Below are 72089 nucleotides of genomic sequence, written 5' to 3'. Positions count from 1 at the left end.
AAGTCAAACCAACCCGGATATGTCTTCAACTTGCTGATGGCTCCATTAAATATCCATTAGGCATCATTGAGGACATGATTGTCAAGGTTGGGCCATTTGCCTTTCCCACTGACTTTGTAGTGCTGGAAATGGAGGAGCACAAGAGTGCAACTCTCATTCTAGGAAGACCTTTCCTAGCAACTGGATGAACTCTTATTGATGTACAAAAAGGGGAAGTGACCCTGAGAATCAATGAGGATGAGTTCAAGTTAAGTGCTGTCAAAGCTATGTAGCATCCAGACACATCAAATGACTGCATGAGCACTGATATTATTGACTCTTTGGTGGAAGAGATCAATATGACTGAGAGTCTTGAATCAGAGCTAGAGGACATCTTTAAAGATGTTCAGCCTGATTTAGAGGAACCAGAGGAAATAAAAGAACCTCTAAAAATCCCTCAGGAAGAGGAGAAACCTCCTAAACCAGAGCTCAAACCACTACCACCATCCCTGAAATATGCATTTCTGGGAGAGGGTGACACTTTTCCAGTGATCATAAGCTCTGCTTTAAATCCACAGGAAGAGAAAGCACTAATTCAAGTGCTAAGGACACACAAGACATCTCTTGGGTGGTCCATAAGTGATCTTAAGGGCATTAGCCCAGCAAGATGCATGCACAAGATCCTATTGGAGGATGATGCTAAGCCAGTGGTTCAACCACAGAGGCGGCTAAATCCAGCCATGAAGGAAGTGGTGCAAAAAGAGGTCACTAAGTTACTAGAGGCTGGGATTATTTATCCTATTTCTGATAGCCCCTGGGTGAGCCCTGTCCAAGTTGTCCCCAAGAAGGGAGGCATGACAGTGGTTCATAATGAAAAGATTGAACTGGTTCCCACAAGAACAGTTACAGGGTGGCGTATGTGTATTAACTACAGAAGGCTCAATACAGCCACCAGAAAGGATCATTTTCCTTTACAATTCATAGACCAGATGCTAGAGAGACTAGCAGGCCATGAATACTACTGCTTTTTGGATGGCTATTCAGGCTACAACCAAATTACAGTGGATCCTCAAAACCAAGAGAAAACAGCATTCACATGTCCATCTGAAGTATTTGCTTACAGAAGAATGCCTTTTGGTCTGTGCAATGCACCTGCAACCTTTCAGAGGTGCATGCTCTCTATCTTCTCTGATATGGTAGAGAAGTTCCTGGAAGTCTTCATGGATGACTTCTCAGTATTTGGAGACTCATTCAGCTCCTATCTTGATTATCTAGCACTTGTCCTGAAAAGGTGCCAAGAGACTAACCTGGTCTTAAACTGGGAAAAATGTCACTTTATGGTGACTGAAGGAATTGTCCTTGGGCACAAAATTTCAAGCAAGGGGATAGAGGTGGATCAAGCCAAGGTAGAGGTAATTGAGAAATTACCACCACCTGCCAATGTTAAGACAATCAGAAGCTTTCTGGGGCATGCAGGATTCTATAGGAGGTTCATAAATGAATTTTCAAAAATTGCAAAACCTCTAAGCAACCTGCTAGCTGCTGACACGCCAGTTGTATTTGACACAGAGTGTTTGTAGGTATTTGAGACCCTGAAAGCCAAGCTGGTCACAGCATCAGTCATCTCTGCACTTGACTAGACATTACCATTCGAATTAATGTGTGATGCCAGTGACCATGCCATTGGTGCAGTGTTGGGACAAAGGCATAACAAGCTTCTGCACGTCATTTACTATGCCAGTCGTGTTCTAAATGACGCATAGAAGAATTACACAACCAGAGAAAAGGAGTTACTTGCAGTGGTTTATGCCATTGACAAGTTTAGATCCTATTTAGTAGGTTCAAAAGTGATTGTGTATACTGACCATGCTACTCTTAAATATCTACTCACAAAGCAGGATTCAAAACCCAGGCTCATAAGATGGGTGTTGCTTCTGCAAGAGTTTGATATAGAAATAAGAGACAGAAAAGGGACAGAGAACCAGGTAGCGGATCACCTGTCCCGGATAGAACCAGTAGCAAGGGCGTCCCTCCCTCCTACTGAGATCTCTGAGACCTTTCTGGATGAGCAACTTTTTGCCATTCAAGAAGCACCATGGTTTGCAGACATTGCAAATTATAAAGCTGTGAGGTTCATACCCCAGGAGTACAGCAGGTTACAAAAGAAAAAACTAATTTCTGATGCAAAGTACTACTTATGGGATGAACCATATCTCTTTAAGAGATGCGTAGACGGAATGATCCGCAGATGCGTCCCTAGAGAGGAGGCACAGAAGATCATGTGGCATTGCCATGGATCACAGTATGGAGGACATTTCGGAAGTGAGCGAACAACCATTAAAGTCCTCCAATGTAGCTTCTGTTGGCCTACTCTCTATAAAGATGCCCGAGAGTTTGTGCGTAACTGTGACAGTTGCCAAAGAGCTGGTAACTTGCCTCATGGTTATGCCATGCCTCAATAAGGGATCTTAGAGATTGAGTTGTTTGATGTATGGGGTATTGACTTCATGGGTCCTTTCCCACCATCATACTCAAACACTTACATTCTGGTGGCAGTAGACTACGTATCTAAATGGGTGGAGGCAATTGCCACACCCATTAATGACACCAAGACTGTGCTGAAGTTCCTCCAGAAACATATTTTCAGCAGATTTGGTGTTCCCAGAGTACTAATCAGTGATGGGGGCACCCATTTCTGTAATAAACAGCTTTACTCTGCTATGGTTCGATATGGAATTAGCCACAAAGTAGCAACTCCGTATCATCCAGTGGGCAGGCTGAAGTCTCTAATAGAGAACTAAAGAGAATCCTGGAATGGACTGTAATTGCCCGTAGAAAGGATTGGGCAAAGAGCTTGGATGATGCTCTGTGGGCATACAGAACAGCATTCAAGACTCCTATAGGAACCTCTCCATACCAGCTTGTGTATGGCAAGGCCTGTCATCTACCCGTGGAACTGGAACATAAAGCCTACTGGGCAACCAGATTCCTAAACCTGGACACTAAGTTAGCTGGTGAGAAAAGATTGCTCCAGCTAAATGAGCTAGAGGAGTTCAGACTCAATGCTTTTGAAAATGCAAAAATTTATAAGGAAAAAGCAAAAAAGTGGCATGACAAGAAATTGTCATCCAGAGTCTTTGAGCAAGGACAAAAAGTTCTGCTGTTCAACTCTAGGCTCAGATTATTTTTCGGGAAATTAAAATCCCAGTGGAGGGGACCATATGTGATTACAGGAGTGTCACCATATGGATATGTTGAGCTTCAAGATATTGATTCCGACAAAAATTTCATTGTTAATGGACAGAGAATCAAACATTATCTTGAAAGCAATTTTGAGCAAGAATGCTCAAAACTGAGGCTTGAATGAAGCTCAGTAAAGGTCCAGCTAAAGACAATAAAGAAGCGCTTGCTGGGAGGCAACCCAGCCCTTAGCAAGTTATTTGTTTTAATTAATACTTGTAGAAGTTTGATATACATTTTTCTTCAAAGGTTAATCATCAAAATTGAAGGAATTCACAGAGTTACAGAAGGATTCAGTGCAAAAAGTAGAGAAAGGGAGCTTGCTGGCAAGAAAACGCCAGTAAAGGGCATTTTGGGCGTTAAACGCCAGAATGGGTACCATTTTGGGCGTTTAACGCCAGAATTACAGCATCCTGGGCGTTCAGAAAAATGCCCAGTGATAAAGGGGTTTCTGGCGTTTAACACCAGCCAGGGTACCTGGCTGGGCGTTAAACGGCCATAATGGCCAACAATTGGGCGTTAAATGCCAGAATGGATACCATTCTGGGCGTTTAACGCCAGAAAGGTAGGGGGAGGAGATTTTGTTTCCAACTTCAAATTTTTTCAAATTTTCATGTTTTGACTCATAATTTTCTGCATAAACATGTTTCAAACTTTCATCATTCACCCTTAATTTTCCAAAATTCAACAATTTTCTAAATCTCTTTTCAATTTTCTTTCAAATCCTTCCCAAATCTTTTCAAAAACTCAATTATCCTCTTAGTTTCTTTTCAAATCTTTTTCAATTCATCATATCATCTCTTATTTCTTAGATGCATAACCAAATTTTCAGATTCAACATCTTTATATCTTTTTCAATTACAAATCTCATCTTTTTCATATCATGATTTTATTTTCTTCCATCAATCATATCTCTATGTCATATTTCTTTCAAATTTTTCGAAATCCCTCCCCTCCTCCTATAAATATACATTCGGCCATCCCCTCCTCTCCACCATTCGAATTTGGCTCTTCTCCTCTCTCTCCCCTTTCCTTTCTTTTGCTTGAGGGCAAGCAAACCTCTAAGTTTGGTGTATTTTTTCGTGATCACTGAGCTAATACTCATCAAGATCATGGCACCTAAGGGAAAACAAACCAATTCAAGAGGCAAGAAAGAGAATACTCCAAAGAGTCTTTGGAATCAAGAGAGGTTCTTAACCAAAGAGCATGCAGACCATTACCACAAAATAATGGGTCTGAGGTCAGTGATCCCGGAAGTTAAATTCAATTTGAAAGAAGATAAATATCCGGAGATCTAAGAGCAAATTCGAAATAGAGGATGGGAAATTCTAGCCAATCCTGAGACAAAGGTTGGAAGAAATATGGTTCAGGAATTCTACTCAAATCTGTGGCTAACAGATAAGCAGAGAATAACTCGAACCGCCTTTCACACCTACCGAACTATGGTCAGAGGGAGGCTTATTTACTTTCATCTGGACAAAATAAGAGAGGTCTTCAAACTGCCTCAACTACAAGATGATCCAGAATCCTTTAATAGGAGAATGGTGAGAGTAGATAAGGGGTTGGATCAAGTTCTAGAGGACATATGCCTCCCTGGAACTAAGTGGATAACCAATTCAAAAGGTGTCCCAAACCAACTCAAGAGGGGAGATCTTAAACCAGTTGCAAGAGGTTGGTTGGACTTCATTGGGCGTTCTATATTGCCCACTAGCAACCGCTCTGAGGTCACTGTCAAAAGAGCAGTGATGATTCATTGTATTATGCTGGGGAAAAAAGTGGAGATTCATTATCTGATTTCCTGTGAGATTTACACAATTGCAAACAAGAACTCCACTGAAGCCAAATTGGCCTACCCAAGCTTAATTTCTCTGCTATGTAAAGATGCTGGGGTGAGGATGGGAGTAGATGAATTCATCCTAATTGAACACCCAATCACCAAGAAGTCAATGGAAGGACAAGTACAAGACAACTCCATCAAAAGAAGGGCGCAGGAGTTACTCCCAGAAATTCCTGAAATTGACTACTGGACCTGCCTAGAAGCATCTGTTACCAAGCTGCAAGAAGTTGTGGAACAACTTAAGGAAGAACAGCAGAATCAAAACTGCATGCTCTGCAAGCTGCTGAAGGAACAGGAGAAGCAGGGGGCGTGAGCTACAGGAGCTGAAGCGCCAGAAGCTCTCCCTTGAAGGACCAAGCACCCCACAGATTGAGGGAGCATCCACTTCTCAAAATCAAGGTTGTTGAGTCATAACTCTGTGATAACCTTTATTATTAAGAGTCTATTTTAAGAGTCATTCATTTTTCTGCTTTTAATTTTCTGTCTTCTATTATTATGGGTCTGCTCTTATATTTATTTTTGAGTCTTATTTTTAGTCCATAATCAATAAAATTTAAAGTTTATGTCTTAAAGCTATGAATGTCCCATGAATCCATCACCTTTCTTAAATGAAAAAAAATGTGTTATTAATTGAAAAAGAAAAAGAAGTACATGAATTTCGAATTTTAAAACAGTTTAATTATTTTCATGTGGTGACAATACTCTTGTTTTCTAAATGAATGCTTGAACAGTGCATATTTTTGAATTTGATTGTTTATGAATGTTAAAATTGTTGGCTCCTTAAAGAATGATAGAAAAAGGAGAAATGTTATTTGATAATCTGAAAAATCATAAAATTGATTCTTGAAGCAAGAAAAAGCAGTGAAAAGCTTGCAGAAAAAAAAAAGAAGAAGAAAAAAAGAAAAAAAAAAGAAGCAAAAAAAAAATATAATAATAAAAGAAAGAGAAAGAGAAAGAAAAGCAAGCAGAAAAAGCCAATACCCCTTTAAACCAAAAGGCAAGGGTGATAAAAAGGATCCAAGGCTTTGAGCATCAGTGGATAGGAGGACCCACAGGAATAAAATCCTGGCCTAAGCAGCTAAACCAAGCTGTCCCTAACCATGTGCTTGTGGCGTGAAGGTGTCAAGTGAAAACTTGAGACTGAGCGGTTAAAGTCATGGTCCAAAGCAAAAGGAGTGTGCATAAGAGATCTGGACACCTCTAATTGGGGACTCTAGCAAAGCTAAGTCACAATCTGAAAAGGTTCACCCAGTTATGTGTCTGTGGCATTTATGTATCCGGTGGTAATACTGGAAAACAAAATGCTTAGGGTCACGGCCAAGACTCATAAAGTAGCTGTGTTCAAGAATCAGCATACTTAAAAAGGAGAATCAATAACACTATCTGGATTCTGAGTTCCTATAGAAGCCAATCATTCTGAACTTCAAAGGATAAAGTGAGATGCCAAAACTATTCAGAGGCAAAAAGCTAAAAGCCCCGCTCATCTAATTAATACTGATCTTCATAGATGTTTTTGGAATTCATTGTATATTCTCCTCTTTTTATCCTATTTGATTTTTACTTGCTTGGGGACAAGCAACAATTTAAGTTTGGTGTTGTGATGAGCGGATAATTTATACGCTTTTTGGCATTGGTTTTAGTATATTTTTAGTATATTTTAGTTAGTTTTTATTATGTTTTTATTAGTTTTAAATAAAAATCACTTTTCTGGACTTTACTATGAGTTTATGTATTTTTCTGTGATTTCAGGTATTTTCTGGCTGAAATTGAGGGACCTGAGCAAAAATCTGATTCAGAGGCTGAAAAAGGACTGCAGATACTGTTGGATTCTAACCTCTCTGCACTCGAAGTGGATTTTCTAGAGCTAAAAAAATCCAATTGGCACGCTCTCAATTGCGTTGAAAAGTAGACATCCTGGACTTTCCAGCAATATATAATAGTTCATACTTTGCCTGAGATTTGATGGCCCAAACAGGCGTTCCAAGTTAGCTCAAGAATTCTGGCGTTTAACTCCAGAACTGGCACAAAAGCTAGAGTTAAACGCCCAAACTGGTACAAAAGCTAGAGTTAAACACCCAAACTAGCACAAAAGCTAGCATTTAACGCCAAGAAAAGTCTCTACACATGAAAGCTTCAATGCTCAGCCCAAGCACACACCAAGTGGGCCCCGGAAGTAGATTTTTACACTAAACACCCTAGCTTACTCATTTTCTGTAACCCTAGGTCACCAGTTTACTAAAAAAACTACTTTTAGTGATTCATCTTGTACCTCATGACACTTTACACGTTTCATATTGTATCTTCTACGGCATGAGTCTCTAAACCCCATTGTTGGGGGTGAGGAGCTCTGCTGTTCTTCATGAATTAATGCAATTACTACTATTTTCCATTCTATCACGCTTGCTCCTATTCTAAGATATTCATTCGCACTTCAACCTGATGAATGTGATGATCCGTGACACTCATCATCATTCTCACCTAAGAACGCGTGCCTGACAACCACCTCCGTTCTACCTTAGATTGAATGCATATCTCTTAGCCTCATGATCCAGATCAGAGTCTTCGTGGTATAAGCTAGAATTATTGGCGGCCATTCCTGAGATCCGGAACGTCTAAACCTTGTCTGTGGTATTCTGAGTAGGATCTGGGAAGGGATGACTGTGACGAGCTTCAAACTCACGAGTGTTGGGCGTAGTGACAGACGCAAAAGGATCAATGGATTCTATTCCGACATGATCGAGAACCGACAGATGAATAGCCGTGCGGTGACAGCGCATTTAGAACATTTTCACTGAGAGGACGGAAAGTAGCCATTGACAACAGTGATTGATAAACCACTATTTTATGGTTTATATTGTGTTTAATTGTGTGGTTTTATCATGATCCTTACCCACTTATTCATTAAATTAGCATGAAATTATAATTCCTTCCTGAATTTATAACATGTTTGAAAACTGCTTCCTAGAGACTTTAATTATGTAGTTTTAATTCTCCTTTATTCTATTCGATGCCGTGATCTGTGTGTTGAGTGTTTCAGACTTTATAGGGCATGAATGAGTTGGAGATTGGAAAGGAAGCTAGCAAAAATGGAAGGAACACAAGAATCTGAGGAGATAACCAGCGAGAAGTGACGCGGTTGCATGGCTCACGCGACCGCGCAAAGGAGAGCAAATCGCAGTGACACGGCCGCATGGCTCACGCGGCCGCGCGGATTGGAAAAGCTAAAGCGACGCGGTAGCGTGGACGACGCGAACGCGTGGCAAGGAAATGCGTGAATGACGCGTCCGCATGGATGACGCGATCGCGTGACATGTGCGATCTGCATAATCTGCAGAATTCACTGGGGGCGATTTTGGACCTTATTTCGACCCAGTTTTTGGCCCGGAACAGCAGACTAGAGCCAGAGAATATGCAGAAACAAAACACAACATTCATGCTAGACAGTTTTCAGTTTTAGATCTAGTTTTACTCCTTTAGGTTTTCTAGGTTTAGGAATTTTTAATTTTCAATTGGTCTTAGCATTGGAACATTGAGAAGAGTTATTTCCTCATCAAGACTTCGTCATTCTAGTTCGTTCTCTTAACTTGGTTGTATTCTTCCATGTCCTTTGCTTTGTTCAATTTTGTCATTTGAATACTTTCATGATTATTTAGTACAAGGATTATTTCTTCCAATTTAATTTATTTTCCATTCCAATAATCATGTCTTCTTTTAATTCCCTTTCATGTGTTATGGATTTATTATTTACAATGAGTGAGTAGTTTCCTCACTTGATAGAGAGTTGATTGAAAGGAACTCTTGAGTTGGAAGGATTGAAAGAAAATTTGTAATTGGGTTAACTGTTGGATTATTATCTAATCACTAACACCAACCCCTTTGAACTAAGTGGGTTGCAACTCATGAACAGATCTAGCATTCCAACTTGTTTGACTTTCCTTTACCTAGTAAAGGATAACTAAACAGAACAACCATTAATTATAAATTAATCTTGAGATCATTCCATCAATAATAGAGATTCCAACTAATCAACTCCCAGTCAAGGCTTTTATTCACATTATTTGAATTTTCTAAATTTAATTTTCCACCTACTTAACTCAACTTCTTGGAACATCTGATTAATAAAATAGCACATTTTTCTGCAACTCATTGGGAGACGACCTGGGACTTAAACCCCAGTAATTTTTAATTTACACTCTCTGTGACATATTTCTAAATTGATAGGCAGATTTTCGGTGAGTTAAGAGCTATACTTGCAACGTAACTATTTTAATAATTTTTAATTCACCAACTTCTGTGCATCATCAATTTTTGGCGCCGTTGCCGGGGAGTTGCAATAGAGTGCTAAAGTTATTAATTAGAATTTATTTATTTGCATTTTATTTTATTTTGCTACTATGAGCTGCATGTTTCTTTCGTCAAATGACGCGTTCACTTCCTGATCTGCGCTTGCTAATATTCGATCCTGAAATTGAAAGGACTATTTCACGAATAAGGCGAGAACAGCGTCGGTTAGTCCGCTCTGAGGGCGGATCTGAAAGTGAACTTGAAGAAGAAACCAGCCCCCGTTCTACTGATTCGGTTGTTTTACGTGCAGAAGACATGGCAGCTAGGAGAGTTACCATCCAGGAGGAAGGAGCCCCTGATTTTACAATGCAACTGTTTCAAGCGCATCATCCAGCGGTAGCTACAGATTTTGAAATAAAGACCACACTGCTAAATTTGATGCCCAAGTTTCATGGCCTACCTGCTCAAGAGCCTATCAAGCACTTGAGAGATTTCCAGGCAGCCTGTTCTACTGTCAGGCGTGATGGTACTGATGAAACTTCAATTTTGCTAAAAGCTTTCCCGTTTTCTCTTGAGGGAAAAGCAAGAGAGTGGTACTACACTCAACCTCTAGCAAATGTATCCAACTAGGATACACTCAGAAAGGAGTTTTTGGAGAAATTTTTTCCATCTGAAGTTACTGATAAACTGAGGAAGGATATTTCCACAATTGTTCAGGATGACAATGAGACTCTCTTTGAATACTGGGAGCGCTTCAATAATCTTCTGGAAGCATGCCCCCACCACATGATTGACAAAATAGTGTTACTTAGCTATATCACACAGGGCATGAGGCCCCAAGATAAGACCACATTGGAAAGTGCTAGCAATGGGTCTATGAAGAAGTACAAGACCACTGATGAGGCTTGGCAATTGATCAGTGATTTAGCTGAATCTACTAGGAATCACAGACAAAAGCAAGGTCGTTCAAAAGCCGTTGCAGAAGTATCCTCTAGTAGAGAGATGGCGGCCCTAACTTAGAGTATATGTGAGATGACCAACTTGTTGAAGCAGATGCAATTGAATCAACAACAAGCTCAGCAAGCTCAACCTCCTTCGCCACAGCAAAACCAACAATTAGTCCCACAAAGAATTTGCGGAATCTGTGCTGATTATAGCCATTACACTGATGAATGCCCGCAGCTCCAACAAGAAGACAACATGGTGGCATCCACTCATAACTTCTATGACCGCCCCAACCAAGGGTACAATCAAAGTGGAAATAATAACCATGGATGGTAGGACAATTCCAACCAGAATTGGAGGGACAACAATAACAGAGGAGGCAGAGATAATCAGGGAAATCAGAGATGGAATAATAACAACAACAGGCAGCAGAATCAACCTTACAGAGCACCTCACCTGAGGCAAAACCAAGGACCACAGAACAATCAACAGCAGACCTCTCAATTTACTCATTCTTCTTTATCTCCTAATGAAGAGCTACTACAATCTTTTGAGCAAAGACAACCCACCATGGTATGATCGTTCTTTTCTTTATTTTTAGTTTTTCCTATTCAATAACTCTTCTCTTTCTTAGTACTTTCGTGCATCTGCATTTACATGTTTTTATTTTCAAAAAAAAAAATTGCTATGCGACGCGATCGCATCGGCGACGCTTCCACGTCGCAGGGGGAGTAAAGAAAAATAAAAATGAACAGAAAGTCACGCTGGAGTGTGGCTGGAGGCGTGCCAATGGCACCAATCAACCCACATGACCGCGTCGCTGACGCATTCATGTCGCATGGGAATCATGGCCTCCCACGCGACCGCGTGCCCCACGCGGCCGCGTGCCCTGAGTTTTCGACGTAAAAGGGTGCACAATGAAATATTGTGCGAGAGTGATGCTGGATTGGTGCTGGAAGCACAATCCTTATCACGCGACCGCGTCGCCGACGCGGCCGCGTCAACCATTTTTTGGCGCACACTCACGCGATCGCGTGACCCACGCGATCGCGCCGTCCCAATTTTGGCAAACAAATTAATTTGAGCAGAGAGTTATGCTGGAGCGAGGCTGCACTCGCGCCAGACGCATAACATGGGTCATGCGACTGCATGACCAACGCGATCGCGTCACCATACTTGAAGCGCATCCACGCGAACGCGTGCCCCACGCGGCCGCGTCGCATGCGCCGCACAGCTCAACCAAAAATTGCCACATATCTTATCTTTCTCTCCACCAAATCCTAATTTTTCTTTTCCTTCCTTATTTCTTCCTTCTCCCTTCTTCCTTCTATTTCACCTTTCACTCTCTATCTCTCTCACCTCCATTAACAAGGTTTTACTTTCCTCCCCCTTCTTTCTTTTTCTATCATTCTTATTATTTTATATGTATTTCTTTTTCTTTTCATTATTCATATTTTCTTTCTTTTTCTTTTCTTTTTTTACATGGTGTTAGAAATTTACTTGTTTTTCTTCTTTTGAGTCATTATCCCTCATTATATGCTTGTGGATTGTTGCAAATTGTTTGACAATTATTTTTATTCCATTTAAGGATTGCTTGCATGTTCACCTTCATATTTTCTATACCTTATTCAACATGCATGCTATGTGTTTGTGAAAAAGCTCAAATGGCATTATGCACTTCTCTATGTTGTTATACTATTCAATGCTTGCTTTTCACAACTTCCCTTTACTATTGTAATAATTGAATTTAATTGTCAATACAAACGTGATGGTTTGTTACAAAGTATTGCTTGGTCTATGCTACTCATGCCCTTTGTCGGCATGCCAATAAACACCTTGCAGTCACTTGCCTTTATATGCACTAGCTATTTTCCATTGTTGGCTTTTCACATGTACTCGCGAGCATGTGATAATGTCAGTATATCTTATTGTGCACCCATCACCCTCTTTTCCGTTTCCTTCCTTGCTGTATATCTCATTGAATTTAATTTACTTTCTCTTCCCTTCTTTCAGGATGGCCACCAAGAAAGGAAAAGAGAAAGCTACTTCCAAACCACCAACAAGAAGAGGAACTAAAAGAGCATTAGTGGCAGAGCCTTCTTCAACCGCAGTCAAGCCCTCAACAAAAAGAGTTAAGAGGATAATAAAGGTTGATGAGAAGGAGAAAGCCTTCCCAGCAAAGGACACTGCGCGATTTCCCAATCACTACTATGAGCAGATGTTCCCTATCCTGGCAGAAAGAAACTATAACAATGAATACCTTCTTATCCTCCCGTCCAATATTGCTACCTTTGTTGAGCCGCAAATTGAACGAAGACAATGGGGTTTTCTACGGAGACAGCCAAGGCAGGTCAATCTTTCTTGGGTAGTTGAGTTCTACTCTAACTTCTACATGCCAACCCTGCAGTCTGTTTATGTCCGGCAGAAGCAAGTCCCCATCACAGAAGAGGTCATTCAGCAAGCTCTGAGTCTTCCCCCTATTCCAGAAGGAATGGACACCTTACAAGAAGCCGCACTTAAGCGCCAGAGGTACCAATTTGACTGGGACTCCGTTCTCGGAGTTATCGCATTACCTGGCAGCCGTTGGATCTACGGATACCACCGTACCCGCCCTAAGGGAATCTTGGCTTCAGCACTTATCTTGGAGGCTCGCGTCTGGGCACAGATTATGTCCCATTACGTCTTTTCGAGTACTCATGAGTCCTCCTTCACTGTGGACATGGCTGTTCTACTATGGTGCATCCTTACAGACCAACCTCTGCATCTCTCAAGACATATCCGGAATGCTGTGGGACACGTACAAATTGCGGGCAACTTACCTTTCCCTGCCTTGGTCTCAGATCTTGTCTCAGCAGCCGGAGTCTCCTACAGAGCTGGGGACACCAAAGCCGTGCTTCCACGGGATGATCAGTATGCCCCTAACGGGAAATACCTCAAACTCCGAGCAGCCACTACAAGCCTTCCTACTACTCCAGTTGAAGATAATCCTTCTTCAACACCACAAGCACCTACAACTGATGAATTGCTCCAGCAGATAATCAAAAGGTTGGATCGGCAAGAACAGAAAGCAAAGATGAGAGAGCGCCGTAACGAGCGCCGATTCAAACACCTCAAGGAGCTACTCAAGGGACACTTCAAGGACTCGGATACCTCGGACTCCACTTCTTTTACCAGCACAGGGAGCCATCATGGTCCCGACTGTGGAGATACTTCCACCAACCCACCCCTGTTCCTGACAGACGGCACCGAAGACGGTGCAAAGCCTTAAGTGTGGGGAGCTCGGTCAGTACCTGACTTCTGGAGGTAATTTCTTTTCCCTAGCACCAATAATTAGGATATTTTAGTTAGATTTTCTTTCTTTTATAGAATAGAATAAATTGCATAGGTTAGGATAGTTGCATGCATGTTCTACTTCTCTATGATTGTAATCTATATTTTGTTTTATCTTATATGTCCAATATTTATTATATTTGCATGCTTGCACATGATTGAGGCCATTATTTGTTTAAACTCACTTATCCAAATTAAGCCTACCCTTTTCAATTACCTTTGTTAACCACTTTGAGCCTTTAAATCCCATTTGTTCTATATTTTACCACATTACTAACCTTAAGCTGAAAAACAATTGTATATCCCAAGTTGAATCTTTGGTTAGCTTAAGATAGAATTGTGTGTGCTAGTTAAGTATGGAAAATTGTGGGAACAAAAGTTGTTAAGGAAATGTGTCATGAGAATTTAATGGAATTTGGATACCTACTCATGTGAAACTATAAGAATTAAAAATCTATGTGCATTGATAAGTTATATTTATTTTAATGTCAAAAAAAAATATTTTATATAAATAAGGGGACAAAAATTACCCCAATGTTAAATTCAGAATTCAAAGATCAATGCACATATGATAGAATCAAATGTAAAGTTGATACATGAGCATGGATAGAAAAAAGGGAATTCTGGGTAGCTAGGTATGAACTTTAAGATTACATTAAAAATATATAGGTTGGGTTGAAGCTTGGGTTAATTAAAGATTCAATTTATTAGCTCACTTGACCAAATGTATACCCCTACCCGTACCTTAGCCCCATTACAACCTTGAAAAGACCTCATGATGTTTGCATTGGTATATTAACTGTTGTTGATTAGTTAGGAGAAGAACAAAAGTTAGAAAGCATGATTAGAGAAGGATAGAGTGATTACCCTATACACTAGAGATTAGAGCGTACATACATTATCAGTGAGGGTTCAATGCTTGAATTGTCATGTTCCCTGCTTTCATGAGCTATCTTCTTGCACTTTTATCTGTTTTATTGTATAATGATAGAATTAGTGGAATTTGATTTGTAATTGTTTTGAAGACCTTATTTACTTTTGATCAAGTGGACAAGAATCATATAGTTGCGTTTATATATATATATATATATATATATATATATATATATATATATATATATATATATATATAGGCTTGCATTGCATTTCATGAATTTCTACATGTTCATACTTATTTCCTTATCTCCTTCAATTAAGCATGAGGACATGCTAATGTTTAAGTGTGGGGAGGTTGATAAACCACTATTTTATGATTTATATTATGTTTAATTGTGTGGTTTTATCATGATCCTTACCCACTTATTCATTAAATTAGCATGAAATTATAATTCCTTCCTGAATTTATAACATGTTTGAAAACTGCTTCCTAGAGACTTAATTATGTAATTTTAATTCTCCTTTATTCTATTCGATGCCGTGATCTGTGTGTTGAGTGTTTCAGACTTTATAGGGCATGAATGAGTTGAAGATTGGAAAGGAAGCTAGCAAAAATGGAAGGAACACAAGAATCTGAGGAGATAACCAGCGAGAAGTGACGCGGTCGCATGGCTCACGCGACCATGCGAAGGAGAGCAAATCGCAGTGACGCGGCCGCATGGCTCACGCGGCTGCGCGGATTGGAAAAGCTAAAGCGACGCAGTAGCGTGGACGACGCGAACGCGTGGCAAGGAAAAGCGCGAATGACGCGTCCGCATGGATGACGCGATCGCGTGACATGTGCGATCTGCATAATCTGCAGAATTCGATGGGGGCAATTTTGGACCTTATTTCGACCCAGTTTTCGGCCCGGAACAGCAGACTAGAGCCAGAGAATATGCAGAAACAAAACACAACATTCATGCTAGACAGTTTTCAGTTTTAGATCTAGTTTTACTCCTTTAGGTTTTCTAGGTTTAGGAATTTTTAATTTTCAATTGGTCTTAGCATTGGAACATTGAGAAGAGTTATTTCCTCATCAAGACTTCGTCATTCTAGTTCGTTCTCTTAACTTGGTTGTATTCTTCCATGTTCTTTGCTTTGTTCAATTTTGTCATTTGAATACTTTCATGATTATTTAGTACAAGGATTATTTCTTCCAATTTAATTTATTTTCCATTCCAATAATCATGTCTTCTTTTAATTCCATTTCATGTGTTACGGATTTATTATTTACAATGAGTGAGTAGTTTCCTCACTTGATAGGGAGTTGATTGAAAGGAACTCTTGAGTTGGAAGGATTGAAAGAAAATTTGTAATTGGGTTAATTGTTGGATTGTTATCTAATCACTAACACCAACCCCTTTGAACTAAGTGGGTTTCAACTCGTGAACAGATCTAGCATTCCAACTTGTTTGACTTTCCTTTACCTAGTAAAGGATAACTAAACAGAACAACCATTAATTATAAATTAATCTTGAGATCATTCCATCAATAATAGAGATTCCAACTAATCAACTCCCAGTCAAGGCTTTTATTCACATTATTTGAATTTTCTCAATTTAATTTTCCACCTACTTAACTCAACTTCTTGGAACATCTGATTAATAAAATAGCACATTTTTCTGCAACTCATTGGGAGAAGACCTGGGACTTAAACTCCCAGTAATTTTTAATTTACACTCTCTGTGACATATTTCTAAATTGATAGGCAGATTTTCGGTGAGTTAAGAGCTATACTTGTAACATAACTATTTTAATAATTTTTAATTCACCAACTTCTGTGCATCATCAGTGATGCCCAACATAAAGCTTGCCATGGAAGGAGCCTTGCGTGCATGAAGAAGAAGATAGTAGGAAAGCAGAGATTCAGAAGACAAAGCATCTCCAAAACCTCAACCTGTTCTTCATTACTACATAACAAGTATTTATTCATGTTCTTTTACTTTTTACAATTAAATTTGAGAATTATTAATATCCTGACTAAGAGTTACAAGATAACCATAGCTTGCTTCAAGCCGACAATCTCCGTGGGATCGACCCTTACTCACGTAAGGTATTACTTGGACGACCCAGTGCACTTGCTGGTTAGTTGTGCGGAGTTGCAAAAGTGTGATTGTAATTTCGTGCACTACCCTCCCAAACCCACCCATACATGGCCGAACCCTACCCCTCTCTCCACTCCTATATAAACCCATCTTCACTCCTTCATTTTCTCACATCATACACACTACTTCTCCCCCTTGACCGAACCACAAAATCCCCTCCATCTCCTCCATTTTCTTCTTCTACTCTTTTCTTTCTTCTTTTGCTCGAAGACGAGCAAACCTTCTAAGTTTGGTGTGGTAAAAGCGTTGCTTTTTGTTTTTCCATAACCATTTATGGCACCAAAGGCTGGAGAAACCTCTAGAAAGAGAAAAGGGAAAGCAAAAGCTTCCACCTCCGAGTCATGGGAGATGGAGAGATTCATCTCAAGGGTGCATCAAGACCACTTCTATGAAGTTGTGGCCAAGAAGAAGGTGATCCCCGAGGTCCCTTTCAAGCTCAAAAAGGGTGAATATCCAGAAATCCGACATGAGATTTGAAGAAGAGGTTGGAAAAATCTCACCAACCCCATTCAACAAGTCAGGATCTTAATGGTTCAAGAGTTCTATGCCAAAGCATGGATCACCAAGAACCATGATCAGAGTGTGAACCCGGACCCTAAGAATTGGCTTACAATGGTTCAGGGAAAATGCTTAGATTTCAGTCCAAAAAATGTAAGGTTGGCACTCAACTTGCCCATGATGCAAGGAGATGCACACCCCTATACTAGAAGGGTCAACTTTGATCAAAGTTTGGACCAAGTCCTCATAGACATTTGTGAAGAGGGCACTCAATGGAAGAGAGATTCAAGAGGGAAGCCGGTTCAACTAAGAAGGCTTGACCTCAAACCTGTGGCTAGGGGATGGCTGGAGTTCATCTAACGCTCAATCATTCCTACTAGCAACCGGTCTGAAGTTACTATAGATCGGGCCATCATAATCCATAGCATCATGATTGGAGAGGAAGTAGAAGTTCATGAGGTTATATCTCTAGAACTCTACAAGGTGGCGGACAAGTCCTCTACTTTGGCAAGGTTAGCCTTCCCTCATCTCATTTATCACCTCTGCAATTCGGCTGGAATTGACATAGAGGAAGACATCCTCATTGATGAGGACAAGCCCATCACTAAGAAAAGGATGGAGCAAATAAGAGATCCCACTCATGGGCAAGAGCATGAGGAAATTTCTCATCATGAAATCCCTTTGATGCCTCAAGGGATGCATTTTCCTCCACAAAACTATTAGGAGCAAATCAACACCTCCCTAGGAGAATTGAGTTCCAATATGGGACAACTAAGGGTGGAGCACCAAGAGCATTTTATCCTCCTCCATGAAATTAGAGAAGACCAAAGAGTCATGAGGGAGGAGCAACAAAGGCAAGGAAGAGACATTGAGGAGCTCAAACACTCCATAAGATCTTCAAGAGGAAGAACAAGCCGCCATCACTAAGGTGGACCCGTTCTTTAATTTCCTTGTTCTTTATTTTTCTGTTGTTCGAAAATTATGCTTTAAGTTTATCTATGTTTGTGTCTTTATTACATGATCATTAGTGTCTTAGTGTCTATGTCTTAAAGTTATGAATGTCCTATGAATCCATCACCTTTCTTAAAAGAAAAATGTTTTAATAAAAAAAAAAGAAGTGCATGAATTTCGAATTTTAAAATAGAATCATTATTTTGATGTGGTGGCAATACTTTTTGTTTTCTGAATGAATGCTTGAACAGTGTATATTTTTTTGAATTTGTTGTTTAAGAATGTTAAAATTGATTTGCTCTTGAAAGAATAATGGAAAAGGAGAAATGTTATTGATAATCTGAAAAATCATAAAAATGATTCTTGAAGCAAGAAAAAGCAGTGAAAGGCTTGCAGAAAAAAATATATATATGCGAAAAAAAATAAAGAAAAAAAAGAGAAAGAAAAAGAAAAAGCAAGCAGAAAAAGCCAATAGCCCTTTAAACTAAAAGGCAAAGGTAAAATAAAAAGGATCCAAGGCTTTGAGCATCAGTGGATAGGAGGGCCCACAGGAATAAAATCCTGGCCTAAGTGGTTAAACCAAGCTGTCCCTAACCATGTGCTTGTGGCGTGAAGGTGTCAAGTGAAAAGCTTGAGACTGAGCGGTTAAAGTCATGGTCCAAAGCAAAAAGAGTGTGCTTAAGAGCTCTGGACACCTCTAATTGGGGACTCTAGCAAAGCTAAGTCACAATCTAAAAAGGTTCACCCAGTTATGTGTCTGTGGCATTTATGTATCCGGTGGTAATACTGGAAAACAAAATGCTTAGGGTCACGGCCAAGACTCATAAAGTAACTGTGTTCAAGAATCAGCATACTGAACTAGGAGAATCAATAACACTATCTGAATTCTGAGTTCCTACAGATGCCAATTATTCTGAACTTCAAGGGATAAAGTGAGATGCCAAAACTGTTCAGAAGCAAAAAGCTAATAGCCCCGCTCATCTAATTAAGACTGATCTTCATAGATGTTTTTGGAATTTATTGTATATTCTCTTCTTTTTATCCTACTTTGATTTTAGTTGCTTGGGGACAAGCAACAATTTAAGTTTGGTGTTGTGATGAGCGGATAATTTATACACTTTTTGGCATTGTTTTTAGTATGTTTTTAGTATATTTTAGTTAGTTTTTATTATTTTTTATTAGTTTTTAAATAAAAATCACATTTCTGGACTTTACTATGAGTTTGTGTATTTTTCTATGATTTCAGGTATTTTCTGGCTGAAATTGAGGGACCTGAGCAAAAATCTGATTCACAGGCTGAAAAAGGACTACAGATGCTGTTGGATTCTGACCTCCCTGCAGTCGAAGTGGATTTTCTGGAGCTACAGAAGCTCAATTGGTGCGCTCTTAATTGCGTTGGAAATTAGACATCCTGGGCTTTCCAGCAATATATAATAGTTCATACTTTGCCCGAGATTTGATGGCCCAAACCGGCGTTCCAAGTCAGCATAAAAATTCTGGCGTCAAAACGCTAGAACTGGCATAAAAGCTGGAGTTAAACGCCCAAACTGGCACAAAAGCTGGCATTTAACTCCAAGAGAATTCTCTACACGTGAAAGCTTCAATGCTCAGCCCAAGAACACACCAAGTGGGCCCGGAAGAAGATTTCTGCATTGATTACTTATTTCTGTAACCCTAGGCTACTAGTTCTCTATAAATAGGACCTTTTACTATTGTATTTTAATCTGGTCTTGGTTTTTCTGGTTCCTCCTCTGGGGCCGAAGCCAATGAACACCATTATCACTTTTGTATTTTCAACGGTGGAGTTTCTACTTGATGGGATATTTTTGTGGAAAAATGAATTTTCCAAAACACCCAAATCTAACCGGCAAGTGCACCGGGTCGCATCAAGTAATAAAAACTCACGGGAGTGAGGTCGATCCCACAGGGATTGAAGGATTGAGCAATTTTAGCTTAGTGGTTGATTTAGTCAAGCGAATCAAGATTTGGTTGAGAGATTTGTGATTTGCAGAATTTAAATTGCAGAGAAAGTAAAGGGAGTGGGTGAATTGCATGAAAGTAAAGAGAACTGAAATTTAAAGTGCTGAATCTTAAAGAACAAGAAATTAAATGGCAGAAACTTAGAATGCAAGAAATGTAAATTGCAGAATCTTAAAGGGCAAGAAATGTAAATGGCTTGAATTGTAAAGGGAATTGGGAATTGGATTTGCAGAAATTAAACAAGGAAAAGTAAAATTGCAACAAGCAGAGAAGTAAAGGATGACTTGAATTGAACCGGATCTTAAAACAGAAATGTAAATGAGCTTGAAAGCAGTAAACAGAGAATTGAAAATGGGAAATCCGGATCTCAGGACCCAAGAGACTAGATAACCAAGTCTAGATCTCAATGCCTTCCTAGATCCAACAAGAGTAATTGCAAAGGAAATGTAAATTGCAGAGAAAGTAGATGAAGAAGCAATTAACAGAAACTGAAATTCAATTAAGCAGAGAATTAAACAAGATCCCAAGGTGAGATTGAAACAGAAGTTCTTCAATTCTCCACCCAAGATCCGAAGCAAGAAAATTAAAGAGTGCTGGGCAAGAACAAGGAAGAAGAGAGATCAATTCTCCTCCCTAATTCTCTTGAATTAAAACAACAATGCTAGAATGTAAAAGAAAGCTCTCTACTGCAAGTATTGAAAATTCTAAAAAGGAAGCTCTCTGAAAAACTTAAATCCTATGCTATTTATACACTTTCTTCAAATGGTCTTCAAGCCTTCAATTGGGCCTTTGCTCTTGATGGAATTAGGTTGATAGAGACCTTGGTTGATTGCTCTTGGAGTTTGGAGAAGAACCGAATTGAACCGGGTTTGGAATCATGAAAGCTTGAGTAAAAGTTTGAGTAAAAGTTTGAGGCAAACTTTTACTCCAACTTTTCACATCAGCCACCCTCTTTTGCTGATATCAACGTTAGGGCAAAAGTTTGGGGTCAAACTTTTGCTCCAACGTTGGCCTCTCCTTGCACACTCATGGCGCCAACGTTAGCCAAAAAGTTAGAGGCTAACGTTGGCGCAAACTTTTGCTCTCCAGGGTGTGTTGTTCATGTGCCAACGTTTGCCAAGAAGTTAGGGGCTAACGTTGGCGCAAACTTTTTCTCTCCAGGGTGTTGATTTGTGATGCCAAAAGTTTGCCAAAAAGTTTGAGGCTAACTTTTGCTCCAGCTTTTTGCCCAAAAGTTTGCACAAAAGTTTGAGGCAAACTTTTGGTCCAGCTTTTTTCTCCCTGGTTCATTTTCACTTATTCCAAAAGTTTGAGCTAAAGTTTGAGGCAAACTTTTGCTCAAACTTTTTGTCCTCTCTTCCTCCTAACCATTCCTCCTTGCTTCAACCTTTCCCCAAGCTTTCTTCACCTATCATTAATCAACCAAACACATCAAAGCTATGCTCAAAATCATGAGATATTTATTCTTTCATAATATGTGACAATTATAGCACAAAACCTCATGAAATAGCATGAATTCATACATGGTTGATTAAATCAAAGGAAACATGAAAATCTACCCAATTGGCTTGCTTATGGCTCAAGAAAGTGCATAATTCAATTGAAAACAAAAGAAAAAGGCTAGTGAAACTAGGCTAAGATGACTTGTCATCACTACACACCATAGACTAAGGTGTGGAGCTCTGCTGTTCTTCATGAATTAATGCAAAGTACTATTGTTTTTCTATTCAACTCAAGCCTATTTCTTCTCTAAGATATACACTCGTTCTTCAACCTGAAGAAGGTGATGATCCGTGACACTCATCATCATTCTCACCTATGAACGTATGCCTAACAACCACTTCCGTTCTACTTGCAATAGCTTGAGTGCGTATCTCTTAGCCTCCTGGTTCATGACGCATGGTTGCCTCGCCTGACAACCGAGCCTTCCATTCCATGAGATCAGAGTCTTCGTGGTATAGGCTAGAATCAATTGGTAGCATTCTTGAGATCCGAAAAGTCTAAACCTTGTCTGTGGTATTCCGAGTAGGATCTGAGAAAGGATGACTGTGACGAGTTTCAAACTCGCGAGTGTTGGGCATAGTGACAGACGCAAAAGGATCAATGGATCCTATTCCAACATGATCGAGAACCAATAGCTGATTAGCCGTGCGGTGACAGCGCATTTGGACCATTTTCACTGAGAGGACGGGAGGTAGCCATTGACAACGGTGAAACCCAACATAAGCTTGCCATGGAAAGGAGTATGAATGATTGGAAGAAGGCAATAGGAAACCAGAGGTTCAGAAGGAACAAAGCATCTTCATACGCTTATTTGAAATTCTCACCAATGAATTACATAAGTATCTCTATCTTATTTTATGTTTTATTTATATTTTAATTATCTTAAACTCCATAACCATTTGAATCCGCCTGACTAAGATTTACAAGATGACCATAGCTTGCTTCAAGCTGACAATCTCCATGGGATCGACCCTTACTCATGTAAGGTATTACTTGGACGACCCAGTGCACTTGCTGGTTAGTTGTGCGGAGTTGTGATAAAGAGTTGATATTACAATTGTGCGTACCAAGTTGTTGGCGCCATTGATGATCACAATTTCGTGCACAAAGTTTTTGGCGCCGTTGCCGGGGATTGTTTGAGTTTGGACAACTGATGGTTCATCTTGTTGCTCAGATTAGGTAATTTTATTTTTATATTTAAGCTTTTTACTTTTTATTTTTGAAAAATTTTTCAAAAAAAAAATTATATTATTTTGTTCTTCAGAACTTTTAAGAATGAATTCTAGAGTTTCATGATGATTTGTTGAAGTCTGACTGGCTGTGAAGCCATGTCTAATCTTTTGGACGGAGGTTTCAACTTATCATCACAAAGGCTTGTTGATTTCTATCAATCTTACTGTTGAACGTAATGATCTGCTAAAGCTTGGCTGGCCATTGGCCATGTCTAGTGTTTTGGACCGAAGCTTTCACTAAAAGCTTGGCTGGCTAGTAAGCCATGTCTAATTCCTGGACCGGAGTTTTAGACTAACATTGCATGATTCCTGGAATTCTTATTAAAAATTTTGAATCTCTTTATTTCCTTTTCCAAATAATTTTCAAAAAATCACAAAAAAATTTATAAAATCTTAAAATCAAAAACATTTTATGTTTCTTGTTTGAGTCTTGTGTCTAATTTTAAGTTTGGTGTCAATTGCATTCTTCTAATTTTCGAAAATTACATGCATTATGTTCTTCATTGATCTTCAAGTTATTCTTGATGATTTCCTTGCTCTGATCTTTAAATTCTCTTGTTTTGTGTCTTTTGTTGTTTTTCATATGCATTTTCAAATTGTTATAGTCGTTAGTATACAAACTTCTAAGTTTGGTGTCTTGCATGCATTGTTGATTTAATCTTAGTTTTCCATGATTAGTTGCATTTTAATTATTTTTCATCATTTAAAATTCAAAAAAAATTTAAATTATGTCTTTTCAAGTCAATAATATAGAGAATTGAAGATTCAAAACATGCAGCAGAGGAATTACAGAGAAAAAGCTGGGCGTTCAAAATGCCCCGTGAAGAAGGAAAACTGGCGTTTAAACGCCAGCCAGGGTACCTGGCTGGGCGTTAAACACCCAAAAGGGTAGTATTTTGGGCGTTAAACTCCAGTAACCCTTTAAACTAAAAGGCAAGGATAAAAAAGGATCCAAGGCTTTGAGCATCAGTGGATAGGAGGGCCCAAAGGAATAAAATCCTGGCCTAAGTGGCTAAATCAAGCTGTCCCAAACCATGTGCTTGTGGCGTGAAGGTGTCAAGTGAAAAGCTTGAGACTGAGCGGTTAAAATCATGTTCCAAAGCAAAAAGAGTGTGCTTAAGAGCTCTGGGCACCTCTAACTGGGGACTCTAGCAAAGCTGAGTCACAATCTAAAAAGGTTCACCCAGTTATGTGTCTGTGGCATTTATGTATCCGGTGTAATACTGGAAAACAAAATTCTTAGGGTCATAGCCAAGACTCATAAAGTAGCTGTGTTCAAGAATCAACATACTGAACTAGGAGAATCAATAACACTATCTGAATTCTGAGCTCCTATAGATGCCAATCATTCTGAACTTCAAAGGATAAAGTGAGATGCCAAAACTGTTCAGAAGCAAAAAGCTACTAGTCCCGCTCATCTAATTGGAACTAATCTTCATTGATATTTTTGAAATCTATTGCATATTCTCTTCTTTTTATCCTATTTTATTTTTAGTTGCTTGGGGACAAGCAACAATTTAAGTTTAGTGTTGTGATGAGCGGATAATTTATACCCTTTTTGGCATTGTTTTTATATAGTTTTTAGTATGTTTTAGTTACTTTTATTATATTTTTATTAGTTTTTATGTAAAAATCACATTTCTGGACTTTACTATGAGTTTGTGTGTTTTTCTGTGATTTCAGGTATTTTCTGGCTGAAATTGAGGGACCTGAGCAAAAATCTAATTCAGAGGTTGAGAAAGGATTGCAGATGCTGTTGGATTCTGACCCTCTTGCACTCGAAGTGGATTTTCTAGAGCTGCAGAAGCCCAAATGGCGCACTCTGAATTGCGTTGGAAAGTAGACATCTTGGGCTTTCTAGAAATATATATAATTTATACTTTTTACGAGATTTGATGGCCCAAACTAGCATTAAACGCCAGCCAAAAACTTTCTCGTATAAAACGCCAAAACTGGCACCAAAACTGGAGTTAAATGCCCAAACTGGCACCCAAGCTGGCGTTTAACTCCAAGAATGACCTATGTACATGAAAGCTTCAATGCTTAGCCCAAGCACACACCAAGTGGGTTCCAGAAGTGGATTTCTGCACTATTTGCACTTAGTTACTTATTTTCTGTAAACCCTAGTAACTAGTTTAGTATAAATGGCACTTTTTACTATTGTATTCGGACTTTTGATCATCTTTACAGACTTTGACACTTGGAAACCCTATTGTTCACGTTTAGAGACTGATGCACGGAAATCTTGTCTCATAAAAAATTTCCTTCGGCAAGTGTACCGAATTTGTCGTCAAGTAAAAACTCACAATAGAGTGAGGTCGAATCCCACAAGGATTGATTGATCAAGCAACTTTAATTAGGAGAATGTTCTAGTTGAGCGAATCAGAAATTGAGTTGAGAATTGCATAAAGTTAAATGCGGGAAAGTAAATGGCAGAAAGTAAATTGCAGAATCTTAAATGGGAATGGGGATTTACTTTCTGCAATTTACTTTCTGCCATTTACTTTCCCGCATTTAACTTTCTGCAATTCTCAACTCAATTTCTGATTCGCTCAACTAGAACATTCCTCTAATTAAAGTTGCTTGATCAATCAATCCTTGTGGGATTCGACCTCACTCTATTGTGAGTTTTTACTTGACGACAAATTCGGTACACTTGCCGAAGGAAATTTGTTATGAGACAAGATTTCCGTGCATCAAGTTTATGGCGTCGTTGCCAGGGATTGATTGTGCATCAACAATGATTAGATTAGAGGATAACTAGATTGAGCATTTTATTTTTGTTTGATTTAAATTTCTGTTTGAGTTATTTACTTCCTATTTTAGTTAATTTCTTCCCTTCCCCCTACTTTTTTTTTGTTATTTACATTTCATCTCACTAACTCACTAACTGTTTGATACATTGCATCACTCACACTAACAGTAATTCTGACAGATATACTTTCTGCACCTATTCTCTTTGCTTGTACTTGTTGGTTGTATGACAGGGAGAAGAAGCGGGGCTTCAACTTCCTTTGATTCTGAACCTGAGAGAACCTTCCTTAGACTAAGGAGGGAGGCAAGAGATAAACGTGTAGTTGGTGCTGAAGAAGAGGAGGAACACTTTGAGGAATACTTTGAACCAAACATGGAAGAAAACATGGAAAAACATCATGAATAAGAGGCTCACAACCATGGCGGAAAAGGTCGAGCAAATCATACTGGGGAGGATAGAAGAGTTTTAGGCTCTTATATCAATCCAAACCCAGGAAACTGTGGAAGTAGCATTCAAAAGCCAACCATCCATGCCAACAATTTTGAACTGAAGCCACAGCTCATCACCCTTGTGCAGAACAACTGTTCGTTCGGAGGAAGTGTCCAAGAGGACCCAAATCAACATTTAACCACCTTCCTGAGAATATGTTACACAGTGAAGTCTAATGGTGTTCATCCTGACACTTATAGACTGCTTTTATTTCCATTCTCACTCAGGGATAAGGCAGCCAAGTGGCTGGAATCTTTCCCAAGGGAAAGCTTGACAACTTGAGAAGACGTGGTGAATAAATTCTTAGCAAGATTTTACCCTCCTCAAAGAATCAATAGGCTGAGAGCTGAGGTCCAAACCTTCAGGCAACAAGATGGTGAGACTCTATATGAAGCATGGGAGAGGTTTAAAGACCTGACAAGGAGGTGTCCACCTGACATGTTCAATGAATGGGTGCAGCTGCACATTTTCTATGAAGGGCTCTCTTATGAGTCAAAGAAGGCCGTAGACCATTCATCCGGAGGATCTTTGAATAAGAAGAAAACCATTGAGGAGGCTATAGATGTCATTGAAACAGTAGCAGACAACGACTACTTCTATGCTTCCGAAAGAGGGAACACAAGAGGAGTAATAGAGCTAAACAATGTAGATGCTCTGTTGGCCCAAAACAAGCTCATTACCCAACAGCTGGCTGACCTCACCAAGAAGATGGAGAGGAACCAAGTGGCAGCAATCTCCACTTCATCAACAACCCAAGAAGGAGTGAATGAAGAAGCGGAGGGTAGTCAGGAGCAAGCCAACTACATTGGGAATTCACCTAGGCAGAACCATGATCCTTACTCTAAGAATTACAACCCTGGATGGAGGAATCACCCAAAATTTGGGTGGGAAAATCAACAAGACCAAAGCCTTGATCAAAGACGCCCAAATCCAAACAATTTCACATCTAGACCATATCAACATCCCAATAACAACACCTCTCCACATTCATATCAAGGCCAGAACAACCCTCCTCAACCCGACCTATCATCATTTGATGAAAGAATCTCAAGGATTGAAAATCTACTTGAAGGCATATGCAAGGATATCTAGGACAGTAAAGCATTCAGAGAGGAAGTGCAGTCAAATATGCAAAATCAGGATGCTACCATCAAGAAGCTTGAGACACAAATTGGCTATTTATTCAAGCAAATTCCCAGCCACAACCTTCGCAGTAAAACTAACTCAACCAAAAGCGAGGAGTTGGAAAATAGCATAGAACTACTTCCTGTATTTTACTTCTCTGCTCTTCTAGTTTTCATCATGTATTCTCCATCTTTGTTTTCACTTTTCAGAGCTATGAACAACTAAACCCCTTTCATTGGGTTAGGGAGCTCTGTTGTAATTTGATGGATCAATACTAGTTTTCATTATTCTTCTTCTATCTTTTCTCTTGATTTTACTTGAAAGCTTTCGATCTTCATCCAATTGGGTAGTTATCTTGGAAAAGAAACTATTCATACTTGGATCTCTTCTGAACCTTGGAAGAGGAATGAAGAGATCAAGCTAGAAATGCTTTCTCATGCTGGACCAAATTGGGTTTGGATGGATATGTGACTATAATCCTCTCAATGCTTGATTTGGGAAATGCATGTGGTATAATCAGTGACCATACTTCATCTCTTCTCATGAGCAATTGACCAAAGAATTGGCTATTGATCAAGATTTGAGAGATTGAATTACAAGAAATTGTAATTCAATCACTTAAGATTGCCAAGGAGATCAATGAGTGCATTGATTGAGGAAGAGATGTAAATGAGATTGATCCGGAGAATGCAACATCTCCTAAGCCCAATGAACTCCCCATTTCTGATCTTACCCATTCTCTTTAATTTCTGTCATTTACATTTATGAGCAATTCTCCCATTCCCATTTAAGATTCTGCAATTTACTTTCTGCCATTTACTTTCCCACATTTAACTTTCTGCAATTCTCAACTCAATTTCTGATTCGCTCAACTAGAACATTCCTCTAATTAAAGTTGCTTGATCAATCAATCCTTGTGGGATTCGACCTCACTCTATTGTGAGTTTTTACTTAACGACAAATTCGGTGCACTTGCCGAAGGAAATTTGTTATGAGACAAGATTTTCGTGCATCAAGTTTATGCATAAACTTGATGCACGGAAAACTTGTCTCTCAACAAATTCCCCTTCGGCAAGTGTACCGAATTGTCGTCAAGTAAAACTCACAATAGAGTGAGGTCGAATCCCACAGAGATTAACGGATTAAGCAATCAATAGTTAATTGATTATCCTAGTTAGACGATTCAGATTTGGATGATGAGTAAAAAGGGAATGTAAATGGCATAAAAGTAAAGAAAGCAATAAAGTGCAGAAAAGTAAAATGGCAAGAAAAGTAAATGTAAGAAATAAAAATAAAATGAACATTGGGATCAAGAGATATTGCAATCCTCCGGATCAAGTTCATTCTCATCTCTTCCTCAATCAATGCATTCATTGATCTCCTTGGCAATCTTAATTGATCGAATTCCAATTTCTTAGAATTCAATCTCTCAAATCTTGATCAATAGCCAATTCCTTGGTCAATTGCTCATGAGAAGAGATGAAGTATGGTCACTGATTATACCACATGCATTTCCCAAATCAAGTGTTGGAAGGATTATAGTCACATATCCATCCACACCCAATTTGGTCCAGCATGAGAAAGCATTTCTAGCATGATCTCTTCATTCCTCTTTCAAGGTTCAGAAGAGATCCAAGTATGAATAGTTTCTTTTCCAAGATTACTACCCAATTAGATGAAGATCGAAAGCTCTCTAGTAAAATCAAGAGGAACGAAAGAAGAAGAAGAATAAGAACTACACTTAATCCATTGAATCACAATAGAGCTCTCTAACCCAATGTAAAGAGTTAGTTGATGATTGCTCTACAAAAATAGAAAAGAAAAAAAATGCAGAAAAGTAAAGATGAAGATTGAAACTGAAATTGAAAATTCAACATTCATAAATGAAAATTACAACTAAAAGAAAGAGAAGGAAAAGTGTATGAGGGGAGGGAGTCTGAGGACCCCTCTTCAATCCCCATTCCAGAATTTCCCCCTTTTCCCAGCTTGTTTTCAATGTAAAGATTAAGGGCTTTATATAGGCTCTCCTAATTTACAAAAATGAAATTAAAAGCAAATTACAATAAAATGAATATTCCTATTCTAGATGCTTCTTGTGGCCTTGATTGGTTGATACTTGTGGGCTTGCTTGCTTGAGCTTTGAAGTGGACTTGAGAGAGAAGTGAGTCAAGTTGAGGTCCAGGTGCTAAAGTTGGTGCTAAAGTTAGCCACACTAACGCTACAAGTGTGGCGTTAGTGCTAAAGTTATTGTGTCTAACGTTGCACTTGCTGCCCAGTTGGTGTTTTTGGGGCTTAAAAGATACCTCTTGTTTGTACTCCAATTTCATGCCCACTATAGAGTATTATATATCGTTGGAAAGCTCTGAATATCAGCTTTCTAACGCAACTAGAATCACCTCAATTGGACCTCTGTAGCTCAAGTTATGCTCCTTTGAAGTGGACATGGTCGCTGGCATAGTTGCTAGCGTTAATGAAAAACTTGAGTGTCAATAACGCTAGCGATCATGGCTTTATTATTGCCAGTTTCTGAAGCTCAAACTTAGTGTCCACCCCATACTATTATATATTGTTGGAAGCGCATCATTTGGAGCTCTACAACTTGAGTTACACTTCTTGGAAGGTGAAGAGGTCAGCTGGCCTTACTACAGGTTGATACCATGTTCATCTTTTCACTTTCGGGGCAGGTTTTCTCCCTCAAATTTAGTATCAACCATATAGTGCCATATATGCTTGGAAAGCTCTGGAATCCTACTTTCGAATGCCACTAGAATCACCTCATTTAGAGCTTTGTGGCTCAAGTTATACGTGTTTGAAGAATGCATGGTCAGGCTGCCAGGTGGGACTTTTGCCCACGTTAACTAAGTTAACGTGGGAGTTAACGTGGCTCATAGTGACTTGTGTGGCTCATTCCAACGTTAGTGACAATGTTGGGTGTCACTAACGTTGGCGATCACCTCCCTTCTTCACGTTAGCTTCCACGTTAACTAGGTTAACGTGGGAGTTAACGTGGCTTATTGGGGCTTGTGTGGGTTCCTTCCAACGTTAGTGACAATGTTTGGTGTCACTAACGTTGTCGACCACCTTGTTTCTTCATGTTAGCTTCCACGTTAACTAGGTTAACGTGGGAGTTAACGTGGCTTATTGTGACTTGGCCAACGTTAGTGATAAAGTTGAATGTCACTAACGTTGGCTTCCCCTTTACTTCTTAACGTTAGAGGCCACGTTAACTAAGTTAACGTGGCAACTAACGTGGCCACTTATGAGCTTGGTCCAACGTTAGTGATAATGTTAAGTGTCACTAACGTTGGCTCCATTTCCTTTCTTCAAAGTTAATGCCACTAACTTTTCTCACTAACGTTGTGGCTTTCCTTCCTTCCACGTTAGTGCCCACGTTAGTGTAACTAACGTAGCTACTAACGTGGCTCTTCTCTTCTTCTTTTAGCCTGAAATTAATCAAACAAAGTGCGTCAAAGTCTTGCTCTTAATCATGGGATCATGCATCATCCAATTTATCATATAATTCATGCAAAATTCTTCTGAAATCATGTAAAGTGCACAATGTATGCTTGAATCAAGATGTAAGTGAATATCTACCCAAAACTAGCTTATTTCCTAAGAAACTGCATGAAACTACCTTAAAAACAGTAAAGAAAAGGTCAGTGAAACTGGCCAAAATGCCCTGTCATCACAACACCAAACTTAAAGCTTGCTTGTCCCTAAGCAAGTACTGGAACAAGAGAATGATGAATGGAATGCCAAGAGAAATGAGTCATTCTTGTGGAAGTCATGTCCCTGGTTTTATGGTGGTTTCATGCATAGCAACTTAGGTTCATTCCTGGCTTTCAGACCTTTATCATGTCCTAGAATACTCACTGTGATTGCATCCCATGAGACTTTTATTCATTGATCCTTTTGTTGTCATTTCAGGGCTTATTTTTGTTCTTAAGCTAAGTGCTCCGTAAGGGGGCAACTCTTTAAAATAAGCTTTCAGCCAACACTCCCGAACCAGTTGGTTCAAGGTGCTAGGTGTTGAAGCACCCCTAAGGACTTACTTGTTCAAGTCTCTCCCCCATACATACACACCACAGGCACATAGTTTATTTATTTTCTTTTCTTGAGACCTTGGTGTCCAGCACCTCTTTGGGTTACTAAATGCTCTGTATTGAGGGTTACTCTTGATAGTGGACTTTCAGCTGATAATCCCGAGTTAGTTAACCCAAGTTACCAAGTGATAAGGCACCCCTAAGAGCTTATTCATCCAAGTAGATCCCTCACACAGGAGCACCACAGACACATGCCTCGAGATTAAAACCATTGGTGCCCAGCCTTATTGCTTACTCTTTTTCTTTTCTTTTTTAACCTTTATTGTTCTTTCCCTTTTTCTTATTAGGATCTTCTTATTTAGCTAGTCTCATGGGGTGTGTTCAAAGCATATGATTCAGGACAGATAGTTGTCTTCCCACCTTGTGGTTGAACCAACTTAGCTAACTTATGACCACACCACAAACTCAGGAACTTACTCCATAGTATGAACTCTACTCTGGTCTTTTATAAAACACTCATTCTCTTTTCATTTGATTCAAAAGGGGCAAGCATACTAGTAAGCAAAGTAAGGATGCAGTAATGACATTCAGACTAGAAAACACAGCCTTAATCAATAAAAAGTTTAAAAGACAGAATTGACATACTTATTCACAAGGAGAAAGCACACATACATACAAAGAACATAGAAGACAATCATGCAAATTAAAGTGCTGGAAATAAGTAAGAGGAGAAAGGAACTTTACCACCTTGTATTTTATCTTCATTGTTGTTGCCCTTTTCTTCCTATTCTTCCCCTTCCCACACCAGACATAGAATGATTGCTTATACTCAAGCAACAATTAAAACAGTGGTGACGGGGTTTATGATGGATCATGAATGTCTTAAAATAAAGTGTGAGTATGCATGTGTTTCAGCAAGCAAGATTATGGATCACAACAAAAGCACAAGAAGTAAAACAGAGACAATTTTGATTGCATTAATAAGTGGCAACACCAAACTTAGTGTGCCACTATCAATCTAGAATGTTGCAAGTACCCGGTAAAGATTGAAATTCAAATTGTTGCATGGCAACACCAAACTTAGAGTGCAATCATATGCCAAATTATTGAAAGTAAACTAAGCAAAGCAAGGAAATGTTACCTACGGTTGGGTTGCCTCCCAACAAGCGCTCTTTTAATGTCATTAGCTTGACATGTTGTTCACGACTTTCTTCCTCTTCTTCCAGTTTGTTAAGAGGAATGACCTCAAGAGGAAAGAGGAGCCAGTTAATGCCCCTTGTTTTGAGTGCCTCTCCCCAACAAGCCTTCTTCTGTTGTTAGCTTGAGTAAACTTGCTTGTTGGGGTAGGGTGGGATGGCTTTTGGTTGACCTTTTCTTCTTCATGAATATTGTCCTTCTTTTCTTGGTCACCATCCTTTTTTTAGTGTTCATGTTGATTTCCTTTACCACCTTAATTTCAGGACTTGGGTATTGTATGATGGTTGGAACATCCTCTTCATCAAGAACTTCTTGAATTGGTGGTTCAATGAACTCACCCTCTATGCAACTCTCTGTTTCCTTGGAGTGTGGACTCCCTTGATTGACTTCCTCCCTTTCTTCTACATGATGTTGCATTGAGTCTTTTGGGAGTAAGTTTGCATGTTCCTTTGTCACCACTAGTAACCTCTGTGGGTATGGAGCCTCAGGCTTATATACTCTCATAACCTCCTCCTTCTTCATAGAAATCTCACTTGGTATGGGTGCCTCTTTTTTTTGTTCTTCTGATTCCTCCCTTGGGTTTGCCATGGTATCACTGAGAGAATTGTGGGTAGTGATTTGCTTTGATAGATATCCAACTTGTGCCTCAAGCTTCTTAATGGCAACCCACTACTTCTGCATAATGGGACTTTTGCCCACGTTAACTTCCACGTGGGAGTTAACGTGGCTCATAGTGGCTTGTGTGGCTCATTCCAACGTTAGTGACAATGTTGGGTGTCACTAACGTTGGCGATCACCTCCCTTCTTCACGTTAGCTTCCACGTTAACTAGGTTAACGTGGAAGTTAACGTGGCTTATTGGGGCTTGTGTGGGTTCCTTCCAACGTTAGTGACAATGTTTGGTGTCACTAACGTTGTCGACCACCTTGTTTCTTCACGTTAGCTTCCACGTTAACTAGGTTAACGTGGGAGTTAACGTGGCTTATTGTGACTTGGCCAACGTTAGTGATAAAGTTGAATGTCACTAACGTTGGCTTCCCCTTTACTTCTTAACGTTAGAGGCCACGTTAACTAAGTTAACGTGGCAACTAATGTGGCCACTTATGAGCTTGGTCCAACGTTAGTGATAATGTTAAGTGTCACTAACGTTGGCTCCATTTCCTTTCTTCAAAGTTAATGCCACTAACTTTTCTCACTAACGTTGTGGCTTTCCTTCCTTCCACGTTAGTGCCCACGTTAGTGTAACTAACGTAGCTACTAACGTGGCTCTTCTCTTCTTCTTTTGGCCTGAAATCAATCAAACAAAGTGCATCAAAGTCTTGCTCTTAATCATGGGATCATGCATCATCCAATTTATCATATAATTCATGCAAAATTCTCATGAAATCATGTAAAGTACACAATGTATGCTTGAATCAAGATGTAAGTGAATATCTACCCAAAACTAGCTTATTTCCTAAGAAAATGCATGAAACTACCTTAAAAACAGTAAAGAAAAGGTCAGTGAAACTGGCCAAAATGCCCTGTCATCAGAGGCTGGCCTCACGGCCATGTCTAGGCCTCTTTTCACTTATGTATTTTCTACGGTGGAGTTTCTACACCCTATAGATTATGGTGTGGAGCTCTGCTGTTCTTCATGAATTAATGCAAGTACTATTATTTTTCTTTCAATTCACACCCACTTCTTCTCCAAGATATACTCTTGTACTTAATTCAGTTAAGTTAGAATGAAGGGGTGACCCGTGACAATCACCCACTATCTTCGTTACTCGCTTCGCCAAGATCTGCGTGCCTGACAACCACAAGCGGTCTACATGATATTCAACGTAGTCATTGGACAACAGCCGAAGTATATTCTCTTGGGTATCTAATACACGGACCGAGTCCGTGATATTATTATCTTCATGGTATAGACTAGAACCATTGGCAACATTCCTAAGATCTGGAAAGTCTAAACCTTGTCTGTGGTATTCCGAGTAGGATCTGGGAAGGGATGACTGTGACGAGCTTCAAACTTGTGAATGTTGGGTGCAGTGATAGTGTGAAAAAGGATATAGAGATCCTATTCCGACGCTAGCGAGAACCGACAGATGATTAGCCGTACGGTAGCTGTACATGGTATTTTTCATCCGATACGAGAAATCCGACAGTTGATTAGCCGTGCAGAGATCGTACCTGGTATTTTTCATCCGAGAGGATCCTACAGCTTGCCATGGAAGGGAGCACGCATGATTGGAAGAAGACAATAGGAAAGCAGAGGTTCAGAAGCAACAAAGCATCTCCAAACGCTTATCTAAAATTCCCACTAATGAATTACATAAATACCTTTATCTTATTTTCTGTTTTATTTATCTTTTAATTATCAAAACTTCATAACCATTTGAATCCGCCTGACTAAGATTTACAAGATGACCATAACTTGCTTCAAGCCGACAATCTCTGTGGGATCGACCCTTACTCACGTAAGGTATTACTTGGACGACCCAGTGCACTTGCTGGTTAGTTGTGCGGAGTTGTGAAAAGTGTGAATCACGATTTTTCACATCATTCTCCTTCATGGTTTTTATTGTGTATTTCTTTTTCTCAGTTTATTATGTCTGAGTTTCAATGGTGAAAAGAAAATTGGTGAGGTTTGTATGTAAAAGTCGTTGAGTGGAAAAAGACAGAGAGCTACACTTGGAGAAAAAGCTATAGTTATCTCATAAATTCTTTGTATATATTTCTGTTTTGTTGTCATGATCCTGAGGGAATTTTCTTATATGTTGGGTTAGCATTTTGCAGTTGAAAGGTAGGGTGAGTCCTAGTCAAGTTCAGTTTGGGTTAGAAACTGGACTTGTCCCAAATAGGATTGGATAGAAAGAGTCCTAAGGAGAATTGGTGATTGTAATTTGGATTGAAAGATAGTGAAATTCCATCACTGTTGTGACAGAGAGTAGATACAAGCTACATTGCACTGGGTAGCCGAACCAGGATACATCTGTGTGTCATTTTCTATTCTCTTCTCTGTTTCTGGTTCTGCAGTATAGGAGACAAAATTTCACTATAACACTTCTTGCAAGCAACTCTGTTCTGGCTCCTACCATATCAGGAGAAAAAATCAATGACTCTCTTGTGTTCTACTCATAGTTCTCAACATAACGCTAGGTTACAAGCAAAATTAAAAGGAGACCAAGATTCAACCCCCTTCTCTTAGCCACTGATTACCATCACAAGCTAATTCCAATATTACTTTTTCCAAAACAATATTTAAAATTCAAAACGGAGTTAGAATGTTTTTCAACAATTCTAAATCTTTAGGGATGAAGAATGAAAACTCTATCATAAAATAGATCAAAGCATAAACCTCAAATAAATTAAAACACTTAGATTAATAATCCATAAAAAAATGAACATAGCTCCTAACCTTAACAAAGGAGATTAGTTGCTTATGATGCAAAGAAAAATAAAATTCTAAATTGAAAAATGGCTATGAGCCAGAGAATAGAGAAGCGAGAGACACGTGAGTATTTCTCCACCATAAATACTAACGCTAAACCTAATTATTTTAGAATTCAAACAAAACCAAATTAAAACCAAATCAAATCTAAACTAATAATTAATGTTCCTTCAATAGTTTTTCATCCAAGTAAAGCCGTCGATAATTCTTCATAATTGTCAATCAGTGCTTCAAATTATGGGCCTTGTGTTTAAGCTTTAATCATCAACTTAGGTACTTTAAAGGATTGGAGATTAGTGAGAGATTTAGAAAGGAACCACAATCCTAAGAGTGGCCCATGATGGTGCGTAAGGCGCATGGGGATCCACGTGAAGCGCAAGCCCAAAGTTGGGGGCCTCTGTTTGGTTGCTACATGAGGCGCATGAAGCCATGCGTGAAGCGTGTGTGCTGGGGCATGAGGCGCATGGAGGAAGGGCAGCCCCTGAAGGTGAGATCAATGGCTTGCGTGAGGTGCATGGTTAAGGCATGAGGCACAGTAGATGAACGTGGAGTCATGTTGGCTCTGTTGTGATGCGTAAAGCACAAGAAGAGAGGTGTGAGGCATACCAAAGGGGGACATGAGGCACAAGGCTGAAGGCGTGAGGTGCATGGAAAGGTGGTATCCCCTGGGAGCTATGTCTTTAGAAAAAAAAACTCCTCTTGTTTATCTCCTTCCATCCTTTTCTTGCTTGTTGCTAATGCTTGCTCTTCTTCCTTCTTGAATTTGCTTGATTTCTTTCAAGATTCTCCTGTAACAAAAGAAATTCACACACTCAAAGTAATATACACTAAACCATGAATTGATTACTTAAAATAACAAGAATCATTAGCTTATAGACTGAAATTAAGAATGAAAAACTACTAAAGATGCAAATGCATCACAACACCAAACTTAAGATCTTGTTTGTCCCGAAGCAAGAAAAAATTATGCATAAAGTCCACTAAATTGGAGTGGGTTGAAGAATTGCTTGATATTTTAATGAGTGAAGTGATCGGGTGAACTCCGAATTGTGTGATCATGTATGGATTCCAGTGCTTGTTGGGCTTACCATTGAAAGTCTAGAACTTAAGAATTCCATTCAGATGATATTATGGAGGTTTCTTTATATAATTTCACCTTGAAGACAGCTTCTCCTTTTCTTTTATTGGGTTCTTTACACCTTAAGCCTAGTCGTGACTCTAAATGTTTTGTCTCAAGCTTAGCTTGACACAAAAACACCATAAGTACTTGACTGCGGAACTCTTTGTGTAAGAACCATAACTTAAAATCAACTGTTTAGATAATATAAAATAATAAATTAATCGCCCAAAATAGGTTTAAAATTTAGAAGTCTTAATTTTAAAATTTAACGGTGAGATTTAAATTCAGTAAATTTTTCCGAGTGGGAAAATGTGATTTTCTGCGGAAAATTGTGCAAAAATGCATACCGGTAAATTAGCCAGTAGTACCAATTTAAGTCTGTCCGGTACTACGAGAGAGTAATAAAAAAGTAGAAAAAATTAGAAAAATATTTAGAATTAAAAACCGGGCACTAATTTTAAAGGTTTTGCCCAAAGTTGGGCCAAACGGGCAAAAAATGCTAACGGGTTGGACCGGATCCAAATTGCACCCAAGCCCAACATTATATAAGTTCATTATGAAGCCATTTCAGCTTCATAACACCCTAAACATAAGCCCTAGCAGCTGAGAATTGAGACAGAGGAAGAAGAAGAAGCACTATTCACATTCACCTTCATTTGCTTGTATATTGAGCTACGGTGCTCCGATTCGCGTTCTGTTTGTGGCCACACAAAACTCTCACTGAACCCATCAGTTCTAGCTAGGAATTGTAAGCAAGAACTTGAATTTTCCACTCCATTTTTTAGCCCTAATAATTTCAAAAATATAGGTTATGGTTTTGAGTAGATTTTTGTGATTTGGTTGTTTATGTGCCAACCAATAGTGGAAAATTATTGTGTTTCATCCCCATTTTCTGTGGGTAAGGTAAGCTTGCTCTTAACCCTTTATGGTTTGGTATTTTGTGAACCCCTAGATATTCATTTTGGTCTATTATATGTGTATAACTTGATAGTTTGTGAGTTTTGGAAGTGGTGTTGGTGCTTTAAACTTGTTGAACTTCTTGGAACTCAAGTTTTGGGTTGTGTGAAAATTGGCTAAGGTATGATTTCAGTTTTCTCTATATAATATGTAATATTTCGTGAACCTTAGGCTAGTATACCTTAGGATAAGTATGAATTGTTAATGACGTATGATGATTATTAATGATTGTGATGATTTTCATGAATTATGATGGTGATTGTTAATGTTTGATGATAAATGTTGATGATGGTATTGGATGTGGAACCTTGTGGTTGATGTTGATATTAAATGGTGGTGAATAGTGAGTTTTGATTATTGATTGAATTGATGAATAAGAATGATTATGGATTTGGATTGTAGTGATGATGATTTATGATGATGAGGTTGATAGGAATTTAAGTAGATTGGTAAAAATTAAGTGGTTTTGATAGTGAATAAATGAGAAATGGATTGAGAGTGTCTACTATGGATACTTGGGTTGTTTTGAATGGTTTTGGTTTGGTATTGGTTGGAAGTTTTGGAAAAACTAGAGAACTTGAGAACTTGTCACATTTTGTAAAACTTAATTTTGATGAACTTTGGTAAGGCATAACTTGGCTTCTAAACCTTTGTTTTTGATAAAATTTCATTTAAATAAAATTTGTGTCAGAGAGCTTTACAACATTCAAAGAACGGAAAGAAAATATTTCAAAACAAAAAAGTTATGCGCGTTTGAAGTTTGGTATGAAAATCTGAAATTTTGCAACTTTAAAAGTTTTCTAAGTCTGATAAGGCATGCGTACGCGGACTTGTGCATGCGACATGAGCATTGGCCACTACCAGGTGCTCTCGCGTACGCAGGCACTAGCATGCGTACGCGGGCATGTATTTTTTAGGTATGCGTACGCGAGTTTTTAACACGCGACGCGAGGATTCCATTCTGTTTTGGATACTCGCGTATGTGAGGGAGGTGTCGCGTACGCAACCACCCATTTTCAACCTTGTGCTTACATGGACAGAGGTTTGTGTACGCGAAAATCTTATTTTATTGAAAACTTATTTTTCTTCACTTTTAAGGGTTCTCTAGCTTTCCAAACTTCTCTAACTTCTCGTTAAGACTCTTAGCTAGTAATCAGACTCTAAGACTAGTAAAGATGAATTAGTGATTTAAATTAGTGATTTTCTGTTATGAGTTTAGAAGGCGGAGACTTAGGTTTCTGAAGTACTGAGAATGAACAAGTTGGGCATTGTGATGGAGTACTATATTGATGTTGAACTTGAGGACTTGAGGACTTAAGGACTGATGTTTAAGACGAGTTTGGGACTCGAAGTTGAATGAAAGAATTTGATGAGTACTGAAGTGATCACTGAGGACTATTGTTATATACTATTTCATACTGAGACTGTTGAGTCGCTATGCGCCTCGGGCAAAGATGGTAGTGAATCCCGCTTGTCGAGGTCGCAGCACCGGCGTAAGGACGGTAGTTAATCCTGCTTACGTTGAGATGTGAGGGCTGGGGTGGTATCCCGCTCGCATAACCTTCTCTACTACAAGAGTGTGTCAGACACTATATCCTTGGAATGAGCATGCAAGTTTGCCAGGAACTATATCCTCGGAACGATAGTGTGCTGGGCACTATATCCACAGAACAATAGTGTGCAGGGTACTATATCCTTGATGTGGCAGAAAGGCTACATCTTAAAGGATGTGTTGGATTGGTATTTATAGACCGACAAGTGATATCACGAGCCAATTAGGATAGACATTCATCATATGCATCTTTTATATGTTTGTTTGCTTTGCTTAACTTCTATTATGCTTAAATGAATCACATGCCTACTTGCTATTTGTTCTACTTGTTGTATATGTTCTTTACTTGTGCTTTACTTGTTTGCAATACCTGTATTTTCTGCTGGGATTGAAGAGGCTCAGTAGGTGGTGGCAATGGAATCGCATGGAGGTTAGGCTGGCGAAGGCTGTGAGACAGCAGTGTTATGTTGGTTAGAAATCCCCTAAGTTAGAATACCCTATTTATGGTTTATATTTTACATTTCGTTAAGTTTGAATATCTATATCGATGTGAAGTTCTAGGATTTTCTTTAGCATCTCAGAACTTTATATCTTATATATTGGGCACTTTTACCATACTGAGAACCTCCGGTTCTCATACCATATGTTGTTGATGTTTTTCATATGCAGGTCGTAACCCACCTCAGTGAGTTACGGAATAGTGACAGAGCAGAGGATCACTTGTTATATTTTGTATTTTGATTTTAATTATGTAGATCTCTCACATTTTGTATTTTGTATTTTGATGCCTTGGAGGCTTACTTATAGAGTTAGGATGTGACTGTTTTAAATTTCCAAAAACTTTGTTATGTCTGTATTAACTAGTCGGCCTAAACTTCGCGAGCTGAGGCTAGTATTCTTTTGGATATTATACATATATATCTATATATCTTATGATCTTGTATCTTTATCTTGTGTATCTTATCCTTTGCGCTTTTAGTTGATCGTGTGAACGCTTCGTGCTTTTGTATCTCTGTTTTGAGCTTTATTTCTTCATCGGACTTCTAGTATTATTATTTCCTTCTATATATATTATCGTATGATGCCTAGGCATCTTAGGCTAGTTTCACAAGCCTTTTTCATTTGTTTTTACTTGGTTTTCATGCATTTCTTTGGCAATAAGTAAGTATTTGGATGAGAATTTCATGCATATCTTGATTCAATCAAACATGGTTAATTATGTGCATTTTTATGAGATTTATGCAAGATTTACTTGATGCTATGAATGATGAAAAATCTTGTGATTATGGCAAGACTTTGATGTATTTGTTTGGTTGATGATAGGTGAAAGAAGCAAAGGAAGGGCAAGGAAGAAGCAAAGATGGCAACGTTAGTGGCCAAAGTTGGCCCACCAACATTGCCACAAACATTGGCTCAAGGGAGGCAAGCAACGTTGGTGGTTGTTGGCAACGTTCTAAGGCTTGATATTAAACGTTGGTGGCCAAAGTTGGCTCACCAACGTTGCTGGCAACGTTAATTGAAAGGGTGCCAACATTGTTGGGAACGTTGGTGAACAAACATTACCACCAACATCTTCGATAAAATGTCAATTTAGAATTGGAAAAATTTGCTGCGACGCGTACGCGTGGGCATGGAAATTGGCAATCCATGCGTACGCGTGGGTGACGCGCACGTGTGACTATGCCAATGTTGGTGTGCAAACGTTGCCTCAAACGTTGCTCACCAACATCTTCGATAAAATCCTTGGAAAATTTGTTGTGACGCGTACGCGTAGGCGACGCACACGCGTGAAATGGTAAAAAAACAGCTTTGACGCGTACGCATGACCAGGCAAACGTTGGTAGTAACGTTGGTGCACAAACGTTGCCACAAACATTCCTCAATGGTTTTAAAAGGAACGTTGGCCACTGTTAGTGCCCACCAACGTTAGCCATCAACGCCCAGGCCAATTTCATTCCAAATGGCACCATGCAAGATTATGAACGTCTAGTGAATTAATCCCAATGTCAACATCATCAAGAGTCATTCCTAACTGCTTCAATCAAGGCCAAGGACCACATCCAAGTACTTGAAGGCCCATTTTGAAGATGAGAAGAAAAGTATAAATAGAAGAGTTTTTGAAGATTGAAAAAGGCTCTGAAGGCTGGAGGATTAGAGACTCCAGGGAGCTTAGTATATGATTCTTAGTTTAGATACACTTCTCTTTTATGCAATTTTTACACTTCAGCTTGTATTGAGTTTAATTTCTCTTATGCAATTTAAATTTCATACAGTTCTTCTTCTTCGCATTTACATTTCCGTTCGTATTGCGTTCAATTTACTTTTATGCAATTTAAATTTCTTGCACTTGTTCTTAGAGCGATGATCAACTAAACCCCCATTTCATTAGGGAAGGAGCTCTATTGTAATCCTTATAAATGAATGAACATCTTCTTCTTCTCAATCCGCTTGTGTAGCTATAGGATATCTTCTGTTTTGATTGAGATTCACTCACTCCGGAAGGGGGTTTAAATATGTTGAATGCTTGTGTGAGCCTCGCAAGGAGAATCATGAGCATTAGAATTGGAGCTATATCCTTCACAATTCTCTTGACCAACACTATTCGGGAAGAATTGAGGTCTTGAGAATTTGTGTCGCTTATGGATAAGAGAATGTGCTTAACCTCTTCTCATGACAATTAGATCAAGGAATTGGCAAGATTGATTGTGATTAGAGAGATTGGGTTGTCAAGGAATTGGGATCCAATCAATTATAATCCGCCATAGATCTACTCATATGATCGAGAAGGAAGTTGAGATCCATTTAATTCATGATGGATTATGATATCTCCAATCCCTAATGAATCTTTCTCTCTGTTATTTCTCACTTTGATTGCCTTGAGTTTCATTTAATTGCTTTGAATTTACTGCTTCCTTTAATTTCCCAACACCCAATTCCCATTTACATTTGATGTAATTTACTTTTCATGCAATTTAAGTTTCTTGTCATTTACGTTTTCGCAATTTACATTCTGCCATTTACTTTCAGCACTTTAGAATTCTTGCAATTTACATTCTGTTAGTTAAATTTTACCAAACTCCTTTCAATATTAGCTTGACTAGACTCATCACCTTACTAAAGTTGCTTGATCCATCAATCCCTGTGGGATCGACCTCACTCTTGTGAGTTTTACTACTTGATGCGACCTGGTATACTTGCAGGTAGTTTGTGCGGATGCAATTTTTCCGTCATCAAGTTTTTGTCCTTATTTCATCAAGAACTTACTATAAAAAGCAATAACATCTTGATATCGTTCAGCTTTAAAACTATTGTGGTACTTTGTTATCTTTTGCTTTACGGCATGAGGTAAGACTTAGGATAATAGGGTGTTACACTTTGGATTCACGTTTTCTTTTTAACTTTCCTAGTCAGTGGTGCTTAGAGCCTTTGCCTTCTCTTTTATGTAGGTTATTTGCACTTGGCTTTGAATTTAAATGTTCTTTTCTTGACACAGAAACACTACATGTACTTAACTAGGAAAAAAACTCTTTGAGATTTGATTCCTTTTTACCTTCCTAACCAGTGGTGCTCAGAGCCTTGGGCCTTGTTTTTTGTTTTTTTTTCCTTTCTTTTCTTTTCTCGTTACTTCTTGATATTATTGATTTTTTGAAAACCTCCATAATACTTCTTTAAACTTCATTCCATGTCTTAGAGCTCCCCATGCACTTTTTCACAAATATGTAACCTCATGACATACTTACATTATCAGAATCTTCACTTTTCTTAATCTTACTTGCCCCATTTTAAAAAATTTCTTCAACTTTTTTCATTCAAAAATTCTTTGTTCCATGCTTAAGATGTTGGGTGAAAGAAATTTCAAAAATAAGGTGGCATGAAATATGAATGAATCATAATTATTAACTAAGAACAAAAATAGATGCAAGATATAAGAAATAAAAGCTCAAGGATAGAGTTACTTCCCTCTTCATCATCTTCTAGGCTATGTAGATCATAGCCTCCAACACCAAACTTAGAATGGTTGCTTGTCCTCAAGCAAAAAAGAAAAACAGTGGTGATGAAAATATGAATAATCATGGTTATCTAGTGAAAACAAATAAGTGATGCAAACGCTTATTCAAATAAAACAAAATTAAAGACAAACTAAAAGGTTATCAATGGTTGGGTTGCCTTCCAACAAGAACTCTTTTAACGTCATTAGCTTGATGGTTAATGCTTGCTAAGGTGGAGGATGATCATGGTACTTCAACTCCTCCCCTCTCACTGTGAATCTTCTTCCATTGTCTACATCTATGAGTTCAACATGTTCAAGGGATAGAATCATGTTTACTGTATATGGCTTCAAGGAATGGTGAACTAACATCACTTTCTCCCCTGGTGAGAAATTTTTTATAGGGATCTTCTTGTTTCTTCACTCTCTAGGTACATTCTTGAGAACTTTCTTTTCTTCATTTGGTGATACACTCCCAATACCAAACTTAGGTTTGATGTCAAGGGATTTTTGGAGGCTTGGATCACTTGATTTATCCTTCACGCAATTCTCCTTCTCACTTGAATGATGCATGGTTTTGAAAACATTAAAGACTAATGTTCATCATGCACTCTCAACATGAATTTACCCTTTTCAACATCAATAAAGGTTCTTCCAGTGGCTAGGAATGGTCTCTCTAGAATAATAGAGGCATTTACATCCTCCTCCATGTCAAGAATCACAAAATCTGTTGGGAGAAAAAATTTTTCCACTTTAACTAAGATGTTCTCAACTATTCCATGTGCATATTTGAGTGATTTGTCCGCCATTTGTAGAGCTATCCTTATTGGTTGCTCCTCTTTGATTTGTAACTTTTTCATCACAGACAAGGGTGTTAGATTGATACTTGCTCTGAAGTCACACAAGGCTTTTTTAAAGAGTATATTTCTAATGGTGCATGGAATTTAGAAACTCCTTTGATCTTGCATTTTTCTTGGCAAATTTCTTTGAATAATTGCACTATATTCCTTGGTCATCATTATGTTTCATCTCCCTTTAAAGTCCTCTTCTAGGATAGCAACTCCTTCATGAATTTAGCATAAAGAGGCATTTGTTCCAAAGCCTTGTGCTTGGTTTTATCCTTTTGGATAGAGAACCTGGTTAAGAACTTTCTGGCCAGGTCGTCGAAATTGGTTATCAATCTGGGTGGCAGGTTATCGAAACACTTCATGGCCACATTCGTTAAAGTAGTCGAGAAGGCCTTACATTGGGTGGCATCGGAAGCATCAGGCAGGTACATCCTACTTTTGAAGTTGATGAGGTGGTGTCTTGGGTCAGTTGTCCCGTCATAGAGATTCATATCGGGTGTTTTAAAATTCCTGGGAACCTTTGTCCTCATGATCTCTTCTGTGAATAGATCTTCTCTACCTAAGGGGCTTTCTTCCCGATCCGACTTGTTAGTCTGGTTTCGAAGGTCAGCTTCCAGCTTTCGGAGGTTTTCTTCTGGCTCCCTCTGTCGTCTTGCTTCTCTCTGTAGCTCTTGTTCTGCTTCCCATTGTCACTCATCCTCGTGTTCAAGCTGTTCTAGTCGATTTTCCTGACCATGAACTAGGTCCAGGATCTCGGTTGTATGAGGGGGTTTCTCATCTTCGGGATGGTGAATTTTGGAATGGACCCTCCTGGGACGTGAATTTTCTGATGGCCCTTCTTCACGGGGTTCACGCGTTTGGTGTGGTGGAGGCAATATAAGGGCATTGTCTTCCAGTTGGGGCTCAGCTTCAGATTCAGAAGCCATATGGACGTCTTCATGTTGATAGTCCGTCATTATTAGAAGGTGAATTACAAGTCCCCGGCAATGGTGTCAATGTTCTGAGGGTCACCTGAAACGTTGATTTGGGCCTAAACATGAGGTATAGGTCCCTTAGTATGGCACCATCCGATTTGTTGGTGCCGAGGTGCTGCCTGTCCGAGTCCCTCGTGAGGAGGTGGGGGTGGTACCTGCAAGAGACTCTGATGCTTAAATTAGCAAAGGCTTTAGGCAGCTTTTTAGTAGAGTAGAACGTGAATATACTTGAGGGGTATCAGTGTATTTATAGTAGGATAGATAGCCACTTTTGTTGGAGTAGTTCTATCTTTATTAATGGTTAATTGTTCCCTTTATCTTGAAATTCTGTTAAGATCTCCCTTCTAGATATAGCGGAGGGATATCTGGAGGCAGTTACTTGTTTGGATAAGTAGAGCTAAACCCCTTTGTCGGTGTCCGACCTCTTTAAAAATGTCGGACATGGGGTTGAGACCTCCTTTTAAGGTTTGGGCATTTCTTTTTTATTAGGTCTGACTTTATATTTTGGATCAGAGTATAAACAGATATCATTAACTATGATTTTAGTCTTCAATGTTTACCTTCTATATTTTATTCTTCGATAATCAATATGGTTAAATATGTGTCATAGGATTGAGTGGATCTAACTTAAAATAATAAAAAAAAAGTTTAAGAAATAAATGTTGACCTATCTTATAGTCTTGCCTTGACCTTACTAGAAATGAATATTTTCAAAAATTAATTTATCATTAAAAGCAATGAAAGAAAAGAAGGTTTGTTCAAAAAGAAATTCAGAGAATATATGGATAAGTAGGGGTGGCAAGCGGGAAAGTCCGCCCCGCCCCGCCCCGCCCCGCCCCACCCCATCAGAAGCCTGTTCTTTGGCAGACTAGTCCACCCCGCCCCGCCCCGCCTAGTGAGGCGGTCCTAGAATCTCACCCCGTCCCGCCTAACTGCGGGCTGGCGGGCTAAGTCTGCCAAAGCTTCTCTTTGTTTTTTTTGTTTTTTTTTTTACTATTAACTACTAAATAATATATATAATTTCACAACCATCTTAATAAATTTATAATTTTTAAAGATATAAAAAAATTATATTTTTTATATTCACAAATATTAAAGTTTTTGTAATTATAAATATCTAATAAATATAATTATAAACCAAGTTTTCATCCAAAACATAATTATAAATATTGTCTCCAAAGCAAAATAAACATAATTCAAAACATAATTATAAATATTGTCTCCAAAGCAACATAAACATAATCCAAAACACTCAATTTTCATCTTCATACTCTTGTAAGTTGAATTGGGGGAAGTTGAATTTTAGCCAAAAAATTACAAAAATATTGCCTTGCCAAAAAAAACTAAGTCCGATGGGGAATTTTGCCCCGCCCCACTAAATTCCGTAGTTTAAGCGGTGTGAGTTAGGCAGATTTTTGCTCATTAGTAATTTTAATTTTTTTAGTCCAATTCACCTTTTTTAGCGAGTTACGCAGATTGATCTGACAAATTTAGGCTCGTTTGCCACCTCGATGGACAAGATAATGTTAACCAAAGAGAAAAGAAGCACCAAAATCAAAGTAGTGGTGGTAAATTAAATAATAAAATATTACAAATAAGTTGTTAGATTAGTAATAACCAACTTAGTCTCCCGCAAGAATAAATCACGTTACAAAGCACATTTAGTGGAAGAAAAGAAATATCAAATATATTATTTGACCTATTTTTAAAATTATAAGAGTAATTTATTTCACAATTTCTTTTACAAAATTAAAAATCATTAAAAAATATTTTGGATAGATTGATTGCATTAAAAATTTTAGATGAAGTTTACGGTGTTTTTAGTTTTGGTGACACTATACAAATATTATTAAAATTATATTTTTATATTTTAATAATATTTTTATTTTTTAAATTAAAAAATATTATTAAATAATAAAAAATTTACTTTAATTTTAACAATATTATTTAAGGCATCATAATTACTTTACTCAACATAACATAGATACAAATTATACAATAGCATGCCCAAAAACTTTATAAAAAACTTTGTAAGTCATAACAGCATACAACTTCAAGATTCTAGTACCAAATACAAAAGTACATCCACGTCTATAACTTTACAAAACACAATATTAACATAAAGAACAACCGAATGACAAGCACAGTTTCTAGTAGAATGCATCTTCAAGGAACCAACCAAAGCATTTAAAGAGGAGCTCTTCCATAAAATAAAACCATACTCTGCGCCAATAAGGATTGATCCAAAGAATCGTCACAAATGTTAAGAGCACTGTGACAAAGGATGCAACAGAACTCCAACAGAAAGAAGTGAAATCAATTACAGAATCGTCATTGTCTCCTCCACTAGGCAGATTTGGAGGAGGTGGAAGAAGTGTTGCATTGCCTCTATTACTATTACCCCACTTGAGATATTGATTTCCTCTATAACTACTCTCATCAAAAGTACCAAATTGTCCTTGGTTAGGTGCTTTACCTGATAGATTGTTGTAGCACACATTGAAGACAGATAAATAGTGCAAGTCCTCTAACTGTAGAGGAATTTCACCACTCAAACTGTTATTTGAAAGATCCATACTCTCAATGCTTTGTAGATTGTGGAAGCTTGTTGGAATTGGACCTTCCAAATGGTTGTGGGATAAATTGAGTGCATGAAGGCCACTCAGGTCTCCTATTTGGTCCGGAATTTCTCCTGTCAATTGATTAGATGACAAGTCCAAAACTGTAATGATTTCAAGCAATTCTGTATTGTACGAAAGGGATAAACCTTTTATTATGAGTTGTAGCAACGGATTGAAAAAAAATCCAAACAACAGTGATTGTTTCCCTGAAGCAAACGTAGTACTATTGAAGCAAGAAGGTACTGAGCCAGTGAAATTATTTTGGGAAAGGTCTAATATCTGCAAATATTTTAACTGACATATTTGATTGGGAATCTGGCCTTGCAACTGATTACCTCCCAACAAAAGAAACATCAAACTTTGAAGGCCACCCACACTAATTTGTTGTTGCTGAGATCAATAGCCATCCTCATTGTTCCATTTAATAACGCTTCGGGTATTGTGCCCGTAAGACTATTTCCTTGCAAGCTAATGAGTCCTGCAGATGGCATGTTCAAGCAAGAAGGCAGTGCACCTGAGAAGTTATTGTAAGACAAGTCTAAAGCCAGAAGCCTAATCAGTTCACACATCTCTTCTGTTATTTGGCCTTCAAAATTATTCCTTGATGCTGTTATTCTTGTTAGGTTCGGACTTCTAACAAAGCTTGGGAATGCTCCGTTGAAATTGTTATTGTCCACTAGCAATGATTGTAGAGAGATGCATCCTTTAAAAAAGTGTTTGGGAACATTCCCAGAAAAATTATTGTATGACAAATCCAAGACAGTCAAGGTTGACATCTCTCCAATTGATGAAGGAATAGAGCCATCAAATCTGTTGCTTGAAACATCCAAGTAGTCTAAAAATGGGAAGAAGAACCCCATGTTGGTGGGAAGCTCACCTTCAATCAAGTTGTTTGATATGTCCAATGTGTATAATTGGTTCATCTGTTGACTTTGATTAACAGGTAGCTCAAAAGATCCAACAAATGAGTTCTTTGATAAAAACATATATTTCAATCTGGGTTTGTTCATGAAGAACGAATTGGGAAACGTACCAGCCAAATTGGCTTCTGATAGATCAACTCGTCTCAAGGCATTTTGAGACGAAAGGAAAGAAGGAAAGGTTCTTGTAGGTAGGTTTAATTTACAAGAGAAAATCTCTAAGTCTTCCAATTGAAATGATGCATTCCAAGGGATGTTTTCAGTTTGAACCTGAAATGTTTTAGAACTCATATGTCCTATTTGCAAAACCTTAAGCTTTGATTGATTAGCCAAAATGTTCAATGAAAATAAACCCTCAAAATTGTTGAAACAAAGAGACAGATGCTCCAATGATGAAAGTCTAGCAAGCAAAGGTTCTGGAATGTTCCCGCTCAAAGAGTTATGTGAGAGATCAAGAGTTTGAAGCGATGTCAAATTTCCCAGAGAAAAAGGTCCTGCACATAAATAGTGAATTAATTTGAATTAATTAATATCTATTAATCCAATAATTTAAGAAAATTATAATAAACTAATGAAGTGAGTTTACTCATATACAGTGGTGGAGCAGACAAGGGGCCATGGCCCAAACTTTTTATAAAAAAATTTAGTAATACTTTTACAAAAGATAAAAAATAGTTCAATTGACTTAAATACTTTACTATGATTTAAAGTATCTAATAAGTTTAATAAACAACACTCTCTCTATCTTTAAGTTCAAATATAAAAAATTAGATATTTTTTATTTATTTAATTTAATATTATTTTATATTTGACTATTTATTTAATTTAATTTTATATGATAAAAAATAATAAAACATTTAATAAGTATTAATATTATTGTATTTGTATAGATTGATAAAAAAAATTCAATAAATATTATAAATTTTAATATTTGTTCTTCTAACTTCTTCTTTACATATTTTACAGGATATATATTCAAATTTTTATATAAAATAATAATAAAAAATCAAAAAATTGATACATTTTTTAAGAAGGAGACTAATATTTAAGAAAGAGAACATATAACTTTTACAATATCAATATATGTAGATAGTTCTTCTACTTTAATGAATCACGAAGAAAGTGAGATATAACCTTCAAAAGTTCAAAAAGTTACATCTGATGACTTTAACCTTAACTTTTTGGAACGAGATCTTGAGAAACGGCTTTAAATTTGGCAACACCCAAACCAGAGAGATGAGATTAGACGAGCTTATCTTAAATGTGGTCCATATCAAAAATATTTTGACAATTATTTTCTATCTGAACCCCCAAAATTTTGTTTCAAGTTCCGCCACTGTTCATATAATAAACGAAAGAGAAAGTATACTAAAAACAAGAATAATGCTAGAAAATTAATATTGTAACAGATAATTTCAGTTAATATTATAGTAAATTATCAAATAAGTCTAATATAAAATTCGCTAAAAATAAAATTTTGTTAAGTTTAGATTTTATATATTTTTTTAATTTAAATTATAAATATTTTATTTTTAAGAGTTTTGAATATTTATTTTTTTATGTTGAATATTAATTATAATATTAACTGTGTATTAATGTTAGTTCCTAATACTTTTTCAAAGAAATATTGAATCATCATGCTTTTTCGATTTTTAATTAATTAATAAGCACAACAAAGCAATTCAGGTGGATACCTTGAGTTGTCAGGCTGCCGCTAAGATCATTGAAACTCAAGTCCAATGACTTCAAGTTGCATAAAACTGATAGTTCTGAACAAAAAATACACATTAGATTTATCTGCTAAAATATTTAAACAAAACGAACAGCCATCCTTTATGTTAAATTCATACCTTTGCTAGGAAAGAGTCCACCAATTTTGTTATGTGCAAGAATTAATTTCCTTAGGGATATTAGACTATACAAGAACTCCATTATATTCTCCTTGAAGTTATTGAAACTGAAATCTAATGTCTCCAACCTCTTTAATGTTGACTTGCTTCCATTATCTTCATTCTTCAATATAGTTCCCGGAATATATCAGATTCATGAACATATAACACAACAAAAGTACGAACTACGAAGTATATCGTATATTTCTTTTAATAATTAAAAAAACTCAATTTCATTAAACGTATTATCTACATAATTTTCTTTTCTAAACTAGGCATAAGTTATTTTAGGCTCAACAAATTTTCACTTGAAACTTTTCAAATATAACTTTTATGACAACCCTTAAACGGATGCACAGCAGATTTGGTATCATCATATTTTGGATAAAAAAAAATCAGTTTTTATATCCATTGCCATTCGTATAAAATATATATTCAAATGCAATATAAAAATAATTTTTTTTGTTATGTTTTTAAAAAACGTGTTATATTCATCACTCATTTTTTTTGTTTTGCTTCCAGAGAACGTATTTTGCATAAATATAGATGATTGATATATTTTTTAAATAATATAAAAATGACTTTTTTTTTAATTTAAAAATACAAATCAGAAACAACTCTTTTTTTGGGAGGTATAGAAAACTGAGGTTTAGAATGACAAACTCAAATTGGAAGCACTACTACATATTTGATTTTTACTAACATTTAAAAAATGTTACCAAATCATATTAAAATGTTATCAATATATATTAGTAACATTTTAACAAATGTTAAATATACCTTATGTTACTAAAGAGTTTTACTAACATTTTTCTAAAGATTTAATAACATTTAGTAAAAATGTTACAATAGATCTTCTATACTAATATTATGAGAAATGTTACAATAGATATTTCTTAGTAACACTTAAAGAAATGTTATCATAGATATATTTTGTAACACTTGAAAAAATGTTACTATAGATATTTTTTGTAACACTTAAAAAATGTTACAATAGATATTTTATCTAACACTTAGAAAAGTGTTACCATAAATATTTTTTTGTAATACTTCAAAAAATGTTACCATAGACATTTTTTTTAACACTTAAAAAATATTACAAAAGATCTTTAATAATATTTTTTAGTTATATTATAATATTTTTTATTTTATATTATACACAATATAAATATACTAAAATTAATTACTACAACATGAAATTTTTCATTAAATTCACAAAATGAAATTTTTATAACCTCTTTCATTAATCAATAATCATTGTATAAGTTTGCTTCGTAATGCAAATAAAATGAAAAAAGAAAAAAAATACTTATAGCACTTAAACTTTATGAATATTCCATATAAATAAAAAAGAAAAAGTGATACAAATATTTTACTAATCACACAAGAGAACAAATATTCAATGCTGACCAATGGTTCCAAACTTCTTTCTAAACTTGAAGGAGCTTCAGCCAAAACACATGGTCCTTAATTTCACCACATAAATGCTGGTCTTTTCACTCTGCGGTATCCATCATAGCTCTCTTCTCATACTGACTCCACCAAGTAGCATATTCTCACCTACTTAGGATCATAAACAACATACTCATTGTATTCCAAAGGACTATCTTTATGCTTTGATGCAACTATCCTTCCCCAAGGGACTTTGATGTCATCCTTCCAAACAAAGTGCTCTGACTCATATGTTTTCTTCTTCCCCAGTCCCTTCACTCCAACCTTCTTTTACTCTTAGGCTACTTCAATGAAATAAGAATGCTCCTACCCAAAAAAAAAAAAAAATGAAATAAGGATGCTTAAACGTTAGTCAAACTTCTATATGCATAATGCATAGTTGGATTTCCGGTTTGATGTACTCATAATCAATTGTAAATGGTGGATCAAAATCAATTAAATATTATTTCAAATTATATCATTAGTTTTTAATTAAAAAATTTCATAATTGATTAATGTAGGTCAAAAAGTACATACCTGGAGTCTCATTAAGAGGTCAGAACTTTGTTTAATGGAGAATAAATTGTTGTTGAATTTTTGGCGCAAACTTTCAACCTCAGCACATTCTTCTTCAATGCCTGCATTTGGATCAAACTCCCAATGTTCACGTCCAATGAAATTCTTCCCAGAAATTCAAATATTCTCCATTTACAAAAATTTAACTATGGCATAATCATAAGCTGTAATACTCACTGACAGGCTGGGGTGTTGTAGCAGGTGGAGCACTAGGTGCTGTTGCCACTTTCTCTCTAAGACCCTAAACATTTCAAACACATAAGTGTGACATTATTAGTACTTAATTAGAAACAAGGTAAACAAAATCTAAAACGAAGACCTATGGAGAACTCCTATTATTAGTACTTAATTTAGAATACCAAAAATCATCACGCATAAGTAACACTAATAAAAGCCTACCCATAAGAAATATTAGCATTTAGCAACCCCAATGTGACTCCAATCAAGGGGTCATAAGATAAGATTCAAGCCAACGGACGAAAAATAAATGGTCAGAGTTAAAGAAGTTTATATAACCCTTTAAAGAACTCATTATATTCTAAACTAAATCTTAATCAAGTTTTGGCATCAAGTAATCCTGAATATTCATAGGCCAGGAAGATTGATTACACAATAACGAGAGCCTTGCTATAAAATACCAAACCATCTTCATTCTGCAATACATTGGCAGGCACAAATTGCCATCAGAATTTAATATTGAAAATAAACTCAATACAAGGATTACTACTGCACCGAGAAGATTGTAGATCATTCTACCTACTTAAACCCATTAAGACATATCAGCCTAGCTGCACAGCACTTCCTACAGTCTAGGTAGAATTTTCTATTATGACAGGTATATATATATATTGAGATTAATTGAAAGATAAAGAAAAATGTATTTACTTGCAAGATTAACATTAGAATAAGTGGCATAATTTGGTTTTGCAGACAATAGCTTAGGTGCATTGGAAGCATAGTTGGTGGTATAATAGTTCAATCCAATGAAATTATATTAGAGTAATGGATTAGAAATACACTTGAAAATAACAAATAAACCTGCAAAGTTCTATATATGGTTTTAGAACCATTTACACAGTAACAACTGAGAAACTACATCAGCAAGAAACATATGGAAACCTGCAGCTTCCATTTCTTCCTTTTGTTAATTTCAGAGAATTATAATTTGTAAACCCTTTTTTTAATGTAAAGAGTGGTAAACCATGATTACACCTGGTAGAATAACTATATAAAATATATATTCACAAGAATTTCATCACTACACAAGCCCAGCAAATCATTTCCCAGGAAGAGAAAAAATAATAAAGAAAGAACTTGGTCTTCAAAATTAAGTCCGGAAAAGACATACCATATTCCACAACCTCCAATACTGACGAATGTGACAACAGAAGCAGCATCACGACAACATTAAACAAAAGGAAAATATGTGAAAAATTCACTTAACAAATAATTATAAATAAACAACCTAAGAGAGTGCCGAGACAAAGAAATTACCTCATCAACAGTTTTTGCATTCCACCAATCCTTGTAAAATTCACGATCACCAAATCGCAGAAGCTCTGCAAGTATATTTAACCTACATTGCAAAATTGCAAATATTGTTTGTGATAGATCACGGGTGTTTTATCATAATCAAATTGCACAGTACAGAAGTCCATGTTAAGCACAGGTAACTAGAGCTACAATCCTTCAGTTTACATGTAAACACACCAGCAAATATAAACAATGGATGAGCCCGAGATTAAATACAAACCAAAGGTGGAAAAAGCAGTAGAACATGCAGAGCCACACATATAAATTTGGAACAGAAAGCTTCAAGACTCTCTCAATCGCATATAAAAGGTTTCCCTTCAAAGGATGCTGTGAATTCTATACGATTGGATTAATATACTGCAAAGTTAAATCATAAAAACACGGTCAGAAAACCTGAAGAATTCGAGAAAATAAGAATTAAGAAAAAAATACAGGCATTTCTTACTTGTTCTATTATAAATCCCATTAATCCTGTAAATATTATCAGCGTGACAACTTGACGAAAGACCCAACCCTTTCGAATAGATGGCGTGCGGGGATAGCTTGGCTATAACATTTCATACCACAGGAATCAAAATGGTGTAGAACATTTTGTAGAAAAGACAATGCAAGAAATTTCTACTCAAAATAAGAGTCACCATAACAATAACATTTGCAATCCACCCAAAGATACATTTACCAAGACAACTGCAAAAACAAATGAGACTCAAAAAATTACTCATAGAAAGTAAGAGAAATTCTGCAACCTAGGATAATACTCAGAATATCCATAAGCTATAAAGGGGAAACCAGGGACAGGGAGATAACACTTAATTTATGCATATTTTAATGTTGATTATTTAAGCAATACAAACTTTAATCTTGTTGTGAGGTTTTAAATTAATACGAGATCACTTAGGCACTGTGTTGGGACCAGCAAAGACTGGTTGACTTGTAAGCAAGTTTATCTCAACTTGTATGGAATTTTGATGTCAACCAAAAGATTATTTTGGGGTAAGCATGAATAATAGAATTAGGAACAGAACAAGCTGATTGTAAGCGTCAAGAACTTAGGGAAAGTACAACAGAAGATAGATAAAGAAAGGATTTTTGCCATATATTTTGCTAAACAATGTTTGATGCTCCCAAATGTTCGTCAGGAAAGGTCATGAAAATCGAAAATAATATGCCAAAAATTCAAAGAAGAAAATGATAATGTACAAGAACAATGTGCTCTAACTGCCTGCAGACAAAAACAATGTTTAAGTTGACATGAAAAATGATCAACACTAGCAATTTAAGTGATAAGCCCCTTAATATCCCCTATGGCCTTTTCTAGTTAACCCGAGGATCAAAATGAGTCAGATGCAGCTGCAATTTAGAAATTTCATTAGGCAAAGAACCTGATAAGGCATTGCTGAAAAAATCCAATTGCCTAAGCCTGCTCAATGACCAAACAACAGCAAAATCAATATAACCGGCAAAATGGTTATTCGAAAGATTAGTGCTATTCAATGAAGAACATCTAGAGATTCTGCTAGGACTTTGTCCTTCAAACAGGTTATTGGACAAAGAAAAGTAGTGAAGGAAATTGTAACTGTCAAAGAAACTTTGAGGGATATGTCCTGAGAATGAGTTGTGAGAAAGATCAAGAGACCTAATTGAACTCATGTTGAAAAATGAAGTTGGCATTTGACCGGAGAAGCCATTGTGACTTTGATTAAGATTCTGAATGGTGCTGGAAAGTGTAAGTGAAGGAGTAATGCTACCATTGAAATCGTTATGAGAAAGAGACAATACCATTAGATGCTGCAACTTCTCAAGGCCTTTTCCAATTCTTCCAGATAATCCTAACCCAACAAGATTGATCTCAGTGACTCTTCCTGTTGCTGGATTGCATTGAACCCGGTTCTATGAACAAGCACTTGAATCATCTTTCCATGAAGCAAGAGATGAAGAAGGGTCATGGAGGTCTGATTTGAATACAATCAGGCCAAGAACATCATCATTTAGCTGAACATTATTCATGTCATTGCTGTCTCCATAGCAAAAACTCAAAGCTGGTTAGTTAACTAGTTAAGTTTACAAACAGAAACAGAACAGGCATGACAATATCATATCACAATAGTTGTAACATGTCACATCATATCCAAGTCTTGCTTCTCTCGTTCTAGTTACTAACTACTAACACTTTGCTTTCTAGTGAAAAATATTGCTAGGATAACTAAATGAATTTCGGAAATGAAGCGAGGAAAGAAAAAGGAGAGCCTTAGCAGCTGGAGATGCAATTCTGAAATCACCAGTGTCCTCTTCAGGATTCTCGGGGTTGAATTAAGCAGATCTTAACATTAGGAATTCAATCAATTCACGGCCAACAAATCTTAACAAATATATACAAAAACACTTAAGAAGATTGCAAAGAATAATAATGAAGCAGTGAAAATTAGAGAAGAAAGAACACGAAAGGAGGTTCTTCTCCTCCTCCATTAGACTCACCTCAAAACAGAGAATAACAATCCCAACCCTAGAATTTGTTGAAATGAGAGAGATATTCAAGGAGCGGAGGAGCACGATCGAGAGCGCCAGTGAGATTGAGAGCGAGAGTGCGAAGCAGAGAAGGAGCACGATCGAGAGCGCCAGTAAGATTGAGAGCGAGAGTGCGAAGCAGAGATTGAGAGCGAGAGTGTGAAGGAGAACGAGATTTGGGGTGAGATTGAGAGCGAGAGTGAAGGAGAACGAGATTTGGAGCAGGTTCCTGATCTTTCTTCCGTTCCAATAGCTAAGGTAACCTCCGATTTTGATTTCCAGATTGAAATAGGTAACACTTTTGAAGTTTTTTTAAAAAATTATATATATTTACTAACATTTCATTATAAATGTTACTTTATATATAATTTTATAATAATTACTAACACTTTAACAAATGTTAAGCAATAAATGTTACCAAATGCTCAAAATGTAGTAGTGCGAGGTTGTAAATTGGAGCCTCTGATTTGAGGTTTTTCTTATATTTTTTGAAGGCTGAAAAATTAGTGGATCAGTTTTGAGGTTTCAAAAAATAAAATAAAAAATTAAGAAGTTTAATATCGACCTTCCGATTTATGGTCTTCTTAAATCGGATGGTTCAATTGGTTTTTAGTTACTTTTCAAATTTTATACCCTAAATAACATACAATGAATCGATAACAACGTATAACATTAACATTTTTTCAATATGTAAATTAAAAAATATCGTCGTTCGTATAAAATATATATTCAAATACAATATATATATATATATATATATATATATATATATATATATATATATATATATAATAGTTGATTGAATAATAAGTTAATAATTGATTTGTATAAACGCAAATATGACATTTTTATATTAGTGTATATACCTCTCTCCCAAATGAAGCCATCAAAACAATTAGCAGACAGACTAAGATATCTCAGATACTTGAAAGATAAGAATAAAGACCCATTTAAGCTGCTTGAATTTGTATTATCAAGGCATCCACCCCAACCGGTTCGACCGGAGTTTCTATTTACAGATTCCAGAGAGAGATGGGTGACGTGGCCAGAGAAGGGATCACAAGTTACACGCTCCCATTCACAACAGTTGCTCTTTGGACTATCATTCACCCAAGAAGGCAACAAAGCATAATTGGAATAAGAAGCCTTGAAATCAAGCAAAGACCTCTTCTCTTCCGTAAAGCACCCATTATTCCTACCGAATAATTGAATCAATACTATTCCTTCCATCAAAATCACCCATGGCTTCTTCCAAGGACCCTCCATATCTGGATCTGTGGTAACTCTAACGGCCTCTTGGTATTAGTGTCTGTGTGTGTGCGTTTTTTTTTAATTTATTTTTTTGAAAGATGGTATGGAAGATTTAAACAAAAAACATGGAATTCGAACACGAGATCCCTGCAAGATGCTGCTTATTCAATAGCGCCCAGTTTTAGATAAAATGATGTTGCAAGATTTTGTGTTCTATCAAATGTAACAACTGCGCTATATTTTTTATTGATAGTCAAATTATAGTGACTGAGTCATTAGCCGGCTACACATGATTCTGGGTCAAGTCAATTCGTTAAAGTCTTCAAGTCAACACTATTTGATCGTTTCTCTTTCTGGCTCATTTTGATTGGGTTATCTATTCTCATAAACAACTTGTTCGGTACCTGGGATTATGGGGTCCTAGTCGAGTCGGGTATCGAAGAGAGAACGAGAGGGTGAGGCCTTGACGTGACTTGGAGCGGGAGTCGGAACGTGGGTTGAAGGCTGGCGACGCCGGGGGTGATGTGGACGAAGGGGGACGACCACCTACAAGAACATTCCGACGATCAAGTCAGTGTCTGTACGATGTGATGGCCAAATTAGGTAAGATAGTGCGTACCTTGAGGGAGAGCTGGCCTCTCCTCTTATATACTGTGCTGGGTGGGTCCATAAATGACCTAGCCAACTGGCCAAGAAACTTCTGTGAGCTGTCCTAGTCCACGTGGGAGGAGCAGGTCGTTCCGGATTTCGGATCGGGACTTCGGGTGCTGCCCCGAGGATACCGACCCGACCAGTTTGCTGGGCACGGTGATTTGAACCGTGTAGTGGCAAGTCGCGCGTACTTCGGGCCGGGCGTGGGGGACCGACCCGTCGGGTTTTCCTATCATAAAGGATGGTTCGGGCTTGGATCGGAGCGGTGTTCCTGACCCGTCGGGTAATCGGGCTGGACCGTGTGAGTCCGTAACAGTACCCCCAACGCGCCAGTCGTGAGGTTTGAAGCTCGTGGCTGGGCGCATTTGACTTACTCGCCGAGTCGGGACGTATCCCTCTTCTCGGGAGCTCGCTGATGCCGTTCGTGTTCCCCACGCGTAGTCATCTCGCCTCTCCCTGGATGCTGCCTCCTTGACTTCTGCGCTAGGCATTAAATGCCCATCATTTTATGATTTGAAATTCGCGTGAAATGGCGAATGTGCCCTTGCCTTTTGGTGCTCCTCCTCGGCGGTTACGCCTTTTGTCCTCTTTTTATTTTACAACTCCCTCATAACTCTATTCTTCTTTTCTTTTTCTTTTATTTTCTCGCACTGCTGCTGCTTCTATTCTCTTCCCCGCTTTTACTGCTGCTTCGATCCTTTGGATTCTTCCTTCAACTTTTACAGATTCTACATTTCTTGGTACGTTGTTACAGTTTTTCTTGCTATCTGGTTTTCCTTGGTGTTTTCGTGCGTTTTTTGTGAATGTCTGGGTTTCTTTTGCTTTTTGCTGCTTCTTCCTTTAGAGGGGGTGCCACTGGGTTTTTTCTGGGTTTAGCTTAAGTTTTGGGTTAGCGTAGGGGTGTCCAGGAGGTGGTTTTAGGGAGTTGTAGCTTGTTTTTACTGCTTTAAGGGTTCCCGACCTCCCGTTCTGACTAAGTGGTGCCCCCGTTGTAGGTATAGCCGAGCGCCCCGTATTTCCGAACCTGGGTCAGCGGCCGCTAGCCGATTTCATTGACCATTATGCCTGGGTTACTTCCGATGTGAAGGACACCCCCTCCAAGGTCACCCGGGAGAGCCTCCAGGATCTGCGCCAAGCTGGGCTCTTGTGTGGAGGTGGCCCCGAGGAAGCATTGTACCAAGTTTATGTTCCTGCTGATCGGGAGCGTATCTGCTAAAAGAACCTGGCAGCTCCACGAGTTGTTGACTGGTTGTGGGTTTATAAACCCATGTTCATGACTTTGGGAGTTCGTTTACCTTTTTCTCCCTTTGTCATGGTTTTGCTAAACCGTTGTGATGTTGCTCCGTCGCAACTGCATCCGAACAGCTGGGCTGCCATTCGATGCTTCGAGATGGTTTCTGAGTATCTAGAGCTTCCGATCTCTGTGAACGTTTTCCTCTACCTTTTCCTTCTTACGAACCCTTCTCGAGAAGGAAAGACGAAAAAGGGGTATATGTCCTTTAGGGCTCAACAAAGTCGCAGGATCTTTGGCCTTTTTGAGGACTCCTTTCATGATTTTAAGTCTACTTTTTTCAAGGTCAGACCAATTGAGGGTCATCAACCCTTCAGGCTTACTGCCGAGGGAGAAAGGCGGATCCCGACTTATTGGAGCTTTGGGGCGGGATCCGATTACTTAATAAAAATATCCTATGATTGGTTGAGCTCGGAAGAGCGTAACATTGCCGACATCTTGTTGGCCATTTTTGGCGAGAAAAATCTTAATCCTCATATGGTTATGGGGGATCGGGAGACCGGTCGGTCGTATGTTGGTGAGTTCTTTATTTTTCTTGTATTTTTGTTTAGTGTTTTACTTTTCTATTGCTCACAGCTTTGCTTTTTGCTTGCAGTTTCCATGGCTGGCGGAAAGACTACCCTGGCTGAGTTAATGAACCTCATTCAAGAGGGTGATGAGGGTGGTGAGGACTCCTCGGTGACTCCTTCAGCTAGTCATGGCCAGGAGGATGCCGAGGAAGGTAGTGGTCGGGTTAACGGGGCTGACCAAGGTCAGGCGGAGACGGCTGAGGTCCCTCCTGAAAATGCCCCGAGGAACCCAGGTGTGGAGGAGGAGGTTCTTTTTGGGGAGGAGGATCTGGGGTCTAGTGATGACGACCTGCAGGTCGTTGGCAACCCGAAGAAGAGAAAGCGGGACTCGGGGGGGCCTTTCTGTTATGGAGAAGAACTTCGATGCTGGGGGTTTCATTGAGTCCCAATTGCTTCCTGGTACTAAAGAGTTCTTCCAGGATGCCGACCTTGCAGGTCAGGCGAGGTGGATCTATCGCAGTCTTCTCCGAGCTGCCGCTATTGCCAAGAAGGTGGAACCTGTCTTGGGAAATATTCATGTCTTGGAAGGGAAGCTTCGGAACTCCCAGAAGGATCTGACGGATTCGAGGTCTCGGAAGGATTGTTTGAAGACAAAGTTAACTGAGCGGGAGGAGAAGGCTGAGGAGGATGCCAAAGAGATCAATAGGCTGGTGGAGCGGACCTTCACCTTGATGAAAAATTTGAATACTTCTTGTGCTGAGATTGCCGCTGCTGAGAAGAAGGACAAGGATTTGGAGAGAAACTGAAGTTGGTGGAGAGCTCGACAACGACTGCTCATCAGGAGATAGCCACCCTGAAGAAGAAAAACAAGGAGATTGCAAAGGGGGCCTGGGAGGCCGTGAAGCTGACCGAGGGGGGGATTAAGCTTCAGGTGGCTGTGCTGGCTCCCGACCTCGATCTTTCTCAGGTTGGGGATCTCAAGACGGTTGAGAACGGGAGGATCGTTGATATCCTCAAGCCTTGAGATGGATACCTCTTTCAGCTTTTGTATTCCTTGCATTGCTTCTTGTAATTTATTGCTTTTACCTTTGGGCTTGTTTGAGGCGCTTTTTGATTGTAATGAATACTTTGGCACTTTATTTTGACTAAGCCATTTTTGTTTGTTATTGTTTGCTTGCTCGGGCCGTTGTGGCTTTACTTTCTTTATTGTTTTGCTTATCCGGGCCGTCGTGGCCTTCTTTGATGTTTGGTTTACCGTTTTATGCTATTTGCCATTTTTGTCGCTTGTTGCTTTTTAAGTTGTGCGTTTTAGCTTTGGGTCCCTTCGGTTCCCGGGGGTGATCAGTCCCGGATTTTTGTTAGGTCGACCGCTCGTCGTTTTTGTCATTTTGCCGTATTGGCTATATCTTACAAAAGACAAGGTTATTGTTTATGCATATGTAGAACTTAAAACAAAGGAATGATGTAATACATAATTAAAAGAAATAAAAGTAAAGAAAAAGGAGAAAAATATGGCAGGAAAATTAAAGTGGAGGTGGCGGGGTCGTCAGGCCGTGAGGTCGCTTTTTCTTATGAGTAAAACCTTTTTAGGTTTGCCATGTTCAATGTCCTCGGTACCTTGTTTCCATCCAACCTCTCTAGCTTGTATGCGCCCTTGCCGAGGACTTCTCTTACCCTGTAAGGTCCTTCCCAGTTTGCGGCCAACTTGCCTTCTCCCGGGGTTGGCGGTTTTATGTCGTTGCATCGTAAGACCAGGTCGCCTTCCCCGAGGCTTATTTTTAGTATTTTGCCGTTGTACCTTAGGGCTATCCTTTTCTTGATTACTATCTCTGTCAGGTGTGCCATCTGTCTTGTTTCGTCAACCAGGTCTTTCTCGACTACCTCGCTTCCTCCTCCGAGAAGTAATCTTGGACTCGGCTCCCCTATTTCGACTGGGATGACTGCATCGACCCCGTATGTGAGTCGGAAGAGGGTTTCGCTGGTGGATGATTAGGGGAGAGTTCTCTAAGACCATAAGATTGAGGCTAGCTCGTCTTCCCATGAGCCCTTCTTCCCTTCAAGTCGTTTCTTTAGCCCTTTTAAGATGACTTTGTTGGCTGCTTCTACCTGGCCGTTGCTTTGGGGGTGCTCAACTGAAGAGAACCTTTGCTTGATTCCTAGTCCTGAGAGGAATTCTTTGAACTTCTTGTCGGTGAATTGTGTCCCATTATCTGATATGACAGTTTTTGGGATTCCGAATCTGGTGACTACTTGCCTCAACATGAATTTTTGGCAATTTGCTGAAGATATTCTAGCTAGTGGTTCAGCTTCCACCCATTTGGTGTAGTAGTCTATGGCTACTATCAAGTATTTTACTTGTTCTGGCCCAGGTGGGAATGGCCCTAAGAGGTCGACTCCCCATTGGACGAAAGGTCGGGGCGCCATCATCAGACTGAGTTCTTCAGGTGGAGCTTTGTGGAAGTTGGCATTTTCTTGGCATTTTTTGCATTTCCTGACGAACTCCTGGGCGTCCGACATCATTGTGGGCCAGTAATACCCTGATCGGATGATCTTCCTCGCCAACGACCTTCCTCTAATATGGTGACCACAACACCCCCTCGTGGACTTCGCTTAGGACGTAGTCCGTCTGGTCAAGGCGTAGACATTTGATAGGGGTTGGTGGAGCCCTCGCTTGTATAACTGTCCTTGTATGATCACATATTTGGGGGCTTCCCTCCTGGTGGCTTGTGCTTCCTTCTTGTTCTGGGGTGCTTCGCCATGCTCCAAATATCGGAGGATATGGTCTATCCATGAGGGAGGGCTTGGTGGCTAGGTTGCGCATAAGATGATTGCTGGTTCAGTTGCCAGCCCTTGGATTAGAGACCTGTTCCCCGTCCCAGGTTTGGTGCTCGCTAGCTTGGAGAGGAGGTCTGCCCGAGCGTTTCTTTCTCTAGGAACATGCTGGATTACGACTTCCTCGAAGCTTTTGCATAGTTCTTTTACCTTTTCTAAGTATTTTTGTACTAGTGTGTCCCTTGCCTGGTAGCTTCCGTTTACTTGGGATGTGACGATCTGGGAGTCACTACTAACTTCTATCCTTAACGCTCCGACCTCTTTAGCTAGGATTAACCCTCCTATCAATGCTTCGTATTCTGCCTGGTTGTTGGAGACTGAGAAATCGAACTTGATCGACTACTCGTAAGCTACTCTTGCCGAGTTCTCGAGAATGATCCCAGTCCCTCCGAATGTTTGGTTGGATGCTCCGTCAACGTGGAGCTTCCACCGTGTGTTCAGTATGTCGGGTGCTTCTCCTGCGACCTTCACCAGGAAATCTGCCATTGTCTGGGCTTTGATTGCCTACCTGGGCTCGTATTGTAAGTCATATTGGGACAGCTCTACTACCCATGCCATCATTCTCCCCGCGAGGTGGGGTTTCTAGAGGACTTACTGAATGGCCTGGTTGGTTCTCAGAATGATTGCGTGCCCTTGGAAGTACTGCTTTAGCCTTCTAGATGAGGTTAGTAGGGCGTAAGCCAATTTTTTCAACTTGGTGTATTTCAACTCCGCCCCTTGGAGTACTTTGCTGATAAAGTATATTGGGCATTGAGTTTTGTTTTCTTCCCAGACGAGGACTGCCGCCATGGCTTGTGTGGTCACCGCCAGGTATAAGTACAGAGGTTCTCCTTCTCTGGGTTTGCTGAGCATGGGAGGTTTTAAGAGTATCTTTTTGAAATGGCTGAACGCTTCTTCGCATGCCAGGGTCCACTCAAAGGCGATTCCTTTCTTCATTAGGTTGAAGAATGGGATGGCCCTTTCTGCTGAGGCCCCGAGGAACCGGGATAGATTCGTGAGCTTCCCAGTGAGTCGCTGCACATCCTTGACGCACCCTGGGCTTGTCATTTTGAGGATGGCTTCGCATTTGTCTGGGTTGGCCTCTACCCCTCTTTGTGTTATCATGAAGCCTAGGAATTTCCGGCCTCCATGGCAAATGCGCATTTGAGTGGGTTGAGCCTCATCTTGAATTTTCTTAGTGCTTTGAAGACAGCTTGGAGGTCGTCTATAAGGTTGCTTGGTTCTACTGTTTTCACCAAGATGTCGTCGACATAAACCTCTACCGTCTTGCCGATAAGGTCATAGAAGACTTTGTTCATTAGTATTTGGTAGGTGGCTCCTGCGTTCTTCAGTCCGAATGGCATTACTTTGTAGCAATAGGTGCCTCATGGCGTTATGAACGCCATTTTGTCTTCATCAGACTGGTGCATCGGGATCTGGTAATAGCTGGAGTACGCATCCATGAAGCTGAGAAAACGATACCCTACCGCCGAGTCCCCCATGGTGTCGATGTTGGGGAGGGAAAAAGAGTCTTTAGGGCATGCCTTGTTTAAATTGGAATAGTCGACACACATTCTCCACCTCTCGTTGGCTTTTTTAACGAGGACGATGTTGGACAGCCATGTCGAGTACTCGAGTTCTTCGATGAACCCAGCTTCTAGTAGCTGATAAATCACTATTTTATGGTTTATCTTGTACTCAATTGAGTGGTTTTTATTAACTCTTTACCCACTTATTCATACTATTTGCATGGTTTTATATTTTCTTCCTAACTATGTGTTTTGATTAAAAACATGCTTCTTTGATCTTATATTTGCTTATTATTAATCCTCTCTTATTACCATTAGATGCCTTGATATGTGTGTTAAGTGTTTTCAGAGATTATAGGGCAGGAATGGCTTGGAGGATGGAAAGGAAGCATGCAAAAGTGGAAGGAATACAAGAAGTTGGAGAAATTGCTAAGCTGTCCAGCCTGACCTCTTCGCACTCAAACAGCTATAACTTTAGCTACAGAGGTCCAAATGACGCGGTTCCAGTTGCATTGGGAAGCTAACGTCCGGGGCTTCGATTTGATATATAATAATATGATATAGTTTCCCTGAAGCTAGGTGACGCGACCGCGTGATCCATGCGGCCGCGTCGTAGTGACGGAAATCCAGCGTGGTTGAATTCAGGACCAGCGAATTCTGGGCTGTTTCTGACCCAGTTTGCGGCCCAGAAAACACAGATTAGAGGCTATAAAGTAGGGGAATGCATCTATTCATTAGGAGGCTCTCATAATTCACTTTTTATGTTTTAGACGTAGTTTTAGAGAGAGAGGTTCTCTCCTCTCTCTCTCTCTTAGGATTAGGATTTAGGACTTCTCTTAGTTTTAGGAGTGACTCTCGATCCCAGGTTTAATGTTCTTTTCTGTTTAATTTCGTTTCCATTTTTATTCACCTTAGTACTTTAATTGATATTTATCTTTTGAATAATTGGCTTATGGCTTTCGTGTTATGATTTTCTTTATTAATGCAATTGAGGTATTTTCATATTTGTGATTTATATTTAGCTTTTTACATTCTTGGTTTTGGTTAAGAAATCAGTAACTCAGGAGTTATCCAATTCAACAGCATAATTGATAATTGTTATCTTGCCAATTGAATTGAACTTCAATAATCCCAATCTTTTCTTAGGAAATAAATAGGATTCGAAGATCAAACTAATTAATCCCTTGACTTTCCTTTACTTTAGTAAAGGTTGACTAAGTGGAATTAAGATTCAACTTTCATTATTATTGATAAGGATAACTAAGTCTAGACTTCCAATTTCTAATACCTCGCCAAGAGTTTATTTTATTATTATTATTTATTTTTCTTATCATTCAACATACTGCTTCCTTACTTTCAAAACCCCCAATTTACAAGACTCATAACCAATAATAAGAACACCTCCCTGCAATTCCTTGAGAAGACGACCCGAGGTTTGAATACTCAGTTATCAATTTCAAAGGGGTTTGTTACTTGTGACAACCAAAACGTTTGTACGAAGGGATTTCCGTCGGTTTAGAGACTATATCTACAACGCGAATGTTTTTATGAAATTCTTTACTGGCAAAAATCCTAACGTCAAAATGGCGCCGTTGCCGGGAAATTGCAAACGTGTGCCTTATTATTGGTTATTGTAAATATTTTTTTGATTTTTGCTTGTTTATTTGTTTTTATTTTTGTTTTTATTTTTGCTTTTCCATAAATTAAAAGGTTATTTGTTTTTATTTAGTTATTAAAAAAAATTTTTCAAAAATTTGTTCTTAGTGTTCATCTTGATCTTCAAGTTGTTCTTCACATTCATCTTGACCTTCAAGCTATTCTTAGTTGTTTTCTTCGTTTTGATCTAAAAATTTGAAATTTGGTGTCATTTTATTGTTTTTCTCTTTCCTCATTAAATTTAAAAATATTTTTAATTAATTTTTTTTCGAAAAAAAAAATTTCAGATTTTTATTTTTAAAATTTTTATCTTATCTTATCTTATTTCAAAAATCAAATTTCAAATGTCAAAATTTAATTTTCAAATTCAAAATTTAAATAAACTTTTAATTTAAATTTATTTTTATTTTCATTTTTAATTTTTATTTACTACTATGAACTCTCACCCCTTTGGCTATGAGTCTGGTTACAATTATGTTGTAGGAAGAAGAAATTACAATGAGAATAGGCATCCAGGTTGGAACAATCAAAGATGGGAGGAACCACAAGGATTTGATCAACCCTTATGGCAATAACCACCTCCAATGGACTATCAACAACCACCATCATATGCCTATGAACCCTTTCCTCAACACAACTTTGAACCACCACACTCACAAGCCAACTACCGCCATTCACCTCCATATGACCCTAACCCACATCCACCATACCAACCACCCTATGAACCGAATGAGCCATACATAGATCCACCCCAACCTCCATTGGATAACAATATACTCATCTCTAACATCATTGGTCTCACCTCTACACTCCAAAATCTTATATCCCGCATGAACCAACTCTCTACCTCCAAAATCCAACCCTCAAGCTCTGGTGCACTTCCTTTTCAACCACATAATGATCTTTTCATCCCATCACCACCCTCCATAGAAGAGCACCCACATCTATCAATCCAAGAGCAAGATGATCCCAATTATGATATTGATATGGAACAGAAAAAAGGAATCATCTTCGCGAATCCATACTTCATAAGGAGCTAGAGGAGGCCTTACGGGTAAAGGTAGGAGAGACCCTTGAAGATAAAGGAGTAGTTGAAAGGAGTTGTCATGGAAAGGAAATCATCGAGGATGAGTACGATTTCATCCTTAAACAACTGGACAAAGCAACAATTATTAAAAAGGAAGAAGTGGTTGCAGACTTAAGAGATGCTGTACCTCCATTGGAAAGTCCAGTCACAGAGCCTCCTTCCATGGTGTTTGATGTTGATGTTGAAGAGAGCGTACAACCTCCAAGGCAGATCATGGTTGAAGACTTTGTAGAGGTTGATCAAGAGATGGAGATTAAAGAAGAAGAAGTACAACCTCCCATGCCCTTGGTGAGCAATGAAGAAGAAATTGAATTGGAAGAAAGCTACCAAGAGGAAGAGGTTGAAATTGAAGAAGCTTGCAAAGAGGTGGAAGTAGTCAAAGAGCACAAGGGAGTGGAGCTTGAAATCACCTTGCCAAAGTTATTGGAGACCCCTCCCCCTAAGTTGCCATCATCCTTCACAACATTCAAGTGGGTAAAATTCATATCCCTTAGCTTTCTAATCCCACTTGAATATGGGCTACTGGAGACGGATGGTCAACTTAGAGCTCTTTGTGGCATTAAGAGTAAGAGGAAAATGGTCAGTGGTAAGAATTGTCCTGCAAGGTTCATTATGGTTGAAAGCTTAAAGTTTAAATGTAAAGGTTGGTGTAAAGCTCCACTGAATGGGTCTAGGAAGTTGTTTAGCCGCTTTAGAGAGAATTCAGATTGCCTACCACCCGGATGGAATCATGATGATCAACAAGAAGACGGGTGCAAAAGCAAGATTTGGGACCCCGGAATCCAATCTAGAAATCAGCACTCTTGGGGCCTTGTCACATGCTTTAACTTACTTGAAGGCTTTCTGCGCCTAGTTTGGGATCCCGGAGGACATTGGAATCATAAACATTGGTGGAGATTCCTGGATGAGTTCAAGCACAAGCCACCATAACAAAGGATTCCCCAAATGTCCAACTTAAGGACAATAACTAAAAGTGCTAGGTGGGAGACAACCCACCGTGGTATGATAGTTCCTTTTTCATTTTTATTTAGTTTTATTTGTTTTTGAGTTTTATTTAATTTTATTGAACCTGGAGTTTTGCATCACATTCATATTAACACTGCATTCTGCATTTTCTTTTCAGATTAAAAAAAAATGCCACGCGACGCAACCGCATCAGCGACGCATCCGCGTCGCAAGGAGAGGGGAGAAAATAAAAACGAACAGAGAGTCACGCTGGAGTGTGGCTGGAGGCGTGCCAGTGGCACAAATCGACCCACGCGACTGCGTCGCCGACGCGTCCGCGTCACATGGGAACTTTGGCCTCCCACGCGACCGCGTCACCCACGCGGCCGCGTGCCATGTAAATCGACGTCACAAGGGTGGATGGCTAAAGGTTAAGCTGGAATGGGGCTGGACTCGTGTTGGAAGCCCAAGCCCTCCCACGCGAACACGTCACCCACACGTCCGCGTCATATTGGAAATAGGCCATCCACGCGATCGCGTCAACCACGCGACCGCGTCACCCAGATTTTTTGCAAAAATACATCTCAAACAGAGAGTTGTGCGAATGCGAGGCTGCACTCGCGCCAATCGCACAAATCAGGCCACGCGATCGCATGACCCACGCGTCCGCGTCGCCAGCGTCGCACAACCTATCCAGATTAGTGCCAATTATCTTATTTTTCTTTCCCAATCCTAATTTCTTCTATCTTTTCTTCTTTCTTCTTTCTTTCTTACTTTATTTCTTTCCCTTCTCATTCTTCTTATCTTTTATTTTATTTTATTTATTTACATACTTTCATTCATTGTATTTTAATTTTGTGCATATTTTTATTTTTCTAAAATTATTGGTGTTCAAATGTTCTTATTCAACTGTTATATCTTTTCTGGTATTATCTTGGTGCTTATGACTTGTTTTATTCTGATTGGATAACATTATTTAAATCAATGCTAATTTTTATGATACTTGTACTCCTCTTGCATTGACATGTACTTATATTGATATTTTCATTACCCACACTCTTCCCCATTGTTGCAAATTTTGCACCATTGGTATGCCATGGCTTCTATTTTTTTCTCACGTACATGTTGAAGCTTCCATGTAAATGAGACCTTTTTCATTCGGTATTAACCCAACCATACTTCATTTATTTTCTTATCTCTATTATTGGGTTACCTTTCTTCCCTTTTTCTTTTAGGATGGCCACCAGGAAGAGAACCGGAAGACGTTTACATGGGGAGACAGACAAGTCCATCTGCACAATCCTTAGAGAAAAGCAACAGTTGAAACAACCCGTCCACCTGCACATCTCAGTATGCATCGAGGACAGTGCAATCTTTAAGTGTGGGGAGGTCGATACCGATCTCCATGGGTTAGTACTTTCCTGTCTCAAACACCAATATTTTATTTTCTTTGTTAATTGTTACATTTGCATATTTAATTGCATGTTTATTTGATTTTATGCATTTAGTTACTACTTGGTTGAAGTAATATTTTCTTTTTCAAGAAATTTTTATAATATTTCACTAATTTAAATTGAAAAAATTTTTTGTGTTAAACTTGTTTGGAAGTTGTATTTGGAACATGGTTTTTGAGCTAAAGAACACACAACCTGTGAGATTCGAGCTTATTTATATGGTTACATTATTTAACCATAAATATTTTATTCCTGTGTGTTCCCTTCTCTATGATTGTAATCTTTACTTTGTTCCATTCTATATGTCCAATATTTAGTGTATTTACATGCTTGCATATGATTGAGGCCATTGTTTGATTTTAGCTCACTTATCCCAAAATTAGCCTACCTTTTACATCACCCTTGTTAGCCCCCTTGAGCTTTTAAATCCCTTCTGTTTTATAACCACATTACTAGCCTTAAGCAGAAAAACAAAATAAGAATCCCAAGTTGAATCCTTGGTTAGCTTAAGATAGATATTGTGTAAAATTTAAGTGTGGGGAATTTTATGGGAACATGGGATGATATGAAAAAGTAGGGAATTAAATTGAATAAGTTATTTGAAAATTTGGGAAGCATGCTCATGTGAAACCAAAATAATTAAATTACCATGTGCATTAAAGAAAAATATATTAAGTAATTAAATAAGGGGATACAAAAATAAAAAAAATAAAAAAAAAGAGCGAAGAAGAAGAAAAGAAAAAATGAAAAAAAAAATATATTACCCCAAATGCAAAATAAAAAGAATCAATGCACATGGGATAAAATTCAAAAATAAGTTTGATACATGAGCATGTAATACAAGTGGGAAAAATTTGGGTAGTTAGGTACAGTATTTTAAAATTGTATAAAGTATGTATATGTTAGGTGAGATCTTAGACTAGTCAAGGATTCAATTTGTTAGCTCACTTAGCCTTATATATATATATCTTTACCCTTACCTTAGCCCCATTACAACCTTGAAAAGACCTCATGATGTTTGCATTGGTATACTAAATTTTGTTGATTGGTTAGATAAAGAACAAAGTTTTAGAAAGCATGATTAGAGAAGACTAGAGTGAATTACCCTATACAATTGAGAGATTAGAGTGATATACACTTCCAGTGAGGGTTCAACGCTTAAATTCTATGTTCCCTGCTTTCATGAGCTGTCTTCTTACAAGTTCACTTGCTTTTTATTGTATGATTTGAATTAGTAGAAATTAATTTGTATTTGTCTTGGAGAACTTATTTACTCTTAACCAAGTAAGTAAAAGCATTTAGCATTTAGTTGCATTCATAGGTTGCATTTCATACCATTCCTCTTCATCTTTATAGCTTCTCTTGAGCTTAGCATGAGGACATGCTAGTGTTTAAGTGTGGGGAGGTTGATAAACCACTATTTTATGGTTTATCTTGTACTCAATTGAGTGGTTTTTATTAACTCTTTACCCACTTATTCATACTATTTGCATGGTTTTATATTTTCTTCCTAACTATGTGTTTTGATTGAAAACATGCTTCTTTGATCTTATATTTGCTTATTATTAATCCTCTCTTATTACCATTAGATGCCTTGATATGTGTGTTAAGTGTTTTCAGAGATTATAGGGCAGGAATGGCTTGGAGGATGGAAAGGAAGCATGCAAAAGTGGAAGGAATACAAGAAGTTGGAGAAATTGCTAAGCTGTCCAGCCTGACCTCTTCGCACTCAAACGGCTATAACTTTAGCTACAGAGGTCCAAATGACGCGGTTCCAGTTGCATTGGGAAGCTAACGTCTGGGGCTTTGATTTGATATATAATAATATGCTATAGTTTCTCTGACGCTAGGTGACGCAACCGCGTGATCTATGCGGCCGCATCGCAGTGACGGAAATCCAGCGTGGTTGAATTCAGGACCAGCGAATTCTGGGCTGTTTCTGACCCAGTTTACGGCCCAGAAAACACAGATTAGAAGCTATAAAGTGGGGGAATGCATCCATTCATAAGGAGGCTCTCATAATTCACTTTTTATGTTTTAGACGTAGTTTTAGAGAGAGAGGTTCTCTCCTCTCTCTCTCTCTCTTAGGATTAGGATTTAGGACTTCTCTTAGTTTTAGGAGTGACTCTCGATCCCAGGTTTAAT

The 72089-nt window shown here is 38.4% G+C and overlaps 1 protein-coding gene, 1 long non-coding RNA gene and 1 other non-coding gene across 3 annotated transcripts; all 3 read right to left on the bottom strand.

Annotated features, from left to right (window-relative positions):
• Window positions 1-26382: 26382 nt before the first annotated feature.
• Window positions 26383-26486, bottom strand: LOC112774343 (small nucleolar RNA R71). Its single transcript, XR_003188837.1, has one exon. It is a non-coding gene; the product is annotated as a small nucleolar RNA R71 (small nucleolar RNA).
• Window positions 26487-47435: 20949 nt separating this feature from the next.
• Window positions 47436-50758, bottom strand: LOC112769935 (uncharacterized). The gene is made up of 4 exons (XM_025814382.2): window positions 50677-50758; window positions 50521-50595; window positions 48336-49320; window positions 47436-48282 (listed from the first exon to the last, which is right to left on the bottom strand). The coding sequence occupies exons 1-4, from the start codon at window positions 50756-50758 to the stop codon at window positions 47436-47438; spliced, it is 1989 nt and encodes a 662-aa protein (XP_025670167.2).
• Window positions 50759-53991: 3233 nt separating this feature from the next.
• Window positions 53992-54802, bottom strand: LOC112772541 (uncharacterized). The gene is made up of 4 exons (XR_003187538.2): window positions 54701-54802; window positions 54476-54612; window positions 54217-54298; window positions 53992-54091 (listed from the first exon to the last, which is right to left on the bottom strand). It is a non-coding gene; the product is annotated as an uncharacterized lncRNA (long non-coding RNA).
• Window positions 54803-72089: the final 17287 nt, after the last annotated feature.

Source organism: Arachis hypogaea, chromosome 18 (assembly GCF_003086295.3).
Source record: "Arachis hypogaea cultivar Tifrunner chromosome 18, arahy.Tifrunner.gnm2.J5K5, whole genome shotgun sequence".
NCBI classification, from domain to species: Eukaryota; Viridiplantae; Streptophyta; class Magnoliopsida; order Fabales; family Fabaceae; genus Arachis; species Arachis hypogaea.
Note: the sequence above shows the minus strand (reverse complement) of the source record. Positions and strands in the feature narration are given on the sequence as shown.

What these genes read in the sequence shown, in the direction of transcription:
- LOC112769935 (XM_025814382.2), bottom strand. Translation starts at nt 50,758, where the DNA reads ATGGAGTTCTTGTATAGTCTAATATCCCTAAGGAAATTAATTCTTGCA. An exon ending in TGGACTCTTTCCTAGCAAAG is followed by an intron (nt 50,596 to 50,676) that starts GTATGAATTTAA and finishes TTTTTTGTTCAG; the next exon opens with AACTATCAGTTTTATGCAAC. An exon ending in ACGGGCACAATACCCGAAGC is followed by an intron (nt 48,283 to 48,335) that starts GTTATTAAATGG and finishes ACAACAAATTAG; the next exon opens with TGTGGGTGGCCTTCAAAGTT.